This window comes from Perissodus microlepis, chromosome 9 (assembly GCF_051167445.1).
Source record: "Perissodus microlepis isolate ML-2025 ecotype Zambia chromosome 9, ASM5116744v1, whole genome shotgun sequence".
In the NCBI taxonomy this organism is placed as follows: Eukaryota; Metazoa; Chordata; class Actinopteri; order Cichliformes; family Cichlidae; genus Perissodus; species Perissodus microlepis.
Genome location: NC_140469.1, coordinates 8776026 through 8848114, shown reverse-complemented (window position 1 = coordinate 8848114; position 72089 = coordinate 8776026). Strand labels below are relative to the sequence as shown.

Sequence of the window (72089 nt, the reverse complement as noted above, 5' to 3'; positions counted from 1 at the left end):
TGGACTTGTGTTGTTTGTATGTTTAGAATGATGCCTGGATATAAATCATCATCATATCTGAGAATACACCATTTACCAACCAGCTCTGGACTTTCCCACTGGATTTCTTTTTCTGGATCCCCCCACTGCCTGTCTGTGATACAGCTGTTTCTATCTTCTGGCCAAAAGTGAAACACTTGGTGTTGAAGCACTTGCAGTTAAACTGCTTCCGTGTTGTGCACATGCAGCTTACATCACGAACCATCAGTTCTCCTGGAGCTACAGTAACGACCTGGTGAATTGTCATGGTTCCAGGAACAGCTGGTATCTGCTTCGGCATTTTCTTCATAGCTTCCTCATCATCTTCACTTTTCACAAAGAACAGTTTCACACTTGTGTTTGTTTCAGACAAGGCCCTGAATAACTCTTCTGCATCTGGGATGTCATGCCCCTTTGCTACCATCATGTCAGCTGCTCTTTTTAAGGCTCCCCCGACACCATCTGGTGCTCCTTTTCCATGACTGGCCTCGAAAAAATTCCAAGAACCAGCCTTGAATCCTCTTCTGTCCAGTTCTGTAGTGAAAAGGTAGAAGTTTCTTCGTTGTTTGTATCGCGTACAGGCTTAAAAAGTGCAGCACAGACACTTGTGGATGTTGGCCTTGAAGGTAATCTAGCCCAGGATTTAGGTGCTGCCATATTGCTGGAGGGCCTTTATGTCTACTGGGGGAGATGGTGCTAAAGCACACAGGCTCTGAGAGTCCACCAACATACAACACACCAGTATGACGGGTGGCCTTCTGATGTGAAGCCCCAAAGTGGACCGCCTGAACTTGAAAACTGTATTTACAGCTGTAGTTTTCTGAGAAGTCAACATGTATCAAAGTCTCCTCCCCTGACATGTTGTTCTTCAGCTCACGGCAGAAGGCATACTGCTGCTTGATATTAAAGTGATGCATTTTAAATTTCTTTACAAAGCTGCGGAAGAGCTCAATGAGGTCCTCTTGTGTGCCCTCCACAGATTTCTTGACTGTCACCTTGACAGTTGCCTCCATCTCTCACGCTCACTCTGCAGGTATCTCTCCCTTCTTTCAGGATCAGCTTTAAGGCGTTCCCGATACTTCCTTTGCCTTTCTGCTGCTGTTGTTGGTGCCATCTTTAACATGGAACATAAATCACATTCAGCATGCATGCAGTATAAGAATGGTGATTGAATATAATAATAATTGATTTAAATAATTGGATAACTTAACAACCAAAGTATTAAAATCTCAACCCCATCACAATCTCACAACCCCGTTACAATCAAAAACATAACAGGGTTGAGATTTTTGCACAAACTGGCCGCTGCTCAATATAGTGAATACCAGACAGAGAACACATGGCATGCATGAAATTCAAAATCACCATATATTCATGAACTAACAAAAAACTTTTTCATAAGTAATAGTTTTCTATCTTTTTTTCATGTTACGGTGTTGAGTCATTGAGGTTGACGACCACAATATCACAAGATAAATGACTAAAATAAAGAAAAAGATAGGAGCAACTTGCCTGTCTCTGTGGTCCTGTTATCCAAAAGACTTCAGTGATGTCACTTCCTGATGTATATGAAATTCTGGATCACACCATTGTATTTATGGGGGTGGGATCATTCATGTAACGGGGTTGAAGGGTTAGTCAGGTACAGGAATAATTGTGATTTTAATAAATAATTAACAATTAAATTTGAAAAAAAGAAATATTAACAGCAAAAGAGCACAAATAGATGTTTAGGTTGATACCAAAATTTATTGACTTTTTAAATAGTTTTATTTGGCATTTTCAAAGTAAACTTTCAACAAAAATAGGTGGTGTCAAATGAAAAAACTGTATTATTTCCCATAAAAAGGTAAAAATTAGTTCAGTTTTTTTACACTGTATTAAAGGGTACATTTCAATATATATGTTAAGCTGTTTAAATAGAAAGTTTGGTGACCCAATAGATGAAATACACCATAAGAGGTGAGAGGGACTCAAATTGTGCCATTTTCATGGAATGACTCAGGCACAGATGGGTAAAAAACAGGTGATCACAACACTGCCATAATGATGTTACTTCAAACCCTACATTTGTCTCTCCATTATGTGCCTGGACCATTCCTCTGTATGTTATCACCACCATCGGCCATCAGGAGTAATGGTCTGGCATCCTTGTAGATACTCTTGCAGTTGTTTGAAACCTCAAATCCCTGTACTGCAAGTCAACGTTAACATACGTTTGTTTATTCACAACACTGGCCTCTAACTCCTATTTGGGGCCCAAATGGGGAGTAGCAGGGCTAATATTTGGGGCCTATTTGGAAAACCCAACTGGGGTCCAGCTAATTTTTTCCTCAGTTTCCATGGTGGCCCAAAGTGTGTTTCCCCAGATGGGTTTATGCTGGGCACAGGATGGGCCCCAAATCAGGCCCAGTCAAAAAAAAAATATGTCTAGGGCCCAGATGGGTATTAGCAGGTCTGATATTTGATATTTGACACTTTTCATATCCTCCCTGGTGAATTTGATGTGTCGGTCCACCGAGTTAATGTGATCCGTGAAATGTGGTACGTCCTGAGATTTGAAGGGCATGAACACAAAGCGCGGACCCGCCGACAATAAATCTATTTTAAAAAATAAATTTGTATTAAAAAATCGATTCGGGATTTTAATGAATCGATTTCACGTTATCCAAGCTAGAATCGATTTTAATCGATAAATCGATTATAAAAACCCAACCCTAATAAAAAGACCCCTAGCTCATTTTTTTTTCACAGAGCGACGGGTCATGGAGTCTGAAAGGGTTTTACGTGACCCTGCCTTCCAACGCCAGCAAGGAATTGTTTAAAAATGACACCAGCAGTTGTTACACCGTGGATGTGGCCAAACCCATCGAGCTGGAGAATGGACCATAGGTCTCTGCGAATTTATTAACCCCCGCACCTGGTACAATCTATCCCTGGATGCCTCCTACTTTGAGCTGAACTGAACGACGGAGGAAGCTCAGCCGCGGTGATTTTAAAATTCGGTAGGGGAGGTCATTACGGCCGCATTAAAGATCTATTGGAACACCTGGTGCCGGTGATCCAAAAGTACGCCCCCTCCTTTGAGGCCTCTTTCAACAAAATCACCAAGCGTCTGGACGTGAAAGGCGATGGTGGGTATAAAATCCGGGCCGTCCCGCCTCTGGCTTACATGTTGGGATTGAAAGCGAACGAGTGATGGACTCTGTGGAAGCGCTCTACCCCCTACCCCTGCGATATAAGCGCGGGGATATATAACCTGTTTCTCTACACTGACATTGTTCAGTATCAACTGGTCGGCGATAGCTACTCCCCGTTACTGAGTGTAAAAAATACATTAAAACCATCCACGTCGAAATTAAAACGGACCGCGACAGGTTCGTGGACTTTGTTTATGGGAAAACGATAGTCAAGCTACATTTTAAACCCTCTTGACCTCCTCGCCCTCAGGACCCTCACTGTTTTGTAAAATATTACGAAGGGCAAGTGGGCGGATCGTTACCAGGTTTTTATGGAGCCCCGGTGATGTACAGCAGAGGGATAGGATCCATCTTCTCCAGGCTTTCGTATCTCCTCTCTTCAAGACGGGATTTGCCGTAGCCAAACCTCACCTGAAAACGGCCGCCACCAACATCGCGACCGACGTGGTCAAACGAGTGATGGGGAAGTTGACGGAGCAGATGCCCCGTCAGGAGGTCGCAGGAGGTATGATGGTCTTATCCCGCAGGAAGAGGGGGTCTCTCTGGCTAAAAATCCCTTCTCCACTATCCCTCAGCCATCTCAGAGTTTCTGGAAGACCGCTCGGACAAAATACTCTACCATGATCGTCAGCTTCAGCACCCTGTCAGTCGTTTGCGGGCAAGCTTGCACTTTTTACCTATGTCACAAGGCTCAAGGGTTATCCGTCAACAAAATACTTTCTCTGTACTAAAACGATGTGTTTAAAAATGGTCGCATGGTATCTGGCTTTTTGAACGGACGCTGCCCTGCTCGATCTCGAAGAGGTCATCACGGGGCATGCTCATTACAGATGTTCAAAGATGCGTGTAACAAATAAAGAAACGTGAACAACAATCAAATTTTTTGCAGCATTTGTTATTTATTTATTTGTAATGTGTAAAAGTCAAGTTTGTATAGCGGTCCAGGTCGGGGAAAGCGTCTTTTTCATTTTTTTGAGCTGAGCGGGTTTTCTCCCCCTTAGCACAGGTGTTTGGCCTCCGTATGAACCCTCCTCCTCCTCCTCTGATTTAAGACGCACGTACTGCTCGCGAGCTTGACGGTTATGTATGGAGGATGAGGGGATATTTGATTTGACCAAAGTAGTTAAAAATGCCGTCCATCCTTTCGGGCGCATTTGGTTTTTACTTTTAAAAGAGAGGGAGAGGTTTTTAAATAAGTCGATCATGTTGGACCCCCGCACCGCATCCCCCTTATAAACCAATTCCCCCTGCTTTGTCCAACCTCCTCTGCCGTCCTCTAATTTCTGCATAATGTAGCGTGCGTTTTTGCGGTCTCGATGGGGTAGGGATTTTAATACTTCTTCCACCATTTCATCCTCTTCCCGGGGCTCAGGGGTATCCATTTGCTGTGGCTCGGCTCTGTTGTCAGGCTGGGAGGAGGGCTCGGCCGGTAGGTGGAAAGTCACCTGACGATCCTCGTCCCGACCCTGTTTCGAGAGGGTGAGATATCTCCGCAACAAAGACTCATATCTCTTGACTTTTTCGTACGAATTCAGCCGCGGATCTTCGAATATAGCTTTCATCCGTTCCTCCAAATCATCTTTGGCCGTTTCTCTGACCGAGGGCTCGGCGGGTCGGGTCAGTTTTTTCAACTCGTGAGATGGAACGAGAAACATTTTTTTAAACATTTTTCCCGTTTCTCAGCGTTTCTGAAATATTCCTCCCAGCAGGTTTCCCAGAATGGGCACGGCCGCTGACAGCAGAGGAAAAAGAAATTCGCCCGTCTGTTTCTTTAAAACTTGACGTTTATGGTTTAAGCTCGTATTCTTGTCGGCCAGCAGTCTGATGAACTTTTTCTGACGTTTCAGTTTTTGGTATTGAGAAGTAGAAAGAGGTATGTTCCCCTTTAAAAGATTTAAAGCTATCTCACACAGCACCTGGAGGAAATCTGGGGAGCTGTGAGCGACGATGTCTTTACGTTTCTGCGGCGATGCATGGTACAGAGCTTGTAGTAAGACAGCGTTCCTTTTTATACGCTGGGACATGGCAAGCTACTTGGATTTAGGCAAGTTGATGACGGGGTACTGTCCCGGAAGCAGACCGGTGCGCACTCTGTAGCGTTCTGGACAGGAGGGTGTGAGATAGAGGATTAAATACCCGTGGGGTTCATTCGTGGCATCTTTGAATTTGTCCAAGAAAAATGGTTTTTGCGAAGGGAAAATTTGAAGGGCCAAAATCTCAATCTGCAGCTTGTCTCTGGAGTTTTTAAACGGCACCATTTAATTGACATTTAAGCTGATGGTACGGCTATATTTACCCTGGTGAAAAATGTTCTGGTTCAGCATCATGACCGACAAATGAGACAAATTCCTGGATGGTGTCCCCGTCTAATTCATCCGTCAAATTCCCGAGATAATTGCCCAGCTCTAAAGGTTTCTCCCCCTCTTTCACTACATAGATCAGAGAGTCCGTGTCGGTGTACAGAACGTTGCGCTGCAATTTTTCTAAATACTTCTAGAGTTTTAGGCGGGTGTAGGCGGTGGTGAAAGCGGCTATAAAAATATAATTTGACGCTCCAGGCGGTATCACGCAGCTCTTGTTATAACTCCACTGAATTAACGCCACGTCCTTTTTTTTTGCTCTTTAAAAAAGAGACATGTTTGAAGTCGTACTGGCCCGAAAAGACAAAGTTAAAAAACTGACTGGGCTTCTGACCAGAGTGGTCTGCACTAGATTGGTTCTCTGAGCAAACTTTCCCCAGAAGCTGCTGAGACACAGTTTAGACACCTGTCTCTTGGCCGGATTCACCTCGATTTTAGACGGGTCTAACTGTATGCCCTGATGCCTCTCGTACTCTTCGATGTATTAGCATCTCTCCTCCTCGTCGTGAGTGGTTTCTGGAGGATAGCTGGAGGCTTCCTGATTGCCTTTATGAAAGGTGTGAATGTATCCTGCAAAGACGCTGCTGCTACGCTGCTCAAAGTGCCAGACCTCTGTGATTTTACCCACCCTGTAACCCAATTCTAAGGCTTTGTTGAACTCGACTGTGACCCAAACCCCAGTGAGAGCTCTGGCCTTCTCGTCGTGAGGGCACAAGCCACTTTGGTGATTAGTCTCGGCGCAAGTGCGGCAGAGGGTGAAGATTAATTTGCCTCTAAACGTTTTGTACGGTAGAACGGGGGAAAAGAGCCCTCGCGGCGGATACACGGTGGCTCTGATCAACCTGAAATAATGACGAGGGTCGTCAAAATTCTCCTGGATGATTTTGGGTTGATACAGGGGGTAAGCGCGCTTCACGTTGACATAAGGGTACAGAGATGTGATGTCTACATAACGTAGACGCGCTGTACCGCAACCTCAAGGCCGAAGCTCGCCCCCCGTAAAGGCCCGAGCGAGGAGACAGAGGTTCCGGAGCTTCGTAGCTTCGCAGGAACTTTTTGACCTCCTCGTCAGATTTTTTCATCTCCCTCCATTCGTGCTCTCACAGCGCGACTGTGGTAAACGTTTCTCAGCTCCCGGAGCCTCGCCTCGGTAGAGGCGTGCAGGTCCCCGTAGGGAGCACGAGTCAAAGGGCAGATCTCCTTGGGCCTGTAGCACTTTGGACAGCCGTGATTAAAGCACCCCAGAAACTACCAGACCCACTCCTCTCCCTCTGCATAGCCGTCTACAAAGTACGGGCCTATTTTTTTCTCCCCTCCCGCCTTGAGAGCATGTTGAATAGGGATTTTCTGAGAGCAAGCTACCCACTCCAGCCACTGAATGGACGCGTGCGAGTACGCTTTGGACGTGCGTCCGTAGTTGGGAGAGGGGATGGCCAGAGTGTTTTCGGGAAGGAAATTAGTGAGAAACACTTTCATGCACGCGGAAGCTATAGTGACGCAGCTGAAAGGGTCCACATTCACTTCGCCGATAAACTCGTCTCTGAACTTTATGCACGCCTCCCTCAGGATATTAACGTCGTTTTGACAGTAGTACACCAACTCTTTTTCAAAGTTAAATACGCCTCGCGAGGCCTTGCTGTGCCAACGCAGAAACTCCTCCCATTCGGCGAGGGACATGCGCTCTACGCCGTAATCAGAAAGAGGGGGTTAAGGACCGACGTATTGTAAACGATCCCGCGAGCTGAATTTGTGGGGAAAATATCCCTTGGCTTTGTCCTCAAAGCCTAAAGCTCTGGGCATGGCGCTGAGACGCATGGTGAGAAAAGAAAGAGAGTCTATGAATTTGAGAAGGAAATCCGATTCTGTGAAACATAATTTTACTGCCTTGCATGATGAGCGAAGGCGTCATGCCCTCTCCCACCAGGTAGCTGAGAACTATGTAGCTGTCAAAACCTTTAGCGTTGTGCTCTTTGAATGTGGCCTCCCTGTATCTTTTCCTTCTGTATCTCCGAACAAACTTTTCAACGCAGTCTACACCGTAAGTGCACGACTCTTCGCCTTCTAGGGATTTAGTGCAGACCAAGTAAGGTGCATGCACGCCCTCCCGGTCGACGAAGGTTTCAAAATCATAAAAGATTATAGCGGCGGTATGAAGGCTTTCGGGTTTCAGAGGTTGAATGTAACACAGGTGCTGATTTTTATCAGAGTCTGGAGGAAGCTCAGTGTGGCAGATTTTACATCTGGCGCCTCCGCACCTGTGTTTCTCGTGACGGGAGAGGAGTTTGCAGTCTGGGCATTTATACAGTTGTTGACAAATGCTGAGATTGGAAGGAGAATGAAGTCTAGGCTGTTTATGCTTCAAGTACCACTCGCACGTGCGACAAGACCTGTTGGAATCCGGACAGATTACAGCGTCCAGAAAGTGAGCAGCGCAGGCAGGATCGAAACAGAGATTGCAACAATTTTGACAAAAGTGTTCCTGGTGGTTATGGTAACCACGGTGACACTCCTCACAAATGTACGGGACTCCTAAGCAGATATGGGCAGTAACGCGTTACTTGTAACACGTTACTGTAATCCGATTACTTTTTTCAAGTAACGAGTAAAGTAAGGGATTACTATTGCAAAAACGGTAATTAGATTACCGTTACTTTCCCGTAGGAACGCTGCGTTACTGCGTTACTAAAACCGTGATTTTTTGCGAGAATGTCTCATGACAGTGACGTAAGCAAGTGCGACGTTCGTGACAACAGCTGTGTGCAGATCAACAATGGATCGAGTGCGGGAGAGCGTATGAGCGTGCAGCGTTTAAAGCGTGGAAGTACTGACCTTACTTTAAGTTTGATTCCATAAAAAGTGACAAAAACATTAGTGTCCGCTGTGCGTGGGAAGAAAACTTCTTTTTACAGCGAAAAAAAACCCCTAAACTTCCGAGCAAGCACCGAGTGCGCTACGACATAATGGGAAATTCACAGAGAAACTCGCGGATTCTTCCACTGACCGCTGCGGCACACCTGCACCAGGGTAAACCTCCGCCTACCCTACTCCTGCTTTACAGGTGAAAATAGAGCAAAAGGACCGCTAGTCTTTGACTTTATTTATTTTCTGTGTTTTACTTGCATCTATTTGAAAGACTGAGTGTAAACACACAAAAAATATATATATTTTATGTGCTGGAATGTGCAGAAAATAGGTTTAAATAGGGTTTAACCAGTGTTGCCAACTCCTCAGTAAGGAAAATCGCTATTCGTTGTCCTAAAAGTCGCTAGAAGTCGCTAAATGACGTCATCGCCTAATTTGCATAATTGGTCATGCTAATCTAATTGTAACCTATGTTGTTGGAGAGAGAAATAATATCGTGGAAGAGACATAAAGTGAGTAAAAAACGTCCTAAATGCATTTAGAGTTTATTTAGAACTACAAATTAAATTTCTTTTAGCAATTATTGGTTTTTTTTAATGTCACAATTCCAACCCTGCTCCTTTACCCGGGCTTGGACCGGCAAAAGTGACCCGAAATAGGCACTCTGGTGGAGTTACTTTGTGTGTGTGTGTGTTTATAAGTAGTTTTAAACCTTGTGATCCACAAAACAAGACTGACTGCGTTACAGCACCCGCTGCTTGTTGAGAGTAAAAGCCATACGCGCTTTCACGTCTTTTTTTAGCGACTTTTTTTAGAAAAAAAGTCGCTAAGGGGTCTGAAAACTCGCTAAATATAGCGACAAAGTCACTAAGTTGGCAACACTGGGTTTAACCCTTGTGCTCCCCTTCGGGGCAGCTCCGGACCCCGGGGGTCCCAGAGTACCCCTGGGTCGCATTTCACAGGCCGCGCATCAGGGTTGGCTCCCGCGCCCCGTACACCCACGTTTCCCTCCTTGAATGCCACTCCCGTTTCAATTTTTCTCCTACTTTCAGGCAGGCTCTATCACGTTCGTCCATGGGAGGCCGCTGTTAACCCTTGTGCTCCCCTTCGGGGCAGCCCCAGACCCCGGGGGTCCCAGAGTACCCCACCCTCAGTAGAGACAGGTGAATGAAAATGAAAAAAAAAACAGAACGATCATTTGGGGTCGTCGAGTGCCCCAGAGGGATTCTAACCCTTGTGCTCCCCTTCGGGGCAGCCCCAGACCCCGGGGGTCCCAGAGTACCCCACCCTCAGTAGAGACAGGTGAATGAAAATGAAAAAAAAACAGAACGATCATTTGGGGTCGTCGAGTGCCCCAGAGCGATTCTAATGGGTTTCGTCAGGGGATCGGGAAAGAAAACGTAGCACTTGGGGGCCACGCACAGAAGCTGCTGCGGCAGCGTGGGGGTCATTGATACCCCAGTACATGAAAATGAAGCATAATCACAATAATGATAATAATAATAATAATAAGAAGAAGAAGAATACAACACACAGACGCTTCTGAGTTTTATTTTATTTTATTTGAAATTACACTCACGATACAACTGAGGCAATCTGGAAGGCAAAATAAAAGTCAACAACGGGGTTGAATCAGCCTTTCAAGACAAACGAATCTCAGTAGATATGTCAAGAACAGGTTTACATGAAAAAAAAAGGTTTACATGAAAAAATATCAACAAACTGTCCGTGTTTCAGGCGCTCGGTGCTGTACAGCGCCTCCGGTGGCTGTGAATACATGATAAAAATGTCACCGTAGGATGCGTGCATTGAAAGAATCAGCCTTTCGTGACAAACGAATCTCAGCAATCTCCTTTGTAACACTCTGTGACCAGCCGCAGCTGGCCGATTTTCACCACATCCTCTCCCACCAGTTTGTCGTAGGCCTCGGTGATGGCGTCGAAGATTTTCCTCGCCGATTTCAGCTCATGCAACAGCGTCTCCGCCACGGTGCCGACCTTGACGTCGTCCGCTTCCATGTTGCGGGCGATCAGGAGACGTTGAATGGAAGGAATGAAACGAGGCGTGAGCAGTCTTTTCCTGATGCTGTAATAATGTTCAGCGTAAAAGTCATTGTCCAAGACTCGCAGACACTCGTGTTGTCTCTGGCTGGGGTGATTGGTCTTGCACCCGTTGCACGCTTCGGTGCGGTACTCGTTGATCACTAGGTCGAGTAGGTGATACACCGCAGTTTTCACGGTATCGACGAGTAAAGAAGACGCCCAACCGTCAAGCTCGGCGTCTTGCCGCTCGCCCGCCGCCGCCGCATCACACTCCGCGTCGGACAGTATCTCCCCCTCTTCCGAGGAACTGTCAGTTGTGCCGTCCGAGGAACGGTCCTCCTCGTCGCGACTTAGGGGTGCAGAGTCCATCTTTTTCTATTTTTTTTGTTGTTTTATAGCGACTTCATAGAACAGCTACAGCATAGGCAAACATTCAGTGAGTAAGTAAGTAAGTAAGTAAGTACATAGACTGCATTGGAACTAGAAATCCTAGAAAACAAGTGAAATGAAACTCAGCCTTCATAGTTTAACAAGGAGAAACGGGGTGGGACAGTGTACAATTTAACTGAGAATATCCAAGGGCTCCACCGAGCCCCATGAGAACATAAGATGTAAAGTACGCTCCTGCGCCAAATAATCCCAAGGAAGGGAGGCCGAAGAATTTACACCGCTCCTTCAATTCGATCCTCTCCTCTTCTTCCCTTTTTCTTTGTTCTTCCTCCTTTCTCCTCTTCAGCCTTTCTCCTTCGAGTTTCTTCTGGGCCGCCTTATACATCTCGTCGGTGTAGTGGTTTCCTCCACTGAAATCCACCATTTCATCTATTTCATCCAGAAGACAGCCCCGGAGTGTCGATCACAGCGATATTTCTTCCGTCTTCGCCCTCTGCCTCTTTTCTGAGACAGCCGTCGGTGACAGACTCGGGCGAAACGTCTTCTTTGAAAGCGTTTGCATCCCCCAGGATGGTGTTTCCGGACGCACTCTTTCCCGATCCTGTTTTACCGACCAGAAGGAGTCTCAGTTCTTCACGGGTCGCAGAGCCTGCGGGGTTGGGGACATGATGGTAACATTTGAATCATTCTAGAAAAAAAAAACCATAAAACACTACGTTACACTAGGCTATTCTTTTGTTATCTTTCTATTGATGTTGACAGCAAGCAGTTTGTCCACATAATGCCAGTAGCACAAGCAGCACACATCCCTAGCTTACTGAAAATGTTGGCGACCAAAGGCCGGATGGTCGCCAACATTTTCAGTAAGCTAAGAAAAGAAGAAAGAAAAAAGAGGTGAAATTAAGGCACATTCAAGGAAAGTATTTCAGATCAGATTAGCAAGTTAAACCACACTGAAAATACACGTTGAATAAACCATGGCCCCAAACTGGTCGGTTGTCCCATGTGTTTCCCACGTAGCTGCTCCGGGCGCACACACAATGAGCCCTGGTTTCGCGACGCAGGCGTAGCAACAACCTCCTTCTACTCCTCACTGCCTCCTGTGTGTGTGTGTGTGTGTGTGTGTGTGGGAGGTACTGGGTTCCTCACAGACGGTGGTGTTCGCGAAACCCACCCTCCCCAAAGCTAAGGGCTCGCCAGTGAGGCGCGTGAGAGCGAGGGTCCGAGGTCCAAATGGAGGGTTGTGTTCGCGTAACCCGCCCTCCGCAGACCTAAGCGTACGCTACCGAGGCGCTTGAGAACGATGTAGAGTGCGCAAGGATGAGGAGGAGGCAAGGAGTGTCTGAAGTCCAAATGGAGGGCGGTGTTCGCGTAATAGGCAGGCCACAGAGCTGCTCTTTCACTAGCGAGGCGCTTGAGAACGATGTAGAGGGAGTAAGGAGTACGAGGAGCAACGGAGATCCCAAAGTCTTCACCGAAGGGGGTGTTCGCGAAACCCACCCTCTGCAAACCTAAGCGTACTCTAGCGAGGAGCGTGACAAGGAGGAGGAGGAGCAAGGAGGATGAGGAGGCACGGAGAGCCTGAGGTCAAACTGGAGGGCGGTGTTCGCGTAATAGGCAGGCCAAGCAGCTGCTCTTTCACTAGCGAGGCGCAGGAGAACGATGGAGAAGGAGCAAGGAAGACGAGGAGCAACGGAGAGCCCAAGGTCCTCACTTAGGCCGGTTTACGCGTAACCCGGGGCCCATCCGGCTAAGCGCTCCCCTGCGAGGAGCAGGAGAACGGAGCAGAAGGAGGTCGCAGGACGGGGAGGCAGGGAGAGTCCGAAGTCCTCACTTAGGCCGGTTTACGCGAACACTGCCGAGATGATGATGATGATGATGTGAAGTTGAGAGTTGTTTCCTCCGGCGGTTCGGGGTCCCTCCAGACCCCAGTGTTTGCCATCGTAACTTACGAATGTGCATTGGGGTTGCGAAATACCCCATCGTGGGTACACTTTGACCCCATAGTAATCGCGGAGTAGAGAGCATCCCCGGTCCTTGCGAAGGCCGGTTTACGCGTAACCCGAGGCCCATAAGGCTAAGCACTCACCTGCGAGGAGCAGGAGAACGGAGCAGAACGAAGAAGGAGGACGCTGAGGCAGGCAGAGTCCGAGGTCTTCACTGAGGCCCGTTTACGCGAACACTGCCGAAAAGGAGACGATGATGATGATGATAATGATGTGAAGTTGAGAGTTGTTTCCTCCGGCGGTTCGGGGTCCCTCCAGACCCCAGTGTTTGCCATCGTAACTTACGAATGTGCATTGGGGTTGCGAAATACCCCATCGTGATTACTAAGGGGTCACACAGTACCCACGGAACACAGAGCGCCCGAGGTCCCCACTGAGGCCGGTTTACGCGTAACTCGGGGCCCATCCGCCTGAGCGCTCGCCTGCGAGGAACAGGAGAACGGAGCAGAAGGAGGTAGGAGGACTAGGAGGCAGAGATAGTCCGAGGTCCTCACGGAAGCCGGTTTACGCGAACACTGCCCTCTGCAAAGCTAAGCGTCTGACAGCGAGGCGCAGGAGAACGGAGCAGAAGGAGGAAAGAGGACAGGGAGGCAGAGAGATTCCCCGGTCCTCACTTAGGCCGGTTTACACGAATACCGCCCTCTGTAAAGCTGAGCGTTCGGAAGCGCGGGGCAGAAGGACCAAGGAGAAGGAGGACGAGAAGGAGGCGATGATGATGATGATGACAATGATGTGAAGTTGAGAGTTGTTTGCCCCGGCGGTTGGGGGTCCCTCCAGACCCCAGTGTTTGCCATCGTAACTTACGAATGTGCGTTGGGGTGGCGAAATATCCCCCATTGTGGCTACTAAGGGGTCGGCAAATACCCCCGAGGTGACGAGACAGGGGTAACGAAATACCCCCCATTGTGGCTACTAAGGGGTCGGCAAATACCCCCGAGGTGATGAGACAGGGGTAACGAAATACCCCGATGTGAGTAACGCGGGGTAGCGAAATACCCCACCGCAACATCGGTAAAGGTAGCGATATACGAGTTACTAAGCGTGTCGGGGTTGCGGACAAATTGCCAGCCAGAAAGACAGAAAGAGAGCACACCACCGACATGGACATGTCCCGCACCAGGCCGTGGGTGGCGAGGAGGGATCGAGGCGTAGCAGCATCAACGGCATCAACATCTGTGTCAGCGTCGCAAACCTCTTGGGGAAACCGCGGCTCCTTCAGCGGAAGAAACTTAGGCGCATCGTGCACTGCTGCTGCTGCTCCTGCTACTCTATTACGACCCGCTACATTTCATTATCAAGGCCTAGCCAGCAAAGACGCAGAAGACGAAACCTTCTCCAGAAAGACAGAAGAAGAAGAAGAAGAAGTCAGTGTCCATCTAACTGACGACGTTGAACATGACGAGAAAATTGCCTTTGTTTGGTCCGAGGCGCAAGCATCCGGCTTTGAAATCTCATCGCAAAATTACCAGGGTGACGACTCGGAAGATGACTTGGAAAAAGAGTCGCAAGATTACAACGAGCACTCTGAGGCCGAGCTTCGTGACGAGGATGCTATGGGGGGCACTGAGGATGGCGGTGATGATGGTCGCGATGATAATTACGGTGAAGACGACGACGTAGATTACGACGAAGCTGTAGGTGATTGCCACAAAGGTGACGGCGATGACGATTACCACGAAGATGGTAGCGACGAAGATGACACCGACGACTACGATGGAGAAGAATCGTCGCGGTCGATTTATCCCAAACCCCGCGACCTCGAGCAGCGAAGAGGCCCCACCGAAGAGGCTCTAGCCGCGGTCCGAGACAAGGAGTCCTCGTTCATGGCGTACTTTCCGCCTGAGATAGAGGACGCCGTGGTCGCGATGACCAACCTGGAAGCGTCCAGGCGCCGCACCGCCATCGACGGTTGGAAGCCCATGGGCCGTGCCGAGTTCCGAGCCTACGTGGGGCTGCTGATACTCGCCGGCGTGTACAGGTCACGAGGCGAGGCCTGCGAGAGCCTGTGGGACGCAGAGAGCAGCAGGTCTGTGTTCAGAGCGACGATGCCGCTCAAGACCTTCCGGGCTTATTCGAGCGCCCTGCGGTTCGACGACCGAGAGACCAGAGAGGCCAGGCGTCGCAACGACCGCGGTCAATACGACAAGCTGGCCCCGGTCAGAGCGGTGTGGGATAAGTGGTGCGGGCGCTTGCCTCTCATGTACCGACCGGGACCCGAGGTCACCGTGGACGAGAGACTGGTGCCGTTTAGAGGTTTGTGTGAGGATGATGATGATGATGATGATGGGACGTATGGGATGGATACTCGGTTTTCCTCAATGTATTTTTTTTGTACTTTTTGTATTTTTTGGGGGGCGTTTTTCTCCCTGTGTGCTTGTGAAACTGAGATACGTTCTGAACTCTTTCACTCTCGTGGTGCATGTGTGTCCGACTGTCTCTCTGTGGTGATTGTGATGATATTGGCATGTATGGGACGGATATTAGGCTTTCCTCAATTCCTCAATGTATTTTTTTGTGTACTTTTATTTGGCTTTCTGCCTGCGTGTTTGTGAAACTCGGACACCTTCTGAACTCTCTCTTGGTTTCTTGTCGTATCACCCACAGGAAGGTGTCCGTTCAGGCAGTACATGCCCAGCAAACCGGCCAGGTACGGGATCAAGATATGAGTCGCGTGCGACGCCCGGTCCAGCTACGCGTGGAAAATGCAGGTGTATGCCGGCAAGCCCAACAAGCTCGGTCCTCCCGAAAAGAACCTGGCCGCCCGAGTGGTCATGGACCTCACCGAGGGACTGGCGCCTGGACGCAACGTCACCTGCGACAACTTCTTCACGTGGCGCGAGCTCGCGACGAGGCTTTTTCGCGAAAGAGGCCACACAATGCTGGGCACCCTCCGAGCCAACAGGCCCGAGATCCCCAGAGAGCTGCGCTGCGTCAAGGGCAGGGCCGTCGGCTCCGCCGAGGCCGCGGTGCTCCGCGGCGGCCCGGACGGCTGGTCGCCCAATGCGGTCGTCCTGTCCTACGTGGCGAAGAAGAACAAGAACGTGCTGCTCCTCACCACCTCTCCCCGCTACGTCGGGCCCTCCGGGTCGCTGCTGGAGCCGAGCAGCAACCTCGGCGGCGGCGGCGGCCCCGCGAAACCCTCAATGGTGCTGCATTACAATCACACCAAGGGAGGCGTCGACAACCTAGACAAGGTTGTGGGGACCTACAGCTGCAGGAGAAAGACTTCTAGGTGGCCCGTGGCCCTTTTCCACAACATGGTGGACGTGGCGGCCTACAACGCGTTCGTCCTCTGGAGGGAGATCCACCCGGACTGGATGTCAGGCAAACTCAACAAACGAAGGCTGTTCCTCGAGCGTCTGGGCAAAGCGCTCGTTCTCCCGATGCTCGAGGCCAGGCGACGACGAGGAACGCGAGGAGGAAGGCAAAGAAGGAGAAGCCTTCTCCGCTCCCGATTCCCGCTGCGACGAGCCGCGGGAAACCCCGGTCAAGAGGCAGAGGTGCCGCGTCTGTCCCAGGAGCAAGGACGTCAAGACCAAGATCATTTGCTTCGCCTGCCGCGTGCATGTGTGCTCGAGGTGCGCGCTCACGTACTGCCCCAACTGCGCCGCGGCCCGCCCTCCGGTTTTGCGATGAGACCCCTCCGACGGCGAGCACCGGGGCCCACCGGTGTCCGCTTGACCCCTCTTTCTTTCTCTGTCTTTCTCTCGCTCCCTCTCCACCACCGAAGATGGTCAAGAAAAGCTACCTATTGACACAACGACTACTCGTAGGCCGAGCGCGTCTGCGTCGACGACTCGGGACATTTACGAGCTCTTTCTCCAAAGCTCACATCACTGGGAATGGACCCGTTCGGTCGCAACGGCAGCAACAACGGCGAGAACGGCGACGAGGGGATCCCGGTCTCCGAATCGGACCGAATCGGACCGATCAGAGAGCGCGAACCGGGGGAGGAGCGATCGTTGTGGAAACAGAACGAGCGTCCCCGTGTGGTTCAGGGGTCACCCGGCAGTCGCTACTGGGACAGACACAAAAGAAATGCACCGGTTCAAGCCGTGGCTCCGTTTGACGGGACGTGCGCGTGTTCCGTTTGCAAAGCTGAGAAAACCCGCCGCGCTTCAAACGCCACCCCAGAAACAACGAGATACACAGCGAGAGACGTCTTCCGACACTATGCGTGGATTTTCGATTCGCCGCAACCGCGCGGCCGCCGTCGCGATCGATGGAGGGCTACAGACGTTTAGGTGTCTTTGTCCGATGCTGCGACGAGACCCGCTTTAGCCGGGGGTCCGCCTGACCCCCACCTCCCCCACCCTGAGCCACCGCCGCAGCCCTTTTTCCCGTTTCGCGACGAGACCTGGGTCCGTGCTGCCGGGGTCCGCGTGACCCCCTCACACGCACACAGCTCTCTCCCTCCACCCCTCTCACCGAGCCTCTGCGCAAGGTCCAGCTGCACCGCGGGGTGGGGGCCTGCGTGACCCCGCTCCCTGAGCGTTTTCTTTTTTTTTTTCTTTTGGTCCAGGCCCAGGGCTGCACAAGGGTTAACTCAAGTGGTTAGGTCAAGAAAGAAAAGAGTGCACATAAGGGATGAACTGTTCCTGAACCATTTTACAAATGAACAAACGGTTTAATAACAGCAAGCTGGACAGGTATCCTGCACATACAATACACTATACTGAGGAAGAAAAAATTTAGTAAAACTATGAAATAAAATACATGGACTAAATACAGGCAGGTGATACATGGCTTCTGGTTTACCAGATGGACAACAAGATTGGCGCACAGGTCGGATGGTGTGAGTGTTCCAGAGATCTCTGTACTCGTCAAGCTCTTTTTGAAAGACATTGAGGAAGACATATCGTAGAATGTTCATGACTGCCGTTGAAAAGATGCCTCTCCCTCAGGTCACTGAAGAGTTCAATCCAGAACTGAGTTCTAATGGTGGAATGACAAGGCATATAAAATTTAATAACACAAGTAATTAAATGTAATTGTCCTCTTTAAAAAAAGTCGTAATCTTAAGAATATTGAACTGTGTGCAATTTCGTTCAAAGAAAAGCTTATTCACATGTTCTGAAGTGTTTCATCAATGCACTGCAGGAAAAAAAAAGCAACTTCACACAAATCACAAAATTTAACAAAATGATTAATCCTTCTGTTATTCCTGCATTTGGCAGCTGAACTTAAGAAAAGTTGTAATATACAGGTCTGTCCATATAAATGTACTATTTTGTTTCTACATGAACACTGAAGCTGTTATCACTTGTTAGATACCACACAGAAATCAAAAAGCTAGTGAAAACATCAGTATTTTTTTTTTGGCACACAAAGTCGAAGAAATGTCTGAAACGAATGACCTCCTCTAACAAATGGATTTCTGTCATGTTGGATCAATGTTCTTATATTACTCCTATTACAGTTCTCAAATTTGAAGAATCCCTTGTTCTTTTATTTATATGACTCCCTACAGGTAAATTATTTGATCTAGATGTTAGTTTGGTACTTCGTAGGCACACAAAATTTAATAAATTTTACTCAATTTTAAATACATCAATCCTTACTGATGCTATTGCCTCTAGGATTTATAATAATTTATTAAAATGTTGAATGTCAGTTTGTTTGTTGTTTTTTATAGTTCCTTTTTAGGACTTTTGTGGAATGTCTGAGTCAGATTTTCTTTTTGAGTGTGTTGTTTTAATACAAACAAATGTCACTGGTATACCAAACCATTTATTATACTTTTTGAAGCAGTCGTGCTTCACATGAGAAAAATGTGTAGGTGACTATGTTTTTGTTTATTTGTTTGTGACTGTAATTTAATATTTGAGTATAAAACCCCACCCACACAAAAAAGTATATCGCTGACCACGAAACACTTTCAGAACCATTCAATTTTAGTTTCAGAATTTATTTTAAAAGCCATGTACCTTTGCTTTCTGAACGAAGACCACCAACTTTCAATCCGTTGATTTGTAGTTGAGGTGCCATACATATGACTGTGGGCTGCTGCAAGTTCATCTCCATGGTCTGATCTTAAAGCACAGTGAATGGCTACCATTGTGCCATTTTCTGTGCCACAGTCTGTACGAATGCATGCTGGAAGTTGACCAAACCGTGACACGCACTCCATATAATATTTTGCAATGATACCTGGGTCATTATTTGAGCTGCCACAGCTGAGCCACATAACTTTCCTTGAAAATCCATCGACACATGCACTAATAGCAACACCAAAGGGTTTCAGCTTATCATAACCATCCACATGCCACACTTGATTTGGTCCTTCTGAAAAATATCCTCTTCGAACAAACCTGCGTTTACAGCGACGCTTAACACCATATGGATCTAGTCTTGAGAGTATGTGCATTACATCATTTCTTTTAACTGTCAGATTATACTTTTGTCGCAGTGTCTGACACATGGATCTGTAACCCAGAAGCTGACCTGAGCCTCTCAGTTCTTGTGTAACAGTGGAAATGACAATGTCAGTGGGAGTAAAGTCAGTCCTTCTAGTCATTCCAGCATCTTTTAGCCTCCTCTTTAATGTTCTCAGACTCATACAAATATTATGCTTGTTTTCAAGAAAATCCAGGATCACTTCATATGGATGGCCCTCAGAGAAATACTTATTGATGATGTCTGTGACTGAGACTGGGCCTAAGGTTGAAGAGAAAACATGAAAAGATAATTACGACCGCAGGAATCCACAAATGCACTTAATAAGTGTTTTTAAAAAAATACCACATCTGAAACAACTCTCAATAAACATGACTCAAGTACTTAGTCTTATTGATGTGTGCTTAAATAAAGGCCAGAGAAAGCTCAAAGAACATGGACCAGGATTCAGGACTTATCACTCTCATTAAGACCTCTATGCTGACAACTCAAAATGAGCAAAATTAGAGAAGTTAGAAGAATTTCATCACTGTGTACATATGCCCTATTGCTATAGACAAGTCATAAACAATTTTTTAAAAATATGCCGTAGAACCGGTGGCAGGCTTAAACCAGAATACAGTTCTTAGTACCTACCAGTTCATGCCTTTGCGTTTTTGGAATTCTGATTTATCTTTGCATACAGAGTCTTCAACAATACAAAAACCTTAGAATAAGGAAATGAATATAGTACTTTTGGAATAGCACATGAATGATAATTCCCCCCCCCCCAAAAAAAAAAAAAAGTTTAACACGCACTACTGAAGCTACTGTGGTGTATATAAGTCATTATGAAGCAATTAAAAGGTGAGCAATAAATACTAGAACTTAGGAAAGTGAAGTGCCCAGTAACGTTGTGAGGAACCTTGGAGTCATTTTTGACCAGGACATGTCCTTCAACGCACATATTAAACAAATATGTAAAACTGCTTTCTTCCATTTGCGCAACATCTCTAAAATTAGAAATATCCTGTCTCAGAGTGACGCTGAAAAACTAGTTCATGCATTTATTACTTCCAGGCTGGACTACTGTAATTCATTATTATTAGGATGTCCAAAAAACTCACTGAAAAGCCTTCAGCTAATCCAAAATGCTGCAGCAAGAGTACTGACAGGGACTAGAAGGAGAGAGCATATTTCTCCTGTTTTGGCTTCCCTTCATTGGCTTCCTGTTAAATCCAGAATTGAATTCAAAATCCTGCTCCTCACATACAAGGTCTTAAATAATCAGGCCCCATCTTATCTTAATGACCTTGTAGTACCATATCACCCTATTAGAGCACTTCGCTCTCGCTCTGCAGGCCTACTTGTTGTTCCTAGAGTATTTAAAAGTAGAATGGGAGGCAGAGCCTTCAGTTTTCAGGCCCCTCTTCTGTGGAACCAGCTTCCAGTTTGGATTCGGGAGACAGAAACTATCTCTACTTTTAAGATTAGGCTTAAAACTTTCCTTTTTGCTAAAGCATATAGTTAGGGCTGGACCAGGTGACCCTGAATCCTCCCTTAGTTATGCTGCAATAGACGTAGGCTGCCGGGGGATTCCCAAGATGCATTGAGTTTTTCCTTTCCAGTCACCTTTCTCACTCACTATGTATTAATAGACCTCTCTGCATTGAATCATATCTGTTATTAACCTCTGTCTCTCTTCCACAGCATGTCTTTTATCCTGTCTTCCTTCTCTCACCCCAACCGGTCGCAGCAGATGGCCGCCCCTCCCTGAGCCTGGTTCTGCCGGAGGTTTCTTCCTGTTAAAAGGGAGTTTTTCCTTCCCACTGTCGCCAAAGTGCTTGCTCATAGGGGGTCATATGATTGTTGGGTTTTTCTCTGTATCTATGAAGCGCCTTGAGGCGACTTTTGTTGTGATTTGGCGCTATATAAATAAAATTGAATTGAATTGAATTGAAAAGTGCTTACCATTCTCTATAAAAGGTGCTAAAAATTGAATGTTAGTTCCACAGGACCCACAAAAAAACTCCAATTTGCCCCACTAGCTGGATTCCACAATATGGACAATACATTGCCTGATGAAGACACAATGCCAAATTAAAACCTGAACACATTAACTGCAATATTCCTTAATGACTTTGACTTATTAGTATTGGTTCTCGAGTTTAAAAAAGCTTCATTTCTAAGGCTACATTAAACATTATCTTTGTTAGAATTATCTTTGAATGTATATTCCAGATATCTGTAGTATTATTAGAATCATGAGATTACAACACATTTACCTCTCCTCCACTTCTTTGAAGTGTGTCCCAGTCCTAGCGCACTGGTTAGCATGTTTTGGTTCGTGCAACTGGTCCGTCGGGTTATTGTCTCCCCAGGAACATTTCCGTTGTGTTTTTTCCTATTTCCGTTGTGCTTTGTGTGCTTTTGCAGCGTTTTTCTTTTTGCAGCATTTTTCTTTTTGCAGCGTTTTTCTTTTTGCAGGTGTTTTTTGAAGTTGCAGTGCAGCGTTTTTCTTGAAGTTGCAGTGCAGTGTCTTTCTTTTTTGCAGCGTTTTCCTTTTTGCAGCATTTTTCTTTTTGCAAGTGTTTTCTGAAGTTGCAGTCCGTTTGGCCTCTCAGGGCCACTGTATAAATCTTTGTGTGTTCTACTTTGTTAAATGAGTGCTGCACAGCCACCAGCAGAAGCATGAAGCCTATCATGTCACAGTGACGTGTACCCATGAATAACAGGATCAAGTTTCATATTCAGCCATATTTCCTGCATAAATCAACTTTAATTAGCTTAGGTTATATACCCATTCAAATTTGATTCGAACCTGTTTCAATGATAACAAACAATATTACTTACAACTTGTGATGGCAACAGATTAACACAGGTGAAACGGCCCCTGGCTAGATCTGGAATAATAATATACACAAAACAACCACTAGAGGGCTTCAGAACAGGCAATGCCTAATTCCATCACAAGGCTTTTTGCTGTGATTTTCCTTTGAGCACACAAACACATCTGTCTTCACTTTCTCTGTTTTTGATGCAGCACTTTTTAAAATCATATGAATGAAACAGCTTCTAAAAAAAAAATATCCATCCTCAAATTCCAGCAGATTCTTCACCAGGACGCTTTGTGATAGTTTTCATATTTCATACAAACTAAAGTGATACACAACATATGCAGTGCGATACACACATATTTACATATTTCATGTGTTTGATAACCAAGCTGGTACCAACATCCTGCACCATGTTCTTGTTCAACATTGGAAAAACACAAGACTACTTTCAAATCAGGATTGAAGCCTTTGCTGTTTATTAGATAAGCCACATGCATTATGATCCCTCAAAACAATGATATTCTGGTTATAACTGCATTTAAAATTATTGAGCCAATATTTTCAGCTTATACAAAACATTTTCAAATTATGAGATTCCAACAATGAGTGAAACAGTAAGAGCATGTGGAGACTTTGGAAAAACCCCATTAAGAAAGAGAACTCAAACATTTGGATTCATTTTAATGAGCTCAGGCTTGATGAAAATGCAGAGGAGCTGGTTGTGAACTGAGCTTCAGAAAAACACAACTAACCAAAAACCAAGGCAGAAAAAAAACATGGATCCTGGAATAATAGTATCTTCCGTCTTTAAATGACTGAAGAGGAAGAAATTTACAAGAAATCATTTAGAACAGTTTAAAACATCAACTGAATCCATGAATCTGAAAACATGTTTCTGAGTGAAAGAGACAGACATGTACAGACTGAACTATCTGTTCAACAGTCAGTGTTTCTCTAACAGGAGGACACTCTTTACACTCAACTCAGCACAGACACACTGAGGCACCCATAAAGACTTTTAATCCAGGATAAAGAGGTTCAGTGAATGTGGTATTGAAGGTGTGGAGATGGATCAGAGTGTCAGAGGAGACTCTGTAGAAGGACAGAGTGCCAGCAGGAAAGTCCACGTACACTGCAATTCTGTTAGAGACGGAGGAGGAGGAGGAGGTGGTGGTGGATACGAATTTGGTATCGTGACAAACATAAATAGGACCATCATTAGTGCAGTACAACCTCCAGGAATGATCATTCTCTCCAAACAAACAGTCATTGCTGACTCCTTTCCTTCTTATTCTTCTGTAACTCACTGTCATCCAAACCTCTCCTTTCCACTCGACCTCCCAGTAACCGCGATCAGTCAGACCATCTCTACACAGCAGCTGATGAACATCAAATCTGTGTGGGTGATCAGGATACGACTGAACCTCCATCACACATGTCACCTTCCTGTTGTTGTCAGACAGTTTGAGGTTTCTGTGTACTGTGTTTGTGTCAATTGTGGGTTGACAGGAATCTGGTGGAGAGAACAAACAATCCAGCTGCAGTTATTGATCCATCATCTGTTCACTGATTGACACGTTGATGCCTCCTGACATCAGAGATGTGAATGAGTGATGTGACAGTTTGAAGATGGTTGAATGTGTGCTGCTTTGTTTTCATGCATCACATTAAAAACACACTTACACTTCCTCAGACCTGGTCTCAACCACTGGACTCCAGCAGGCTCCACCCTGAAAGGAGGAGGGGAGTCAGACCAGCACAGTCTCTTTCAGCATGCACACATGGACATTACATGGCTTTCATACACATACTGTTAGACACTGATAAAAGAACAGTCCAACATTTTCACAAATACACTTCAGTCCTTAGGTGGATAGAACCGCTGATGATTTGGACTGATCCTGGATCTGTCAGTACATCACTGTATTGAAAGAAATATGACTGATTCAAACAGTGACCTTCATTATTGTTTAGCTGGAAAGGACACCTCCCTGTCTTTGGTGTCTTTATTGAGATTGTACATGTAAAACAAAGTCATGGGCGAGCTCGCTCCAAGTCCTCCAAGTACTATTAATAGTAGACAGCAGGCATAAACACCAAACTGGAGAAATATATACAAAACAAGAAAAGGCACACATTGGGAATCTGTAATTTACTGTGTAATATGTAACTGTACTGAATGCTGTAATTACATCACAGTTACAATTATGTTCTTACTTCTGTTGCAAAGTTTGTTGAGTTGTTTTGACGCAGGGTGATTATTTAAAAAAAATGCATTTGTCTTCAACCAAACTGTGCTACAATCAGTTTTTCTTGTTGCAATGGTTTATAGTCGAGGTATAAATATTACTTTTATTTTTAATCGCACAAAAGGACACAAGTGTGATGATGAAATACACACTACATCCAGGACAAGTTCTGCTAACAGAACTTTAGCTCTGTTAGACTCAAAAAAACTTTTCTACCTGTTCATTTTTTTATATTAGAATCACTATGAAGTAGTGCTGTCAGCGTTAATCTCATTAAAATGACAGTAATGCCATAACCGTATTAACGCAGCAAATCTCTGTTAGCGAGTTAATGAAGATCGCCCGTGCTTGGGGCTGCACGGCGCTAGCGCGTTAATGAGCCAACAGAGAGTTAATGCGGTTATGGCGTTAACATCATTTTAACGAGATTAACGCAAACGGCACTAAGCACTAAGTAGCTGACCGCATTTCAGTAAGTTGCCAGTACTTTAAATTCAAAAAGCAGATCAACCCAGTTTATTTAAGTTGTCTTAACTTAGGAAAAATATAGTAAGCTGGAAATTTTGCTTCTCAGCGCAGAAGGACAAAATGATATGGTTTGAAAATGACATGTCACTTTCTTCCTGTCAGTCCACATGTTCATGGCACTTAGGTTTTTTTTTCCCAGAATATGTTGAGCAAATCTGGGTTCAGCTGGAGAAGCTTCAGCTCAAGGGATTATTGTTGTCATTGTTGCAATTCTTTACACTGATTTGGTGAGTAAATGTTTACACTCATTCAAATTGTTTTTGTGCCTTCTCTAAGTTTAGCACCAGGTTTATCAACTTGCTAGTTAGCAAGTGTTAGCCTAGCGTTGCAGCTGCCCCTCGGCTCATGTTACTTAAAAATTAACACCACAGCTTTAAAAACCTTATACACAAATATCTCTCAGTGAAATTTTATGTTGATTGTTTGAAAAAGAAAAGTCAGCAGCTACTAGATAAAAGCCCAGACTAAGCGTTTTTGGAAGGTGCAGCCATTAGGAGCAGGGCTTGTTTTCAATCCATATGAATTTTTATAACATAAACTGTAACCCCTGTATTTATTTTAATGCTTTGTTCCTCTGCTTGCTTCTTACTGTCTTTGGGGCTTGGACCATCACTCCCCAGATTACATCAAACTCCTGCAAGTCTAGAAGAGGAACTGTTGGACAGAAAGACATCAGCTGAGTAGTATGTATTTTGGATTTCCAATATATTTGTAACTATCAGTGACATTTATATTAATCAGGATGAACTTTAAATATACTTTAGCTCAACCTGTTTTTCTTATTGTTTCATTTGTGTTTTGGTTTGGGGAAGTTGTTTCTTTATTGATCTTTTCCTGTCTGTTGTTATTAGACTTGAGATATGACTGCTCTCTGCTGTTGCTGATGACTCCAGCTAATTCTACAAGACATGCTGTGTAAGCAAATACAAACAACGACAGTTTGATCTTCATTTCTTTAAAGATCGTATCCCACAAACTTAGTTTAGAGGATCCACACTGTCTGCACTATAGATAGTGAAGTTTTTGAGCAGTGAAATTTGTTTTGTTCTCAAATGATTCTGTAGATCATCAGAATGAAAAGTTATTGGGCATGTTGCATAGCCCTTTTAAAAATATCCTTTCATGACATTATTGTGTGTCGGGTCGTGGTTGGGGCCTCTCAAGCGGGACATTGCATGTCCCTCTCTGTGATCACCATGAAGCTGTCGGGCTTGGACAGCCATTAGATAGTGGAGCCTCCAGCTCTCACTGGAGCAAATCACAGCTGAGTGGAGTGGCAGAAATAAGAATCACCACTTCTAAATCTTTAGCCATGGTCCTCAGCCAGAAAATGGTGGAGAGCCCACTCTGAATCAGGGATGAGTTGCTGCCCCATGTTGAGGAGGGTTTTGTTCACAAGTTAGCAAAGAGGGAAACGATAAATAGACAGAAGGCTGCAGCGGCCGCTGTTCCAGTCTGTCATGGTGAAGAGTCATTCAAGAAGGGCTCAGAGTAGGGCTGGGCGATATGGCCTAAAATTCATATCTCGATATTCTTTAGCTGGATGGCGATATACGATATATATCTCGATATTTTTTTTAAAGCCATAAAGTAAGAACAAAAAGAAAGTTCTTAGTCAAAGCTGTGTCCCAAATCTCACACAGGCACTTTTATTAACATACATGTTTATGTACATGAAAAATTACTCAGAAATAAATTATCAGCATTTATGACTTTTTTGCTTGCAGGCCGTTAGGAGAGTTGAGGAATGCCCCAGACATCACAGATCTCTCTCATTTCTGCTGTCAAACCTGCATTTGAAAAGTTTACTAAAGGGCTGGGCCCCCATTTGGGGCCTCATAACACATACATATAGGGCCTTGGGAGTTGGCATGCTATAGGGCGTCCAGAGGATGGTCTTTGTACTCCACCCCACCTTTGGCGCTGGTGCCCACCTCCTAACATATTGAGGGTTTTCGGTAGGGGCCGCGCTGACACCTTCTGCTTTCTGGCAGCCACCTGCTGGTGGCTGATTTCCTTAGCCATCGGTGTGTTTGTGGTACTTGGTGTCCGGAGCTGGGTGCTCAGCTCCTCAGCTCTTTTGGTGGCATGGTTGCCCCTCCAATGGTCCTTCTTGGGCTCTCGTCCTCTGGGGGGCCTCTGGATGTCAGGGAACTGGATCTCCTGCATGCCTGCTTCATACCCTGAAACAGGCATGCAGGGCAGGGCTATGGCTCCCCACACGCTCTAGTAGATTGTTACATTGAGAAACCTTTTGAATACAAGTGCGCTCATGCACACATGGATGTTCACAGACACAAACTATCTACCTTGGCTGCTACCTCAAAGCATATTGTGCACTGTCAGTCTTGTGTGCTGCACACTAACATTCGATATTTATTATTTACAGTTACTTAGACTTATTGAGGTTGTTGCTGTGGTATTCCTACCCCTACTGTGGTATTCTCTTTTTACTTGTTTTCTTTTTTCCCCTTTCAACAGGATATCCACCGGATTTCTTGTCTTTTCTCACTGTCCATCTTTACCTCTGTTTTTCTTTCTCTCCCTTTCTTTCTCCCTCTCCTATCCCTCAGTCATGTATGTCCAGTTTGTAATGAAATTTAATTTAATTTAATTTAATTTAATTTAATTTAATTTAATTTAATTTAATTTATAATAAAGACCAATCAAGTGGACCAATATGGCAAACCATAATGATCCACTTGAAAAAATAGCATCCTTTTGGCCATCAGACAATAATTCTGATTGCTAAATTACCAAACGGTACAGCCAAAAAAAAAAAAAAAACTTGCTTTGCAGATCCAAAAAAAGGGTTGCCACAACCAGTTAGGGTGAGGAGAGGAAGATGGATGAAAAGAAACACATTGGAAGAAAGCAAGAGATTAATAACAGAGATAAAATAACATGATTAGCTGCAAAGAGTGAAAAGAGGTGAAAGAAGAAGAAACACTTGGTGTAATATATATAGGTTTCCTGTGTGTGTGTGTGTGTGTGTGTGTGTGTGTGTGTTAATGTAACATCTGCATGAAACAAACACAGATTACAGAATTTAATTATTTAAAGTTTACAGCTCTTCCTCCTCTATCAGACATTATTCCCCTACCTGAGAGTGTCCAGTCTCCAGCGTGGATCTTTCAGTCCAGCCGACAGCAGCTTCACTCCTGAGTCTCCTGGATGGTTGTAGCTCAGGTCCAGCTCTCTCAGATGGGAGGGGTTTGAGCTCAGAGCTGAGGCCAGCGACGTACAGCCTTCCTCTGTGATCAGACAGCCTGATAGACTGTAGACAGGCAAAAAAAAATCCATCTGTGAATACTGCACACAAGGATTGTTTTATTGTTTTTCTTATTTCCAAATTCAGGGACATCCATTTGACTTAATAGAACTATTGTTTCAAGTTTAATTACCTAAATCTCTTCTTGGGAACACTAAGAACCACAAGTAACCTTGCACTCTAAAAGTGAATATGCTATTATGCTTTCTTTATGGTCTGATCATTCCATTTTGTGAGAAAATTATTTTAATTAAACTCTGAATTTAAAAGGAAACCACTTAATAGAAGATATTATAGGAGAAGTATGATCTCTCTTTCATTGCCTCTGTCTCTGTAATCTCACCACAGTAATTTGGAGCAATTGAAAACTTCTGTGGGAGCATTTAGAAAATAATGACTACAGTCAAAGTCGACTTCAAAGTAACAAATGCTCAAACCATTTTTTCAACATCACTCTGAGAGAAAATGTTTTCAATTTTTGCACTATTGGTCAGATGAAAGAAAGAACCAGCCACAACTCTGCTGTCCTTGGCACCATTGTAATGTATTACTGGTCCCAAGCCTGGATATATAAAGAGGTTTTTCATCAAGAAGGTCATCTGGTGCAAAATTATTGCCAAAGCATTCAGATGATCAAGATTTTTGATTTCAGGTTTTCCCCAGAGACCTCAATTAAGTCAATGTTGCAGTTTCAAATTTGTTGTTGTGTCACCTGCGCCGGCCCCGGAAACACTATAGTCACTGGAGATAGATAACCAGATACAGATAACCAATAACCAGAGGGGTTTTTTTTATTTATTACATTTTTTTCTACTTGGAGGTTGTGTCACAGAACAGGGAAAATTGAATTGGTGGTTTATAAGAAGTTTCTGTTTTAGGCTACACTTCCTACTTTTCCAGGAATATTTTCAGGACAGTAATGTACCTAGTAGTGTTGAAAGAGGCAGATGAATAACAAAACATTTGACACTGAGCAGTACAGCAGCAGTGACACAACTGGAGAAACAGAGACTATAGTGCTAGTGATATACTAAGAATTTAATTTGAAACTGTGCTCTCAAAAGCAGATATAGATCACAGTATAATATGAGTCACTATGTAAAAGTTTTAAATTAATTGAGCTGAAAGGTTTAAGCTACACAAAACAACACTTTACTCTTCTTGATGCATTCTCAATCATCCAGGAAAGTAAATCTCCAAAAGTTGATTCTGTTCATCTGGACGTAGCGTTTTGTGGGAGAAACATTTCGTCACTCATCCAAGTGGCATTTTATTAATTTATTTAGTTTATTTAGGTTTCCAAAGTTATTTTTGTATTATTTATTTATTTATTTAATTTAAGGAAGTCAAAAAGGATAGATGAGGAGATGTGGAAAATTCTCATCATGTATTCATCCAGAAACTATTTCACCAGGGTGTAAGGGTTAACACAAATAAATCAAACTCCTAAATAAAAGGTTTGAAGTACATTTGCTGCAATCCTGTATGAAACAATTTGTAACAATGAAAATAAATTGATATGTTATGAATCCAAAATATCTGAAATCTCTCAACAGACTGGCGCTAAAAAGCATGTTATACACACAGGTTCATACTCAATTTTTTTAATGTTATGAAAAAGAATAAATGAATTAGTAAATCAGAGGCTAACATAAATATGAATAATAGCTAAATTTTGAATTCGACAATGTTGTTGTTTGATCAATACTATAATCCAGATCATAAACCTAAATTAATGAAAAAAGCTTTAATCCTCACCTGAGAGTTTTCAGTGAACAGCTTGGATTCTTTAATCCAGCAGACAGAAGCTTTACTCCTGAGTCCTGCAGGTCATTGTTACTCAGGTCTAGTTCTCCCAAACTAGAAGACAGGGAGCTGAGAACTGAGCACAGAGCTTCACAGCTTCTCTCTGTGAGGTTACAGCCAAACAATCTGAAAACCAATTTAATTTGTGATGAAATTAAATAACTTATTTTTAACTTACCACCAGAAAAAAAATTTCTGACTCTGCTTCATAAATAACAATACAACTCGTAGATCAAGCATAGAAAAAAAATAGAATTAGGTTTGAAACAGCACAGTTACACCTCTGTATCCGTTAAGCAAGTAGAGAGCTAGTACTTTTACTGATTATAGATCAGTAACCACTGACACAGGCATACTTTCCAAATTAGAATACCAGTGATTGCTGTTGCCTGATACAGTTCAAAATAATTATTAATTATCACATAATGAACCCCCGATGAAACCACCATTTATCATCTGTTGGAAACAAGGTGCTTTAGCTCACTCCAGGGATTTTTATAATTTTCTTTTCATTTATATTAGTTTTTGAAGAGTTAAAGAAAAGCTCTGGGTCCACTTTGATAAGGGTTAATTCCACAATTTCAGAAATACTAAGACTTCCAGATGCAATAGACCATAGTTGCATAAACATTTCAACAATAAACGTGTATATAGATGCATACATACAGAGCTTTGTTGGAGGCTTTGACCACTGGCAGCATTCTCAGAAGAGCCTCCTCTGAAGCAGAGTATTTCTTCAGGTCAAACACATCCAGATCTTTTTCTGATGACAGTAAGATGAAGACCAGAGCTGACCACTGAGCAGGAGACAGTTTTTCTGTGGAAAGTCTTCCTAATCTCAATGACTGTTGGATCTCTTCCACTAGAGAATGATCATTCAGTTCATTCAAACAGTGGAACAGATTGATGCTTTTCTCGGCAGACAGATTCTCACTGAGCTTCTTCTTGATGTACTGAACTGTTTCCTGTTTGTTACTTCCTGTCTCTGTCAGAAGGCCTCGTAGGAGAGTCTGATTGGTCTGCAGTGAAAGACCCAGGAGGAAGCGGAGGAACAAGTCCAGGTGTCCATTTGGACTCTGCAAGGTCTTGTCCACAGCACTCTGGTAGAAGTGTCTCCCTGCAGATTCTTCTCTTCTTTCAGACATCTGGGATGTAATTACTTGTTCTACCAGCAGATTGACTCCAGAGTTGATGAAGGTCAGATGGACATGAAGAGCAGCCAGAAACTCCTGAACACTCAGATGGATGAAGCAGAACACCTTGTCCTGGTAAAGTCCTCTCTCCTCTTTAAAGATTTGTGTGAACACTCCTGAGTACACTGAGGCTGCTCTGATATCGATGCCACACTCTATCAGGTCTGATTCATAGAAGATCAGGTTTCCTTTCTGCAAGTGATCAAAAGCCAGTTTTCCCAGAGACTCAATCATCTTCCTGCTCTCTGGACTCCAGTGTGGATCTGTCTCAGCTCCTCCTTCATACTTGACCTTCTTCACTTTGGCCTGAACCACCAGGAAGTGGATGTACATCTCAGTCAGGGTCTTGGGCAGCTGCCCTCCCTCTCTGGTTTTCAGCACATCCTCCAGAACTGTAGCAGTGATCCAGCAGAAGACTGGGATGTGGCACATGATGTGGAGGCTTCGTGAGGTCTTAATGTGGGAGATGATGGTGTTGATCTGCTTCTTATCTGTGAATCTCTTCCTGAAGTACTCCACCTTCTGTGGGTCAGTGAACCCTCTGACCTCTGTTACCCTGCCAAGACATTCAGGAGGGATCTGATTGGCTGCTGCAGGTCGTGTGGTTATCCAGAGACGAGCAGAGGGAAGCAGTTTCCCCCTGATGAGGTTTATCAGCAGCACATCCACTGAGGAGGACTTTCTAGGGTCAGTTAGGATAGCAGTTTTGTGGAAGTCCAGAGGAAGTCGACACTCATCCAGACCATCAAAGATGAACACAACCTGGAAGTCTTCAAAGCTGCAGATTCCTGCTTCTTTGGTTTCAGTAAAGAAGTGATGAACAAGTTCCACCAAGCTGAACTTTTCCTCTTTCAGCACATTCAGCTCTCTGAAAGTGAATGGAAATATGAACTGGATGTGCTGGTTGGCTTTGTCTTCAGCCCAGTCGAGGGTGTATTTCTGTGTTAAGACAGTTTTCCCAATGCCAGCCACTCCCTTTGTCAGCACTGTTCTGATTGGTTTATTTCTTTCACATGAGTCTTTAAAGATGTCTTCTTGTCTGATTATTGCTTCTAGACTGTCTGGTTTACTGGATGTTGTTTCAATCTGTCTGACCTCATGTTCATCGCTGACATCTACAGTCCGTCCCTCTGTGATGTAGAGCTCTGTGTAGATCTGATTCAGGAGGGTTTGGTCTCCTGCTTTAGCGATCCCCTCAAACACACACTGAAACTTCTTCTTCATGTTAGATTTAAATTCATGCTGATGCCACTGGAAGTTCCGAGTGCAGGTTCCTTAAGGACCCAATAAACACACACACACACACACACACACACACACACACACACACACACACAAATCAAGGATTTATCAAGTGTACATATTTTGAATGTATTTTTGTGTTACTTGAAATATTGTTGAACGTTTTAGCACTTTTTTTCAGAATGTTTTTTTATTTAGAGAATAATTCTCACCTCTCAGCAAACGCTCAGCGAACTTATTCTGCTTCATTCTCTTCAGGAAGTCCACTGTAATCATCACAAATGCTTCTCTGCTGCTCGTACTCTGTTCTTCATCCACACTCTGTAATACAGCCTCATCCTCACATTGACTCTTAAAACATTGTAGGTCATCTGGACTCAGACCTGTCTGGATCTTCTTCAGCTCGTTCTTCACAAAAGAGATTATTTTGTCCTCCAGCATCTGGAACAGAATATTTTATGAAATACCCCAAAACCTTTCTCACACAGGAGAAAAACAAAGAACATAGAAGGAGGTGTGTTTCTGGAAATCTGTTTAATTAGGCTCAATATACACAATCCCTCAATGAAATTCAAACCCTGGTTATCTAAAAGAAGCGGGAAAAGGTAAAATCCACATTTTGTCAGAATATTTTCCATATATCTATCCCTTTATATTGTTGTTAAAGCTAAATGTTGTGTAAACATGTCAAGTTAACAAGTTATGTCATATGTTCTTCATAAGAACATGTCTCTCACACACACAACTATAAGGATTCTCTATCTGCAGCTAAATCTGGATATTATGGAACATTTATCAGATGTGGTGAAACGAACAGTAGAGCTCTTTTCTCAACTATAATAGTATCTTTCAGCCACCTGAAATGTTTCACCTCAGTTTTATTGCGCTGTGCAGTGTAATACCTTTATGCCCTTTTCAGTACTATAATTTTTACGATCCCACAGCATGTGGCAGGTAGTCCATATAGTACATTGTATGTCCATACATTGTTATTCAGAGCTGAGGAGCCTAGATGTTTCTCTTGATAGTGCCCTACACTTTGAAATACTTATCAGTATTATTACTTGGTGATCATATTTCCAGCTACATAATATTAGTTATCATTCCTCATAGATAACACTACTGCTGTTCTTGCTCTAGGTAATATTCCATATGGATTATTATAATTTTATCCTTTCTAGATTATGTGAGTACAAGAAAACAATTATTAGAATATGATGTGTTAAATTTGTTTAGATCAGAGGAATAAGGAAGGATTTGTCTGTGTGTTTCAGTTTGGCTTAGCTGTAGGCTTGTGAGTGTGTGTAATTGTTTAGAGGGAAAGGAATTTATTGACACTGGGGGTCTGCTGTCATAAAAGGAGACAGGAAGCTACAGTTGGGGATTGCGGATGCTGATGCTTGTACCTTTAATAAAAACTCATAATTGTTATAAACTTAGAAGTAGGTTTGCAGGAGACTCTCCACCTTAAATGTAAATGTAAATGTAAGACAACAAGAGGCCAATGGTCCAGTGGATGCAGAGTGGGAGTCTCAGTGTTTGTAATATGTTAACTCTGTTTTCTATGTTGTGTAGAGGAATGTTGTGTAGTTTAGGTGAGGAGATTACTTTTATGACCGACAGGAAGTCACGTACACAGAGACACACACAGTGCTTTGACTGTTACGACGCACCCACACCTACATGCACACTCACTCACGTGCACTCACATACACACGGTACGCGCACACACAGGCACTCACGTGCTCGTGCATACACACACAAACACAGAGTTTGCAGCACACCATGGGGGTCTGTGTTTCACAGACAAAGGAGTGAAGATTTGCAGAGGGACACCAGCCTTGCACATCTCCCCTTCTAGAAGATGCTTAAATGAAGATGAATAAAGATGAATAAAGGTTTTGTGAAAATGACTACTGAGTTCCGGTGCTGTCTCTTGATGCTCGAGGAATAAAAAAAGAACCGGGGTAAAACTGATTTCTCAACAGTTTCCACACAAATATCTCCATAGACTTCAGCTGGTGCAAAATTCAGCTGCTTGTGTCATTAATAGAACCCATTACTACTGCTCTTCAACCATTTCACTGCCTTCCTGTGAAATATCACACTGATTTTAGATTCTGCTTCTTATTTCAAAGTATCTCCATAAAGTCACACCTCCATATCACATCTTCTGCACAGCTCCACTCCTTCCCGTACTCTGACATCATCCTCCTCTGCTACTGTTATTTTCCCATCTGCTCAAATTACCCTCCAGTACTTTCAGCTGAGTGTGCACTGGAACTTTCTTCCATGCCACTTTCACAACATTGGTTCTCTCTCTATATTTAAAGTAGCTTTAAGACACCTTAGGCCTTAAGACATCTTTTTAAACCTGCCTTTTCTGATTAATGTTATGCAGTATTCACTGCAATACTACCCAATACTATGTAGCATTATGTAGTATGTTCTCTTCTCAAGTGGTAGCCTTGAAAGAGTAGCCATACTGTCTGTTATTTAACTGCTTGTAAGGTGTACTCGATTCTTGAAAGGCGCTTCTTAAATAAACTGTTTTGTTGTTTTTTTCTAAAATACTAGATGCTAGATATTTGCCGATGTATTTGTAGTAGTTGTTGCACATGTACACACCATAAATATAGAGTCCAGGTGTGTCTGATGCTGCTGGGAAGACTGACCACTGGGAACCTCTGAGCTCTTCTGGTCCACTCTGTGGAGACATCATAAAGAATCAGAATAATACAACAAAACATTACAACCTAAAATGCAACCTGCTGGTCCTCTGCACTAAAAAGAATATGAAATTAAAAAAACAACAACAAAAAACAAAAAAATAAACCTCTCACTTGATAATATGTGAATTATGAGGTTATTTTACGTGACATGATGTCTTTGTCTGGCACAAAAACATCATGTCAGCTCTCTTATCTTATAATTCTCTTGTTATCTGAACATTAACAACATGCAACTCCAATAACTGTGCACATCCAAACCCTGATAACAAAAGCTGAACAGTGATTTCTGGTTTTGTAAAAATCCTGTTAACAAAAAATAACTTTTAATAATTATGAACAGCTCAGTATCCTCATAGAATTTGCAATAAAATTATGAAATCTTTACCAAATATTATAGAGAACCTCAGCAGTCAAAGACAGCAAGAAGAGTACCATTGATTCCAGTGTTTTTTGTATGTCAGAAATGCAGTGTAGACTGTCGCGGCAGTTTAAGAAACTGGAGGCGTAGTATGTTACTGATGGTAGCCTTTGTTACTTTGGTCCTAGCTCTCTGCAGGTCGTTCCAGAACCCGTGTGGTTCTGGGATTTTTGTTCCCTGTTCTTGTGATTTCACCCCCACATGGTGAGATCTTGCGTGGAGCCCCAGATCGAGGGAGATTATCAGTGGGTTTATATGTCTTCCATTTTCTAATAATTGGTCCCACAGTTGATTGCTTCACACCAAGCTGCTTACCTATAGCAGATTCAGTCTTCCAAACCTGGTGCAGGTCTACAACTTTTTTTTCTGGTGTCCTTGGACAGCACTTTGGTCTTGGCCATCGTGGAGTTTGGAGTGTGACTGACTGCTTGTGTCATGATTCACTGCGTGGCTGGCAGGAAATAGAACCTAAAAGCAGGGACTCAAACGCGGGGAGGGATGAACTCAAAATGGCAGTATTATTGCTGGAAAAAACACACTGGTACTAAACTAAACACAAGGAGCTATAAACAAGAAACTCAAATCAAAAACCCAAGACACGTAGGGGGCTACACTGGGAACACAGGGAACTAGGAGCATGGAGGTGACACACAGCGTGAGGGGACGACGCTACAACAAATGGAGGTGAGCACAGACAATAAATACAGAAGGAGAACAGGGCAACAGGGAACAGCTGGGAGACACGGCTGAGGGAACTTAGACACGAGACAAAATGGGGAGGACACAGAGACGGACTGGAAGGTGAGAGAGAACATGGAGGGGCACGAGAGAGCACAGTCACGACAGGATGAGAGAAAAACTGAACATAAGGAGTGGACACAAGGCACAAGAACTCACATAACTGTATAAACTTAGACACAGAGGGAGACACAGGGGTCAGCTATACAGAGGGAAATTACTAAACAATCAGGGAACTAAACTGGGACCACAAGAAACTAGACCTTATAGAAATAAACTATAGACTAATAGTGATGTGTCGGTTGCGAACAAAATGGCTCTTAGAGCCGGATCTTTGACGTGAACGACGCGAGCCGGCTCCTTATCGCGAGCCGTGGGGTTTTTTTTTTCCTTCTCTCACCCTGTTTCTCGCACCTTTTTCCGCTTCACTCCGCATGCAAGCCTTGTGCTTTGCGCTGGGCAGAGGGGGGAGGGGCGGTAGTTACACTCGCAGTAGCACAGGAACAGAGCGGGAGGGAGAGACAGAGAAAGAGAGCCAGGGACAACAACGTCATATTAGAAAGGTATAGTAATCATCCACAACTATTTTCAGTTGCAGATGATAAAGGATGCAGAAAGTTTATTCATGCAGGCCCATATGACAGAGAATGTGCATCTTTTTTTGTTTTCATATTTTAATTTATATTTAATTGTGTTGTGGTTTGCAGTGTTTTGTGTTGTTTCATTTGAAATTTGTTTAAAAGGAAAAAGCTGAAAATTTAAATAGTTAAAAGCTGAACTGTGAATAGTTGGTTTTTGTAATATATGATTTATTTATTACATTTTATGTGGAGTGAATAAATAAAAGTATATTTACGGTGGCCCCTAGAGACAAAGCACGTACGAACTCCAAAACACGTAAAAACTCCAAAACACGTACAAAACACAACAAGTGCTCCAGGATGCTAGGCGCAGTGTTGAGCTTTTGTTACCTAGAGGCTACACAAGCCAGGAAGTACCAACGACCGGTTTTGGTGTGTGGTAGTAACAGGTAAATAAACATTTTTTTTAATTATTTGAATATATATGAGTGCTTGTGTATAAATACACAAACAATACACATATGCTTTCAATTGTGTAACTTAAGTGATCTAGGTAGCTCTGTTAAGGAAGTTCAGTTAACGCTAGAAATGTGCTTTGGAGTTTGTATGTGCTTTGTCTCGAGGGGCCATCGCATATATTTATATATAAAGATATATAAATAAAACCATTTTTTTTACATTAGTAATTACTTTTGTGCATATTTTTATATTATTGTTAATAATAAATTAATTAAAGCAACAAAACAACCTGAAGAGCCGGTTCGGAGCCGAAAGAGCCGGCTCTTTTTAGTGAACGAGCCGAAAGAGCCGGTTCTTTTTAGTGAGCCGAGAAATCCCATCACTATAGACTAACAAATAGAACTTAATACATAATTCATAATACAAAACAACAAAAACACCGGAACTCAAAACGCCAGGTCAGAAAACCCAGGTTTAAGGTTGTGGACAAGTGTCTTTTATACTGATAAAGAGTTCAAACAGGTGCTATTAATACAGGTAACAAGTGGAGAAAGGTCTTACAGGTCTATGAGAGCCAGAAATCTTGCTTATTTGTAGTGGACCAAATACTTATTTTCCACCATAATTTGCAAATAAATTCTTTAAAAATCAGACCATGTGATTTTCAGGATTTTGTCTCTCATAGTTAAGGTGATGAACATTACAGGGCTCTCTCAACATTTTCAGCGGGAGAACTTGCACAACTGGTGGCTGACTAAATACTTTTTTTCCCCACTGTATATAATCCCTCTCTCTATCAAACTATCAAACTCTATATCTCTATCAATTAATAAACTATGGAGCAGCAACTGTCTGTTAATTTCAAAACAGTTATTACCGAGAAATGTATACATCTTCTGCTGGAACTCGTTTAATTTAAAATTACTGATTGTGGGTTTTCAGTTGTTTAGAAACCAAAGGCTTCTAGGGAGGTTTCGTAGGGAGGTTTGGGGTCTTCACTCACCCCGGTTCTGTTAGCCGTCAGGGCTGGGGGGCTGGGAGGAGGTGCTGGCCGTCAGACTGGGGTCTGGGATGCGGGGCCTCCCTGCTACTGCAGATAAGGAGGTGGTCCGCTTGCCTCCACCCCAGAGAGAAGGGTTACATCTCCTGGGTCTAGGTGCGGCATGCCCCTCTGGGGGCGGGGGTACCTGGACCTGGGATATAGAGTATGTTTGGGGAGTGTGACTGTCTGTGCAGTGTCTATTTGTGTCTGTCTACACGTTGGGTGAGTGCCGAGTATTTGGTTGTGCATATGGGGGTGGGAATGCACGTCTGTGTCCACGTGTGCCTGTTTGTCTGTGTCTATATGTCAGGTTGGGTCTTAGACTCAACCTCTCTGGGTACATCTCAGGCCCTCTAAAGTACAGAGGCCTATCTCCCCTCACCACACTCCCTGCCGGTGGCTGATGCCCTCAGACGTTGGTGGTCCTTGTCGTCTGGGGCTGGGTGCTCATGCATGTACCGGCTCACTCCTGGTGGCCGATTGGCGGGGCCCGGCTGGGCTCCTTCCGGGGGGTGGGATGCCCTCAGGCCTCTGGCCTCTGGGCCTGAAGCTCGGTCCTCTCTGGCACAGCTGGCTGCCGGCAGAGCCCGCGGGCACGCCACTGCAACCCCCTCTGGCCTCTGCTCCGTAGCTGCGGGGTGACCTCTCCTTTGGGGCTCTACTCAGCTCTTCCCAGGAGGGTGGCACGGTTCCCCCCCCCCTTTGGTGGTCCTCCTCGGGTCCTTGTACTCTGGGGCCTCTGGATATCTGGGGCCTGGATCTCCTCCATACCTGCTTCATACCCTGGTGGACGGGGCTATGGCTCCCCACACTCCCTAGCAGATCGTTACATGGAGAAACCTTTGGAATACAAGCATGCTGATCCACACAGGTGTGCACACAGGTGTACACACGGGTGTTCACAGACGCGGACTACACCTTTCTTGGCTGCTGCCTCAAAGCACATTGTGCGCTGTCTATCTTGCGTGCTGCACAATATCGTTTATTATTTAGTATCTACTGTTATCTACTGCTAGCTAGTTTATTGTGATGGTGCTGTTTTTTATTATGTTGCTCTTTGTTGTTTGTTTTCTCTTCTGTTTTTTTTCTCCATACAGGTGATCCAGGTGTTTTGTTTGTTTGTTTTTTCCTTTCTTCCCCCCCTTCTCACCGTCTCTTCTCCCCTTTGGTTTTCTTTCTCTCCCTCTCTTTCTTTCATTCTTTTTCCCTGTCCTATCCCCCAGTCATGTCTGTCCCGTTTGTAGCAACCGAAAATAAAATAAATTCATAATTATAATAAAGGTCAATCAAATGGACCAATATGGCAAGGCCATGATGATCCACTTGGTAAAATAAATCCGCTTGGCATCTTTCTTGGCCTTAAGACAACAATTCTGATGGCTAAAGATCCAAACGGGACACAAAAAAGAAAAAAAAAAAGAAAAAAAAGAAACCAAAGGCTTGTTTTTAAGAGACAGTTTAAATGAGATTGAGGGAATGACCTGTTTGCAATGCAGTTCATATCCAACAACATCAATCAGTTAAGTCAGGTCTCAAAGAGTTCATGTTACTAACAGCTCACCTCTCTGCAGCAGACAACTGCTGGGCTTTAAAATGAATGGGGTCGCTCTTTAATGACACACAGGTGGTATCGGGTTCTTTTCCATGTTTATGTTTTCTCCCACGTTTCCGTCTTTTCCTGGGAATAATTGATTGATTGATTGATCATACTTTATTCATCCCGAAGGAAATAATGATGGAGCAGTGATGTGAGTGCTGAGCTGTGAGTTGGAGAAGAGTTATGGACAGTTAGAGATGGTCATCTCACCTCTGAGCTTTGGTCTGGCTCTCATTTTCCCCAAACAGAGTGGGTTTAGAGGGAGGGACTCCCTCCTCTCTGTCCTCACACTGATCCATGCTGCTGAATTCACATCCACATCAGCTCACATACACTTTCTACCTTCACCTGCAGAGGAAACACAAATCATTCATGTGCACATCAACTGAAATCCTCCTTTCCATCATGTGTGCTGTCCAAATATCAGGTGTTTCTTTTCTGCTTCATCTCAGTGTCAGCTGAATGCAGTCAGACAGCAGTGTGAGGCAGAGGCAGCCATCAGCTGCTCTACTTCTACTATCAGTCCACTAGATGGAGACATAAAGCACACACGAAGCATTCACTGACACACACTGATTCACTGTAAATAAGAAAAATAAGTGACTCTGTCTCTGTAAGTGTGTTAATGTGAACAGAAAACGAAAGGAGACAGGTGGAGGCAGATTTTCACAACAAGGGGAGTTTTTTGTTGTTGTTTTTTTCTTACTGTGTAGCTTTAACTTCAATTGGAGGAGAAGAGTAAGAGTTTAAGAGTTAGAGCTCTTTCTCCAGTACTTCCTCCCCTCCCCTGAAAGCCAGAGGTGGCAGAGTTAAAGATGCTAAGATTTTAAAAATACTACATTCATCAGTGTTTTATTTCTAACATGTTTCTTCAGTCTCAACATCTCATTTTGCCTGTTGACATACCTGATAACTAATATCTAATTATCTGTTAATGTTTTCAGGAATTTAATATTTAATAATTTTATTTCATCTAATTAAGTCAGTCTGAATATCAAATCCAAAAACCTTTGTCTTGTTGTCATAATGGGGGCGACCGTGGCTCAGGGCGTTGGGAAGTGCATCTGTAACTGGAAGGTCGCCGGTTCGAACCCCCGACCTCCAACCGCTGTTCACACTATAACTGGTTATGGTCAAAAAGATGTGTCCACCTAACAGCAGTTACTGTGGAACAGCAGCCGAGCTCAAACTGCAGTTAGTGTGTCAGTGAGAGCAGCGGCTCCTCTCCGCCTTCTCCACAGACTGACGGAGGCAGCAATATCACTCTGGATTCAAATGATTAACAGATCAGTCCTGTGTTTACTGCCATGGAGCTGACACATGCCATACATGAATCCTGAAATCACACGAGTGTACTCACTTTTTTTGCCAACAGTTTAAACATTAATGGCTGTATGTTGAGTTATTTTGAGGGGACAAAAAATTTACACCATTATACAAGGTGTACATTGGCTACTTTACATTGTATTAAAGTATCATATTTTCAATGTTGTCCCATGAAAAGATATAACAAAATATTCACAAACATATGAGGGATGTGCTCACTTTTTTTGACAGACTGTAAATGCAGTTTTTTACTGTCTGTGTACAAACTGATCTTTGAGTCTTGCTTCAGACTGGATTTAACTCTGTGTGTCTGTGAGCCACACCTTTATGTGTTCACTCCAAAAAAATGTTGTCTAACTGCTCAGACTGAGTCAGAGTAAAGTTCACACAGTGATGTGCACTGTTGGGGTTGTTATTCAAGAAAATTATTACTCTATTACACAGAATTTCTTGCTTTTCTTAAAAAAGTCATGCAGTACAGTAGTACTTACTCTAGTAAGTAACTACCTGTCATATTCTGTTCCTCAGGCCAAGGGGTCTATGAACCAACTGCTCTTACACATTTTTAGATCTGGGCTCTAAAAATCTGCTTACTGGCTGCCAGCTCTAGTTAAGCAGGATATCTTTGCTCAACTGAGGTTGTTATAGACATGCTAAAGAAACAAATCTTGACTTATTTTTCACTCAGATATACTGTGACATTTAAATGTTAAAAACGTATTTTTATTCGTGGTCTGCAGGAATAACCTTATATGATTCAAAGTTCAAATAAATCCTTTCTATCCTCTGTCTTCTATGGAGAACAAACTTAAATATCAGACTTGTGTTAAATCTGATTTAACCTTTAAGATAGACATGATCTCCTTCTGGATCTCAGAGCTAAGCTTCTGGTCCTGGGATTTAAAACAGCAAAGAAAAACTGTCAATCTTCAGGAGTTATGTGCAGATATTAGATACAGAAGGACTGAGAACACAAAGTGAGCTGCTTATTGAGAGGAACTAGAACACAAGTAGAACACAAAAAGCTCTGTCCTCTGTCCTTCAATATATTCATGAGAAACAAAGCTGCCTCAAGTGATGTGTGGTGTTTTAAGTGAAGGAAACGCTTTTCAGTGGAAGTTTAAACTAGAAAAACTAGTAACTCTATGCAGTAGAGTTTCAATTTGAAGCACACCTGATCTTTGTGAAGCAGTAACAACACATTATTTAACAGAGCTGAAAACACTATCACAAGCCCAGGAGTTTGTTTGATTTACAGTCCAATTCAAATCAAACATCTGATTTATTGTATGCTATGTAAATACAAATGTCTCAATTCACATTCTCCTCCTAAAGTTCCTAAAGACAAATTCTAAAAGGAGGAAACAAAGCAAACTTACAGTTTCTTCAAACACAAATACCAACAACAAGCTCCACTCCACATCCGGACACTAAACACGGACACACAGGTGAGCTGCTTACTAGAAGGAGGCGGGACTCCACTTGAAACAGGACAGGTGGGAGGGGGAGGAGGCACATTTTTTTATATGGCTTTCTGACTGTTTAACTTTGTGTCATTACATTTAATCTTTTAATCATTTGTGTTTTTCACTGAGCAGATTTAGCTTTTTTTAAATAATGAAGTGACTTTGTGTCTTTCTCCAAATTCCTAATTATCAGTAAAGTTCCCTGAAAAATACCTCAGCGTTAAAATCAACATAGCTTAGTACTGATACAAAAACCTCCTTTTAATCGCTGTCATTCAAAGTGATCCAAACTGTTTCTAAACTCTGGAGAGCAGCCATCCGTTGAGACGGTTCACTGTTGCTCCTGAATGCAGCACATGGAGAGACTTTGTAAGTTTCAAATGACTTCACTGCAGGCTGATGGCATGACCAGTAATGCTGCACTAATGAATTAGACTAACTATTCACTTTAGCTAAAGTTATTAAGTTAGCTAAAGAGTTGGGATGCTGTGTAAGACATAAATAAAGCTAAAACACAAAGGTTTGGACACTGTTTTGCATGTTTCTCTACTGTAGGGGTCTCTGCAACCATATGTAACGGAGCGAAGGTGATTTTATTTCCACAGTGTTTTTAAAGGAGGGAAACTTTCCTCCAAACGGACAGAGCAGTGGAGCCGCCAAGGGAAAGCACACGAATTAAAAACTGTATAATTAAAATATAATTTATTATATTTAAATAGTTAAAAATATAAAATGAATTAAAACAACCCTAGCCAGGGGACAACACAATAAAAATCAATAAAACACAACATTAAAAGTCCAGTGGTGTCCGCCACGGTATAAAAGTTACGAAGAATTAAAAATCCAGTGAAGCGGTGCAGAAGGGAAACCCGGCGGCGTCCTCGCCTTCCTCTCCACACTCTGCGCCCCGGTGCGCTAAAGAAAGGGAGTATGTCTGTGAAGGTTCTCAGTCATCCAGGTCATCGTAGTCAAAGGAGCTTGCAAAGTAACTTAAAGAAGTCCAGACGCTTTTCTTTGCAAGCTCCTTTGACTAAAGAAAGGGAGGCAGCGGCAGTCACTACTCTTTTAGGCAGCTATCATTCATTAAAGGGGACAAGTCAAAATACTTACCCCGGGTGGGCAGAGCTCTCAACTCTGCCCGCCGTTTCTTTGTAACCACCAATCGGCACCGGCCCGTCCGCCGCCTCTAACCACTCACTCCTGCCCGTCTCTCAAGCCTCCCCTCAAGCCTCCTTCTCTGTGGTCTGCCAGGCCCTCTTATTGGCCTCTGGGACCTCCCAGGTGTGATCAGGTTTGTAGGGGCGGAGTCTTTCCAGGACAAGTCACCAAATAAATACCATAAAAACATGCAGTAAAACTCATAAAAATAAACCAGTGTACAATATTAAAATATTAAAAAGGTAAAACACAGCAAAACATGCATAGTAAAAAACCCTAGATAACTTGTCCCTTTCCACCCCGTGACACATACAGGGCTCTAAGAGGGTACAAGATGACAACTCTGGAATTCTACTAGAAACAGTCGATCATATTTGTTTGTCAAAGCTGAATCCAAGGCAAACTAGCTAAATTAGCATTTTTAGCTAACAGCTACAATAAGCATAAAAGTTACTGTACGGCTATCATTTGTTAACATGAGGCTTGTTCTTATACATGTAATACATTTATTACCAACCTGAGAGTTTATCCGCAGGTCATTCGACATGACGAATGACTCCTGAAGTCTTAATTCAGCTCAAGACACTGTAGATTCCCGTCAGTAACACTTTCGGTCCGCTAGTAAAACGTATGCTGTGTCCGAATTCAGGGGAAGGATGCTCATAAGGACACTACCTACCTACGTCACAAGGTAGTGTCGTTAGACGGACGGGTAGTCAGAAGTGAGCGGCTGTGGACAGGACCCTTTTTTTCTCCATAGAAAAAGAACAAACAATGAGTATCCAACATAACAGATGGGCTGTGGACAGCCTCCTAGCCTTCAACTCTGCCCTTACTTGCGTGTTTATCCGGTCGCTAGCGCCACAGCGTGAAAACTTTAAAATGGACCCAGAAATGTTGCTCCGTTGTTTGGACAATTTTATTTCTCGAGGAGCTAGAAAAACCTTATCGTCGTCGCCCGCACGTTCTGTACCTTATGCTCATCAGAGACAATCATATCCAGGTAAAATAATTTCCTTTAATCTACACGCATTTAGGAATTACGTAGCTAATTACATGGACAATTGAAGCGTTGTGCCAAAAAAGTGTTCGCCTGACAAAACTGATTTCCAATGTTTCCGTGTGTAATGTGTGTAATATCTTTATGTATGTTGGTAAATAGACTTCGATGAACATGGGTTTTATATATACAATAATTACCTGTTGTTCAAGTATCTTTATAACTCTGGTTATAATGTAGGTAAAATTGATATATTTGTTGCACTTTCTACTGTCCTCTTGACCAGATTACTCTTAAAAAATAAATTTCTAATGTCAACAAGATTGTTTTTGAACTGGATAAATAAAAGATATATAAAAGTCACTGCCAAAAACGGATTGCAGCTTCTACCTTGTTACAGGAATGTTGCTGGTGGCTCAGAGTGACTTGATATCATTAATGAGGGATACAAATGACATGTTTCACGTATTATAGACCAACAAGTTATTCATAGCAGGTTAAATACGTGCAATCAGTTTAGGGCAAAAACCGAAAATCAGTTTTTGGCAGACGATCATTTTTTGGCACATCAGTCATTCTTACACATGTACTGTATCATATAAAATATATAAACTAAATATCTTTGAAACGTATAAAATCTAATCTTTTGCTTGTTTTTTTACATAGCACTTTATCAAACTGTTGTCTGCTACAGAGTTACAAGTATTATACTAATAATATAGCATCCACCATCTCCTGCTTGCATATTTCTGAAAACATCTTAGTGGTTTGGCAGCCACGAGTGAGCCAGCCCTGCAAACCCTGTGGATGGACAATGCAGTGGACAGTGGGAGGAAGCATCCTAAAGCTCTCTTTGCAGACCACCCTGTGTGATTCTCCACTCGCCAACCAGAAAAGACAAACCGCAGGTCTCAGTTGCAGCACCTCATCCATCCATGTCTGATATTGCTCGAGCAGATTCTATCACAATGTTTAAAACGGACTCACGCGCAGGCCAGGTATCCTTGGTAAAGAGAAAGTGCGTTTATTTACAGTGAGACACCAGGTGAGAATATATATACCGTGTGGCGGGGGAAAAGGGTCCGGGGCTCCAGGGTCCAGGGGGAAGCAGGGATTAATCCAATACACGCTCTCAGTGGGTTCCAAACACACACACGCTCGCTCGGGTCCAGGGCAGATCTATATACACACAGAGAAAGAAGTCCAGGTTAGGGATAGTCTCAAACTCACAGATACAGGTTTAGGTTTAGAGGGACTGACGCTGATGGCTCAACGATCCAGCGAAGGATGACACAGGTCCACCATCATAAATAGTGCTCCAAATCAGCTGGGATCACCTGCATGTGTGACGGTGAGCACAGGTGTGGGGGCCAGGGGCGGGAGCCCGTAATGAGCACCACCCCGGCAGAGGAGAGAGAGTACGAAGGAAAAAAACAAAAAACAAAACATGTTGCCAAACAGAGTCAGCCAACGAAGCACGGGGACCATGACAGATTCAGCAACACTGCCAGAGACTTCCTGTAATCTATTACAGTTGTTAACGAAACGGTCCAGGAACAGGTCACTCGGGTTAATCCTGTGTGAACAACTGTAAATATTGTTTTTTCATCTTTACATACTGTGTATTTGAAATATTCTTGTTTAATTGTTATTGTTATTTACTTTGCTATCAAATAAATAACAATATTGTTCAAAGTTAGCGTCATGTTCATACATGTTAAAAATACCTGTAAATCAAATTGAGTTCAGTGACAATTACTGTTTGTTTGAATCAATTTATTAATAACATAAAACCTTTAAACTAATGCAACACATATAACAATGTAACAAATATATTCAAATAAATAAATTTCTCAATACATAACTTATTTTGGAACTAATCTTTCTAGAAGTGAAAACAGTCTGTCCATCCTCTCCTCTCCTCAGCTTCTCTTTGCTGCCTCAGGTCCTCTCTGATGAGGCCTAGCAGCTCATCATCCCTGTCTCTTTTCTTCTTTATCTCTGTCGTAGGTGGCTGAGCTGCTTCGTCATCGCTGTCGTGTTGGTCACCCACTGCTGTGCTTGGCCCTGGAGTGTCCTCAGGGAGAGAGGACATTAGGACAGGAGGCTTAGTGGAAGGCATCTGTCCTATCACCTCATCCATGAGGGCAAACCATGGCCAAGTAGCAGCAGTGGGCTTCCCACTGACCCCCTCTCCTGAGCCTGGATACTTGCAATCCTAAAGGCAGAGGAAATCAAAAATGATAGCAGGCAAATAAAAACACCACAACAACTCTCAGTAATTGCACATTTATTAACTTGTGTTCTTAAGAATTATCTTCTAGATAACACACATACGTACTTTGTATTCTTTAAAGTTATCCCATGTCTTCTGGCCTGCAAGGGGGTGACTTTCACCTGCAGGCCCATCTTCTCCAGAATTGTCCTGAATCACACACAACAAATAAGAGAAGAAAGGAAACCATGGACACTATGTTAATCCCTAAACCCAAAGGTTTTCACAGCAGAACACCAGAGGAATGCCGTCTGGACATCACAGGTTCTGTACAGCAGCGGTCCGTGAGTCGTTTGGTACCGGGCCACGAGAGTTGAGGCTCCGGTGTGAAATTTATGGTTTTCAGGGGTTTTATCGTTAACTCGGTTTCCTTGGGTCTTTTCCCTTGTTGTAGTTGTGTGTCTTATTTTGAAACAAATATTTACACGTTACCATAGCGACCAGCGAGCATTAAGCGGCAGAGAGGAGGATGTTACTCTCAATGTTGGCGCATTTTCAGGAGGACGCTGCTAATAAAGTTACACAATTACACAGTACATTCACGTTTATTATTATATTTACAAAATACCACAGTATTTGTCTTGGTCGGATCCTTTTATGTGGTTGTATTCATCGGTGATACCTGAAAGGCCGGTCCATATCTGACATAGGTGGAAAAAAAAGTTGGGGACCGCTGCTGTACAGCATGGGTTAATAGAACCGTACTCCGTAGCGGCCCAATTCTTCACCCCAGTGAAGAGGTGATCATTTTCTCCTCGTTTTAATAAATTAAGCTGTTTGGTCTTTGTTCCCCACAACATATCACCAATTCGAAAAAATCCAAATTAGCTGTATGTAAGCAGCAATACATGAAAAATCGCGGGACTCACCATACAAGCTGGTTTACGGTTATCTGAATAAAATAAAAAAAAACATGTCTATGCAGATGCCCAAAGCTTAACAACACAACCGCTATAACAATTTAACTTTTGTACAACCAGATTTTCATATACTTACATTTGAAAGTGTTTTCCTCTCCTGCTTCAACCACCATCGTTATCAGAAACAAATCTCCTCTATGACCCGCAATGAATCCTGGGATATAGTAGGACACGAAGGATACATTGGACCCATCCTTAAAATTCGGGGCAAAGTAGGACACATTTGTCGCCATATTTTGAGCACTCTTTGACTTCGTTGCGTCGCCGTGACGTCATTGCCTCCAAATATGGCATTGGCGCATCCTTCCCCTGAATTCGGACACAGCTGTAGTTCTATTAATCTGTGCTCATTACTCTTGAAACGGAACAGGATGTAAGTCCCAAAAAACTGAAGGGATCGAAACTAGAAACGATAGAATAACTCACACAAGTACAATAATACAAAAATCACAAAGAACTAAACATGATGGGTCAGGAGACCCAGGACTCTGACAATTATTAAACTTTTCAGACATCTGGGTAATTCATTCATTAATTTCATTTGAAATGTATTGAGTATAATTTGAAACAAGAACTTTGTATTGTACTTTTACTGACTGTGCTGTCTGTGATTCAGTTTCAGGGAGAGGGAGAGCCCCCACTCAAGCAGCAGTACACCCAGCACCTGGAGATCAATTTAATCAGAAGTGGTGCAAATTATCAGGCTGTGGGCAATTTTGCGGCTGGACCTCAATGGATCTTTCCCACCTCACCCCAGTTGTTTGGCCACCAGGCAACGGCAATTATGATTCAACCCTGTTGAACAACAAAAACTTTGGTTTTCACAACACAAGTTTTGAAGGAGCAAGTAGAGAGGCTTGCCAGCAGATCCTTTAATTACAAATATTGTAATGGATTTTTTGTATTAAGTTTGAATCTACTTGTCTTCATGTAGCTCAACATAACAGAGTCTCAGATTTGATCTCTTCCAGTAAATAAAAGGAATGGGCTGAATTTTCGGACCTTTATTTTTAACCGTTGGATTTAAGAACTATTTGAATTCAGTTGACTCTGGCTATTGTAAATACATTTTAGTCGATCCAAAATACATACTGGGAAATCAGAGAGAGGTTTTGTATAAAACATTAAGAGATGAATTCATGAAAAAAAAAATTTTTTCGGTTTGTTGTACTTCCAGTATTTGTAAAAAAAATAATGTACATGAAGAATATTATCTGCCTTGTGTATGAGAAACTGTAAATAAAATGTTCGTTTCACCAATTCAAAACTAACTTTCTACATGTGGAAAGTTGGAAAGTGGGGAACCTTGGAAACTCCAAGGTTCCTCACAGTGTTACTGGAGGCCAAGGTAATGCCATCCAGAGTAAGAATCTGGTTAGAGACCATATTTCTAAGATTTTCGGGGCCGAGTAAAATAACCTCAGTTTTATCTGAATTTAGAGGCAGAAAATTAGAGGTCATCAGGTCTTTATGTCTTTAAGACATTCCTGTAGTTTCACTAATTGGTGTGTGCTTGATGATTGTTCTGTATTTGCTGCTATGACAACTAATTTTTCCTCTGGGAATAATAAAGTCTCTGTGATGCTCTCTTATATATATATTTATATGGCTATTTATTCCATGTAAAAAAAATGGACTTCAACATACCTGCCTGGAAATGTATTTTCATTCAACTGTGCACTGTTGGATTATAAACAGAATGACGGTAAATACCTCAATAAATATCTCGATGTGGGACTATCATCAGTAAATCAAGTCTAATCTGCAGATGTTCGGTGTAACAGAGACAGACACAGAGCAGGTTTGAAGCTGAAGACTTTATTCAGAAAAAACAGGGCAGAACATTTTTTGTATTTTGTTTTAAGTAGAATTTAAATGCTGTTTGGGGAAAAAAATCATTTAAAAGTGTGAAGGAAGTTTGTCTTCAGGGATGATGGTTTGTTTTAACTCCTCTAACCTTTACTGCTACTGCTCCTCCTGGAGCCTCCACCCCTGTTTTTACTGCTGCTCCTCCCCCTGCTTCCCCATGTACTTCCTCTGCTTCTTCTCTTGCTACTATGTTTGCTTCTCTTCCTGCTGCTCCTGCCTCCACCTTTGTGTTTTCCAGCTTTTTTACTGTTTCTGCTGCTGCTGCTGCTCTCACTCTGACTCCTGTACATGTTCTGCTTGCTGCTGCTGCCTCCACCCATGTTTTTCCTATTGGGCCTGCTCCCACTGCTGCTCCTCTTTCCCCATCTTCTTTCTACTCTGCTGCTCTCACTCTGTCTCCTTTCCCATCTATGGTTTCCTGCCTGTTGAGGGCTAACATTGTTATTAAAGATTGTGAAATTATTATGTAGTTTTAGTTTGCATTATTCTCCTGACTTAGAAGAGGTGATAACTATTAGATTTATTAAACTGATTTGTATTACATTAGACTGCTGATTTATTGTTAATGAATGATATTATTTTATGATGCATTATACTGCTGAGGTATAAGAAATACTGTGTGCAGAGAGTCATCACCTTATTTGTCTGATTAGAAAAGAACAGAACATACTGCACAGGAAGCCAAGGTCATAACTTAGGCTCACTGAGAGAGAGAAAGAATGTGGATGTTTAGGTTGTATGACTAGGTGGAGGGGGGCTGAAGCTATAAGAATGTGAGGAACGCTCAGACACGTCAAGATCAGGCGGACACCCTCCCGCGCTCATCTCCCCTCCGGATGGTTTATGCTCATAAAGTGTTGAATTGTATGGAATAAAATGATTGTTGATTGAGCATTTATACACCAAGTATTGTCCTTCCTTCAGCCCAAAGATCAAAAGAATTGGGAGGATTTAACATCAGTCAGATTATCTAGGACAATTAAAGGATGTTGAATTTTGAAGTCACTCATGGCAGAAACACACATGAATCCCAGGACACGAACCAAATATGATCAAATGAATGAGGGCTCGTTTAGCTCTGATGGAAGCGTAAAATGTTGCTCACAAAGGTGTATGAAATGATCTGAAAGGTAGATTCCCTCTTGCCACATTTCCAAAGTGTTGATGTATGTTAAGCACTGAAAAATCATCAATTCATCAGTTTTTGAAAGTTAAAAGTTTTTACATGTTATTTGTTCTAAAAATAGAGCCGACTTTACATAGCATGTCTTCATGTTTGTTAACACGTACATGTGCTGTAACCAAAGACTGATTTGAAGTAATGGATATAATATAATGAAGTATATACTTTTATGTTAATTGCATTTTACTTTCATTGATATATTTTTTATGAATTTTGGTGTCTATGTTCTGTGTATCATATGACAATAAAAAGATTTTTTTAAACAATCTGCTTTAAATCTAGTTTTTTATAATAAGTAGAAATCTTATGTTATGGTTGACATGGAGGACTCACACGAAGCGCCTTGAGGCGACTTTTGTTGTGATTTGGCGCTATATAAATAAAATTGAATTGAATTGAACACGCAGGAATCCGAAGTTAGAAGCTCACAAGGAATTTATTTACATGGTTCACAGGGTGTATATAGAAAAGGTGCAGAGATAGTGCTATGTACAAAAGTGGGGGGACAGGGCTCCAGGGAAATCCAGGGGAAAAGGCACTCGCTCCTTTCAAACAATCCACGCACACAGTCAGGCTCTCTCTCTCTGACACTCACCACACAGGATACAGGTAAACAGTCCAGGGATGCGAGTCAGCAAAGAACAGCAGTCACTCCCTGGCTTAAATGCTGGCCACACTAATGAGGCTCAGGTGTTTCTTCCTCCGAGGGGCGTGGGCTGAGGGCGTGAGCCCGCAATGAGTTCCGCCTCAGCGAGAAAAAAAACGAGAGAGAGAAAGGCAGAAACAGCTGATCAGCGCCCTGCTGATCCTGGCTGTGACATTTTAACCCAAACGTTAATTGTAATATAACCCTTGTGATGGGTTCGAGTTTCGACCCAATTTTTGGTAAGCTCAGCTTGGTCAATTTAACACAATTTTTGGACAGTTATCGTAACCCAGTGTGCTGGGTCAAACCAGTAACCAAACCCTGTTAAATTGAAAAAAGCCAACGTTGGCTCGGTCCATATTTGACCCAGCGTTTGGTTACAAATTAGATCATTTTTAACCAAGCATTTTTTCGTGTGGTATATTTGAACTGGGACGCTCTCAACCAGTTGTGTGTGCAGTAATTTAAAGACTTTTTAAAATTACTTTTCATGTTTTTTGGCTGAAATTGTGCCTAAAAAGGATCGGATTATAATAGTTGGTGATTTTAATATTCATGTCTGTTGCCCTGATGGTCTGCTTGCTCAGGAGTTTTTAAATTTATTCAGTCATTTTACCTTTACAGTCCGTTGAAGGCCCTACACATCAGCAGGAGCACACTCATGACCTGGTGTTATCATATGGTTGTAATTGACATTTCTCGCGTGCATGAGTTTAAAGTTCACACTCCACCCCACCGCTGCTCTCTTCTCCTCCACTTTTATAAAGAAAATCTTTACCGACCCTGAGATTACTTATTGGGCCCACCCCAGATGAGCTGCTTTTGCAGTTCCAGGAAACCTGTACTCAGACCCTGAACACTGTGAACCCATTAAAAACCAGGCGCCCAAAACGTGTTTCACAGCCCTGGTTAAATGAATCCACCCAAGCAGTCAGGCGTCAGTGTAGGAGAGCAGAGTGAAAGTGGAAGAAAGACAAATTGCAGGTTTCTTTTGAAATGTTAAAAGAATGTTGGAAATTTGATCAGAATACAGTGAAAATGAGAGAAACAGATATTTTTCTCAGATCATTGTGTTAAATTGTCATAATCCCCGTGTTCTCTTTAACACTATCAGCTCTACTCTAAACAACCCTGAAAGCCTCTGCTGACACATGTAATCAGTTCCTTTCTTTCTTTGTAAACAAGGTCGAGTCTGTCAGGTCAGCAATAGTACTTCCTACAGATGACCCATCATGACATGACATCATGGCTCAAAATATTTGTCGTTCAAACAATTCTTTATTTAACATGTTTTTAAATTTATTTAAGAACTTTAATAAAATACATTCAATACAAACTTGAGAACAGGAAACTGATTTTTCATCCAACCACTGGAAAAAAAAAGGTAACCACTGAACACAAACACTGTAGAAGAACCATTTATAAAGATTAAAATTGAACTACAGGAACATTTTGATTCATAGCCTCATTTGAACTTTAAGGAGAGCCGATCTGAACTCTGTGGAGCCTGATCTCCAGGGTTTTAAGTTGGACTCTGAAACCAGAAGAGGATGTTTCTCTCTCTTCAGATTCGCTGTCGTCCTGTGATGGGAACGATTTCAGCCCTGCGTGATCACGCTGATGTTTGCACAGAGCAGATAATGAAGTAAATGTTTTGGCACATTGGTAACAGTGAAACAGTTTATTAGTAACGTGGGATTGTTTGTGTGCAGAGTATGAACTGAGATTACTGAAGCTCTTGTCACACTGCTCACAGCTGTAGTTTCCTTCCATGTGTGTACGTTCATGCTCGTTACGATTACCTGACTGTGAGAAGCTTTTGTCATAGTGTCTGCACTTGTATGGTTTCTCTCCTGTGTGGACTCGTTTGTGTGTTTTAAGGTGACTTGCAGTGGTGAAGGATGACCCACACTGATCACAGAGGTGCTTTTTGACCCCACTGTGAAAGAGTTCATGTTGTTTTAACTCAGTTGATGTGGGGAAGCTTCTCCCACATTCTTTGCAGTATTTCAGTTTGTCTCCAGTGTGTTTACGTTGATGTATTTTTAGGCCGGCTTGCTGACTGAAAGCTTTTCCACAGATGTCACAACGAAAGTCTTTCCCACCACCACAGCGATGACAGGGTTGAGAAGTGGACCCATCTGTGTCGCTCTGCTTCTAAACAAAGACACAAAGACAGTGTAAGTCAGTCCTTCAACACTTTTATCCTGAAAGTCGCCTGAAATAAAAAGCATCTCTGCAGACGTCCAATTACATTTTACTGTTTCGATTAACACACTCAGTTTACTGGGCTACAATAACTACAATACTACCACCATAATACTACAGGAATACTTATTTAATATTACAGTAACATCTGACTCACACTTAAGTACTACCATACTAGGGCTGCGCGATATGAACCCAAAATTCATATCTCGATATTTTTTTAAAGCTATAAAGTAAGAACAAAAAGAGAGGTCTTAGTCAAAGCTGTGTCCCAGATGTCACACAGGCACTTTTATTAACATACAGCATAGATGTACATGAAAAAAACTACTCAAAAATAAATTATGAGCATTTATTAAATAATAATGCTCCATGAATAAAAGAAAACTATGTTGTTTTTGTGCATAACAAAGAGCTCACAATTGTGCAGTCAAAATGTAAACTAAAAGACGCTGAGCATAATAACATAGACAGATGTCACAGCTGCTCTGTTCCCAACTTCTACTACGTGACTGACAGCCTGGAGTTTGAAATCCATTTCGTAACCATTTCTCTTAACAGGTGCCATTTATGGTCCTTATCCACACACTATACGGTACTATTATGTTGAAGCATAGTACGTATCACTCCGCGAGGCTCCTCGGTAGCCGTAATGGATCCGACAATCCATCAAGCGGTGCAACTCCGTAGCTTACCAAAGTCGTACTAAAACATTTTTTGACAGATTGCTGAGCGCTGTGTACCACATAAAATCGGTTCTTGGTCATCAAGCACAACCAGAATTCATACAAAAGGCGCACTGACAACTTTTGAGAGAATGAAAGGATTTTAGGCTGTGCAGCCCCTCTGGGCTGCATGGCGTTAGCGTGGTTAGCTCGTTAGCGTGGTTAGCTCGTTAACATGTTGACGCCGTCCAGCCCCACGCACAGGGCGATGCGCAGTAACTCGTTAACGGAGATTTGCTGTGTTCATCTTGTCGCTGCCTGCAGGTGAAGCAATGGGGGAGGAGGGGGAGTTGTGTTCAGTGAAGGAGAGAGGCGAGGTCGAGTAAAGTTGCGTAAAGACAAAAGTGGACGAAAGAGAGGCAAACTTGTGGCTCCACAACTATAATTATAGCGTAATATAGACTATATTGATATAAAGGATATTGTCATATCTTATATCTCATATAAAAATATATCGATATTTTTTAAAAACTCGATATATCGCCCAACCCTATACCACACTACTGTTTTTAAGGTACCCATGCTAAACTACTATAACACTGAAATAATACTGATTTAATACTGCATTAATAACACTGTAATTGTGCAGTTATAACACTCAGCTGACCGGGATACAAGAAAAACACTATTACCCCCAATGACACTGTAATTATAACATTAAATGGGTATTTTAACACTTATGTTTAAAAGTACTAAAACTATAAGGAAGCAATGATACTACGGCTACAATACTGCAATACCATTACGTAACGATACAACTTTGTTAACCATAAGAGAAGATTACTGAATGGTTTGGTTTTGTACTTAATTTATGTTTTATTTTATTCTATTTACACCTGACAGAGGAATGAGCCGCTGTAAACCAAAGGCCATTTATGCAGAAATAATAACACCATGATATACCACGAAGCTGCCTGAAGATTAAATAACTGCAACATTTCATGTAAACAAAAATCATAACTGAAATGAAAACCTGAATAATGGCTCAGAGCTACTCTTCGGTGCAGTAGAAGTGCTAACATGCTAACACAATTTAATGAGCAGACTTGTTCCAAACAGTCAGACTGAACTTACAAGATAAAAATAAAAATACATACCTCACAGTAACTGCACTTGTAGAGTCTCTTTCTGGTGTGAATCTGTTGGTGTTGTCTCAGGTACTGTGGAGCTTTAAAAGTCTTCTCACACAGGTCACATTGATAAGGTCTCTCCTCAGTGTGGGTAAACATGTGGCGTTGTAACTGTGCGTCTGTTGTAAAGTATTTGCCACACTGATCACACCAGTACACATCTTCTCCAGAGTGAATGCGTAGGTGTATATTTCGGCTCCATAGCCGGCTGAAGGTTTTTCCACAGATGTCACAGCTGTATGCCTTAATTCCAGAGTGGGTAACTAGATGACTCTGTAAGCTGCTACTGTGAGCAAAAGCTCTGCCACACTGATCACAGCTGTAAGCTTTAACTCCACTGTGGACGACTTGGTGTCTTTTCAGGGCTTTCTTCCAGGAAAACGACTTTCCACACAAGTCACAGCTGAACGGTCTCTCTCCAGTGTGGATGAGCTGATGTTGTTTTAGTTTAAACTTCCAGGTAAAATCCTTCCCACACTCGTCACAGGTGTTTTTTTTCTTTCTCTTTCTTCTGTGAGGTTTGTCAGCCTCCTGAGAGCGCTGACTTCTCGGTCCATGTTGGTCCTGCAGTGACAGAGATACAAACAGAGGCAGTGAGTGAAATGCATTCATTAAACAAACTGAAGCTTCAAACTCCCTCCATTAACACTAGTTTTAAACCTGAAGGTGGAGTGTGGCACCAACACAAAGGTCTCTTTTCCCCACCTACTGGTAGTAGTAACACATTACATCCAACCTGGTGTTAAAGATAATTAATCATTGTTCAAACACTCTAAAATCATGCCCATCTCTCCTGCTTGTGCACAAATATTAATGCTAACACAATCAGAATAGTAATAAATGTTTACCAGGTCTGTACTTTTTTATATTTCCTGTTGCTGTTTTCTATTTTCTATTTCTATAATTGTCTAATATATTCAATAATAATAAATCAAATGTAACAGTTACTAGCTTGGTTCAGTGAAGGATGATGTCAGAGTCTGACTGTAACCTGAGGGTTTTTTTTTACTTTTACTCGCTACATTAAAAAATATATATCTGTATTTTCTACTCCTTACATTTTCAAAACAGGCTTGTTACTTTTGCTTTAAGTCATTTGAGGGGAGTTATTTCATCACTGCGGGCTTCAAAGATCAAATCGATTTGAGCCTAAACAGTAACACATGAAATCCAATCCTGATCATGTACTAATCATAAGAGATTAAAGAGGCAAAACTGTGTCCCATAATCAGGGAAAATGGGCCAGTGATTATCTTTTCTGGCACAGAACCTGAACGACTGCAGGTGCTGATAAGTTGCGGTCGCGGTATTTCAACATCTAGTTAGCAATACAGAAGACGAGCGAGAATAAATGGAGTAATATTTTTTATGTGGCAGGTAATTTCGAATGCAGCGATTCTATCAGCCCAACAAACATCAGCAAACACACAAACTGTTTGTGTGCAGTTTGTCTCACAATGTGATTTAAAGACTGCAGTAAAATCCTCTGCAGGTTAGTGCAGGATAAGCAGGCAAGTTTACTGTAATGTGATGGATTTAAGTAAAGAACAGTGTGTGACGAGTGCACAGAGACTGTGGTGCTCATGGCAGAGTAAGGTTACATCAAGTGTAGCAGAGATTAACTTAAACTTAAGCTCATGATGCTGAAATTCATTCGCTGAGCTCCACCCACATACCAACAGTATAGTGTCTAATATAAAAACAGTGTACTGTCAGTGCAGAGAATGGAAATCAGCCAGGACAACTCATGAAACATCAGCTGACATCTGGATGAATTCACAGCTACATTAAAAAAATATATATCTGTATTTTCTACTCCTTACATTTTCAGCTTGTTACTTCTGGTTTAAGGCATTTGAGGGGAGTTATTGCATCACTGTGGGCATCAAAGATCAAATTGATTTGAGCCTAAACAGTAACACATGAAATCCAATCCTGTATCATACACCAGGCTGTGTGGTAAAGTCCTAAAAATGGAGCATGTAACGATCACTGTAACGCAAGCCGTAAATTTTATCTGAGCTGAAAGGTTTAAATCACCGTCAATTTCATCCTTCTATGATTCAGAGTTTGGCGACATTCCTTATCATACAGAGTTCCTTTGGCTGAGTTGGGGAAAAGTTCTCAATAGGGTTTTTGAGCTCAGCAAGGAAATCTGTCAGTTCATGGTGTGAGATTATTATATTATCTTATGCCACGTTATACCCCTAATTAAAGATAGTGAAATTATTATGTAGTATTATGTAGGGGGGCTGAAGCTATAAGAATGTGAGAAACGCTCAGACACTTCGAGATCAGGATTGCTCTCTCCGGATGGTTTATGCTCAAAAGTGTTGAATTGTATGGAATAAAAGATTGTTGATTGAGCATTTATACACCGAGTATTGTCCGTCCTTCAGCCCAAAGATCAAAAGAATTGGGAGATTTAACAATGGACATGACATGTATGATGCAGTGAAGGCATTTCAAGTGAAGCTGTCACAAATGCACCAGTGCAACCTGTCTCACTTTCCCTGTTAAGTAATGTTGAACCAAGTCGGCGCACTTTGCTGATAAACTGAGCGCACTGAGTTCGCACGGCGCTTTGGTGACTGTGAAGCACAAAAAGAGAATTTCGAGCTGCTTCACAACCCATTTACGTGGAAACTGCACCTGAGCAGATTCAGATGGAGCTGCAGTGTAATGATACACTCAAGGCAAAGTACGACACTGAATGGCCCGCACAGTTTATTAGTTCCATTCCTGCAGCAATGCCCCAGCTCCGTCTACATGCAGCTCAAACCTTGTGTATGTTTTCATTTATTTTTTCTGGGTTTTTTGCAGCATGTTCATATTTCTAACTTGCATAATTTTAACAGGATATATTTTTATGAAGCTCAAAATATTTAAAGTTAAAGTTGATTTTTTTTTTAGTTTATTTATTCTGGAATAATATTCCTGTCTGTTTTTATTTATATTTATGTTTAAAAAACATGGTTTTAGTGTGTTCAATAAATGTTTATCTTGTTTGGCCCGCGACCTAAAGTGTGTCTTGAGTTTTGGCCCCCTGCGCAATTGAGTTTGACACCCCTGGTGTAGAGGATGGAAATCAGCCAGGACAACTCATGAAACATCTGCAGACATCTGGTTGAATTCAGTTGTGTACATCCACAGAGAGCAGCAGGTCAGCTGATCACAGCCTGTACATTAAGAACATCGACTGGAGCTCTCAACAGAAATGATTGTGAGCTGTGACTCTTTTCCCCACACTGAGCCACTACAGCTGATTTTAGGGTTGAATCCTGCTGAATCCCACTTTAACCTCTTCCCTGCCCATTTTCCTCTTTAGAGGCAAAGTCACCCTCTACAATGTAAGCATTGTATTATTACATGATTATTACATTACAATAATATAGCACAAGGTTCAGTTAGTTTTGCATAAAATATATATCAGTACTTCAACTTTTATCCCTTTAAGACCTACCATAGAACCAAGTTTGTCAGAGCTTATCTTTATATTTTTACATGCCCTTAATGCCATTTTTGGGAGCATTTCAAGTTGCTATACATCAATATGACCATTATATCCCAAATTTTAATATTATGTATGCATTGAGTCCATAGTAACTACATAAAGTGCGAAAAACCAAAAAGAAAATAGTTTTTTTTTTGTTCTGTTTCTACACATATTTCTAGTTAGAGAAATTTCAGAGGTTTATCCCTCAAAACTGTAAATGCAAAAGAGTTGCACATTGTTTCCAACCACAGGAAATTTGTTTTGAGTATTTTTGAGATTTTTATATACTGCAGGAAAAACAAAAATAAATATTATAATGCAAATTTGCAAAACAAACAGCATGTGCATCAAAATAAACTATTGCCAACAGTGCAATTTGAGTTCTAAGCATCCCAGAAACAATACAGAAAACAAAGTCAAACATGACTTTTAAAAACACCAGTATAGGTATCACTGAAGGCAGGTTTTGGCAGGTAAAGTCGGACATGTGATAGTTCGCGCTGGCATCTATTCCAACGTAGGAAGTGCTATGAACAGCTGATCGGATCGGCAAAGCGTGTTTCTGGTATGTTATGTTTTTTTGCTGCAAGTGCTTTATATGCAATTTTTGCAAATACATATGTGGAAGGAAACCGTGACCTAGGGCAAGCTGATGGCATAAGATGTAAGTACAACTATTCCTAAATAAAATAATTGTGCTAGCTTAAGTGCGGTTCTAACGAGATTTTAAAATTGTTACGGAAAATGGAGCATTCCTGCTCCAATAGGCCTTAAAGGGTTAATGGAGTATTTCTTAACACTAGTATCTGTCACCTTCTGTGTCGAACTCATTGTTTTCTCTGCAGTGGCTGAGCTGAGTCCAAGTAGCGTAAATGTTCCCCTGCTGCTCCGTCAGACTCTTCTCCTCCTGCTGATCAGCTGGGACACAAAACAGAACTTTGTTAGGCTCCACACTGCACTGAAGAGTCAAAGTGTCTCATATGTTCATCGGAGAGCACAAAAAACAAATTTTAGCTTCCCTGGGTGGGCAACTTGTTTCAAACAAAGACAAAAGGTTTGAGCACTGATACCAAATTCAGCAGTATGGTACACCAGTACCAGGAGAGCAATTCCTCTTTAAAAAAGCCCTGGCCAAGAACAAAAACAAAACAATCAATGGAGCTGCATAAACGAGTACAGTGTTTCCCAACCACTGTGCCGCAGCATATATACATGTGCCGTGAGAAATGATCAGTTGTGCTGTGGAAGATTATCCCATCTGAGTGGGTTTAGAAATCTGAGCCATGATCTGAGTAACCCTCATCACTCAGTCACACTGATTCTCTACTTATATCGAGTCCATTGCACTACTTTCAAGCATTCTGTCCTCTAATGTGTGCCTTCCTCCTCTTTGTATATACTCCTCTTATATGTTATTTATTCTTACTGTCTTACTATTTATATTGTTTTCCATGCACAGTTGGTGTGGAGCACCCACAATTTAGTTGAATATGTACAAAGACAATAAAAGACTATTTTATTCTATATATCTTTGTTCCTCAATTTCAGTTTTGTTTGGAGCTTTAAAAGATCTGCAGTACATTTAAATGTGATAAGAACACAGATCCCCTCTTAGGGTTAGAGGATGTATTTGTTTTTAATATGCATCTCTGGCCTATCATTATTATTTTGCTAACAGTTAATCGGACTCATTTACTGAATACTGATCAGAATATATCAAATTATCTTTGAAATGATTCTAACAACAGGCCTCTCAGAGTGAGGCCAGTTTTTACAATCAAATGCCCTGTGGGCCGACACAACTTTGCGCTGATAAGACAAAGGCAGCTGTGTTTTAGCCTGGAATACATTTATTTTTACCTTTCTTTTAACTGGATTTCATTATAGCACTTTTACCGCCAACATGTTGGGTCTTTTGGAGCCGGAAGTGACCTTATATGGATGAACGGTGGCGCTACCTAGCTTGGTTAGCAGGCTGCATTCATAAACTGTGCAGGTGCCACAGAGATGCTAATTAGCGCTTAATAACAGACTAATAAAATAACAGAAACTCTGATTACAATGAGCTCATTTAAAAGCTTTCGTCTAATAAAATTATTTTCTTCTCTGTTTCACAACCTTTTGCTGATATCTTTCTGTGAATTAGTTTAGAGCAGCTTGAGTCAATTTAGTCAGATTTTTTTTCCAACTGGTTCACAAAAACTTGAGAAGAGACACCGAGGAGAGCAACACAAAGACTCATTCAGGAGCTAAACTCAAGATTAACTAAACTCGGATTAACGTTAGCTCGGTGCTTACCTTTAAATCAGTCTTGATAATAAACTGAGAGAAAAACGCCATTAAGCGGGAACTCGGCTTCCTCTTCTTCTTCTTCAGCTTTTGGATTTTTTGGCGGTTAAAGCTTTAAGGCGCATTACCGCCACCTGCTGGACTGGACTTTTCATATCCTAAACATCATCAATTGGCCACAAATTTGTTGGAGTTTCTGTTAATAGAAAAGATGGAATTCAAGGATCTTGTGATTTGGTTTCTTTGTTTTCACCATTTACTCTACAATTTTCTGCCAGTGTATAGCAAACCCCACAGCTCAAATCAATGAAGAATTTAGTATTTTTAAAATATTGCTTAAGCTGGAACCAGCAGCTATATAGGCCTAATTTTTAATCCAAACATGTGATAGAGGTTTACCACCAGGAGAAGCAGACTGTAAATAAAAGACTGTGCTACTGAATACCTTTACTTTGGATTGTAAATATGTTTCCATTTGTCGCTTCTGTATTTGTATATGGCTCAAACTATTTGTTATGAAAGCGAAATAAACAAACTGATGTTGTATAAATTGATTCAGGATTATTTACTTTGAGTCCAGAAATCATAGCTGTCTCATCAGATTCAGTTGTGACATTAGCTATAGTTTCCGCGGAGGGTACTTGGTTCTGTATGACAGCACAGCTTTTAGATTGAATTCAAGCGCTTGAGTACAGCCTGATAATTAGAGGCCTGCAAACTGTTTGCTGATGAACTTTGCAGGTAAAAGTACAGACAGCTTTAGAAGACACAGGACACGAGATGGGTTCAACATTTCTTTTGAGTTCCATGTAACAATCTGTAACTCTGTAATTAAAGAATGTGCCATTTAATCTTGGATGGCTGCCGTTCAGCATTTAGCACAAGTCAGCTTTTGATCAGAAAGTTTTCTGGTTTGATCCCTGGCTGCTCAAGTCTGCAAGCCAAATATCCTTGGACAAGATCGTAATCCCAAATTGCTTTCTGATGCATCCATTGGAGTGTGAATGCTTTATAGAGTTTGTGAAACAGTTGTACGTCTGGTCAATTGTTTTGTATTTGTGTGTGGATTGAAGCACATGCCTGAGAGCACATCAATCACTGCACATATTTGTTAAATCTTAGTTTATATTTGTGGATCATACTGTATTCATTTGTAACACTTTTGAGACATATTTCTCTCCACATAAATGACCGATGTTCCCTGAATGCCTCACATACAGCTCCAGCACATTTCAACACAATCTTTCATACGTTCTTCTCTCGTGCTTCATCTATTTGCTCTGACATTCAACATTGTTACAGCTGGTTCTCACCTGTGTTACGTTGGTCTAGGGCAGGGGTCTCAAACTTCAATGAGCTGTGGGCAACTGCTGGCACTGTCATCTCATGTGAGGACCACTTTACTGTTCAAGTAGTACAAAAAACAAATAAACAAACAAGAGAAAACCCACAAAAATATTTTTGAACATGTGGTTTTGTTTTTGTTTTTTTAAATTTCAAATCTTGTACAAGAAGACAAAACTGCCAACATGAACCAAAGTTTTTTTTTTCTCACTCTTAACTAACTGAAGCCCTTCATTGAACTACCAAATAAACAAATTGGTACTCTCTTTCTGGCCAGACAGATGGCAGCACTTCTGCTATGATTATGTTCATATTTAAGAAAAAAAATGCAGACATAAGTGTACACATTTTTTTTTGACTGCTAGTAAAAATTGTTTTCTTTACAAATAACTCTCTCACTGAACTAACAGCCAATCCCTCAACAAGATTGTGTTCAGAATCAGAATCAGAATCAGAAAGGGTTTTATTGCCAAATGTTGAGCAGGTTTACAACATCAGGAAATTGCTGCGGTACTTACTGCAAACATACTGTCAGATAACGCTTAAATAAACATAAAAATTAAAATTAAAAGTGCTAAGTAGATAGATATATACATGAGTGCAGGTGGTGATCAGTGCAAACATGGAATGATGCAGTGAATACAGTGTAGGGTCATGTGTTAGTGGTGGGAACAGTCATATGGTTATTGTTCATGAGTCCAACAGCAGAGGGGAAGAAACTGTTTTTATGGCGAGAGGTTCTGGTGCGAATGGACCGGAGTCTCCTGCCTGAGGGGAGCAGGTCAAACAAACTGTGTCCAGGGTGAGAAGGGTCAGCTGTGATCCGAGCTGCACGCCCCAGTGTCCTGGAGGTGTACAGCAGTGGCGTGTCCAGCGGGGTGGCCTGGGGGACAGGCCACCCCCCCAACCAGACTGGCCACCCGAGGTGCCACCCCGAAGCTAAAACAATAAAATTTAATGAAATATCAAATGTACGATTATGGTTTCACAGTGAAGCTCAGATGTCCGAGGGTAAGTGAATGCAGCACCGGCTTCTGCACTATGAGCATCATGTTAGCAAAGGTAGGAGAGCCAAGCACGAAAGACGGCACCACAGAAAACATTTTTTCAGCGAAAGATTAACAAGTTAACATAGCTGGACTAGCCATCGGACATTTGATGACTTATTTTTTATTTATTTATTTTTTGTAACGGCATGAACAATGAGAGGTGGTGGATTGGCCAGATGCTGGCCGATTTGTAAAAATAACTCAGTTGTTTGGTGGTGGCTATGGGGGAGCTTCCACAGAGGCAACAGGTGGATGAGGGAAGGGGACGCAGGAGGAGCAGAGACCCGAAGCGGCCGCCGGTGTTGTGCCAAAAAGTGATTGTCTGCCAAAAACTGATTTCCGGTATTTGCCAAAAACTGATTGCTCGTATTTAAACTGCTATAAGTAACTTGCTGGGCTATAATATGTGAAACATATGTCAAATGCATCCCTCATGGATGACATAAAGTCATATTGAGCCACAAACAACATTCCTGTAACAAGGTAGAAGCCGCAATCAGTTTTTGGTAGTGACTTTTATATAACCTTTATTTATGCAGTTAAAAAGTCACTACCAAACATTAAAAATGTCTTTTGTAAGAGTAAGTTGGCCAAGAGGACAGCAGAAATGGCAGCAAATATGACAATAGTTCTGTAAAAATATTTTAAGTGAGGATAAAGGACCGGATTGGTTATAATGTAAGTACAATAACACAGAGCTGTAAAGATACTTGAAAAAACAGATAATTTTTTAATTCTATATATAATCCCTTTGTAAACGCTGTTCACCGAAGTCTATTTACCAACATACATAAAGATATTACACATAAAAAAATACACGGAAACATTGGAAATCAGTTTTTGGCAGGCAATCACTTTTTGGCACAACACCGGTTCGAGTATCAGGTGAACTGAACTTCAGGTAAGAAGTTATGACCTGCAGTCTATCTGGGTCAGATATAAACCAAGTTTAGGTGGAATTTATTTTCGTTGTGCTGACTTTTTACAGTCAGTTACAATAACTCCTACTGCCTGAGCTAGCATGACAGAGTTTCTATACAGCTGTTCGGTTGCTATGATGTTACTGATAGTGAACTTTATTTTATTCACAAGGTTAGTTAGTAGAGTTGCCAATGGCTCCTTAAAAAATGGAATGGTCCCTCATTCAGAGAAAATATTATGCCTTTCGTATTGAGCTAAGAAGAGACACAGTTTGTCCCATACTTTAGCTAGAATGGAAAAAGACACAAAGCTGGAGTTATTCTGTCTTTACGCTGCACAGGTGCCTCTTCTCTTATCCCCCCCTCCCTCTTCTGTTGCTACTTTAATCATGAAACTGATCAATGATCAGCTGATCGGCTTTTCTCTCTTGTTTGTTTATCACCCACTTTGCGCCAGAAACAGGAAACCAGCGGATGTCGCGCTAAACAACAGCAGCACGTTTAAGCTTGATCAGCTGTTGTTAGAATTTATTTAATATTAATTTCTAGTATCAGCTGATGTTTGCTGGAGCCACAGCTGTAAAAGCTGCTGGTCATGATATCGGTTTGGATATGTGGTGAGAGGGAAACATGCAGATGAAACCAGGAGATGTCCTTACTGAATCATCAGAGCTGAACAGGTGATGGAGAAACAGGTTTACCTTTTAGGTGACATGAATGAGTTGAAGGGAAGTTATGAACTGTTTCTGAGAGACAAATAACACCAGGATCCTTTTCTAAGTAGCTGACAGCTGGTAACTGTGCAGGGGCGGATCTAGCAAAGTGTTGCCAGGGGGCCAGGTAGGGCATTAACAGGGAAAGGGGGGCACAAAGAAATACTTTTCTTTCTTATTCTCATTTCAAATATTTAGCTTTTATTAAATAATTATCTGAATCTTGCGAACAAAGTTTTTATCTGACGTAAAATGTATAGAAATCATACATATACCAAAAAGACAGTGTACATCACTGTCACAACAGCGTTTGTTTTCATTCAAAGGCTTTATGGCTTTAATACCTGGTGGGCCGGTCTGTAGTGAAAATGCCCAATTTTTTGTCCGGGTCCAGCCCTGCAGGTTAATACTGGCAGTGTCACCATGCCAGCTGACTGTATTTCATCATCAGCCAGTGTTGTTCTTTATACATCAATATTACCAAAGTTTACCATAAGGCAGCATATAAAGTATTTACTTGCTTTCAGGTGTTATTCAAATGTTAGTCTTTTCATTTGTTTCCCCACTTTTTTCCTGTTTCAAAATCAAACACCAGTTTGTGAGAAGATTATCTTCTTTTTTTAATAGGCATTGGTTTTGCATTGGCATTGGCTAATTTGCCAATTGTATGTTAAAAATGTTCGTATTTTAATATTCAAAAATGTTTTTGCCCAAAACACATGTGCACTACATGTCAGTAAAAATACTATGCAAATATCGATGTCCTTGACTGCTGAATAAACACTGACTGTACTTTATCAACGCAGTATCTAAAAACTTTGCACCGTAGTGGTTAAAATCTCATTCTAATAAGAGTTAAAAGCGCATTCGGTTATTAGGTTTATAGGGTTATTGAATTATGGTTAACGGTTGGTAGAATTGTTTTTAACATTATCTGCCAATTACATCTGCCACCCTTCTCCAAATCTGTGCCCCTACCTGGCCCCCCCAACAAAAAGTTTCTAGACACGCCACTGGTGTACAGGTCCTGCAGAGATGGGAGTCTGCAGCCAATCACCTTCTCAGCAGAGCGCACAACACGCTGCAGTCTCTGTTTGTCCCTGATAGTGGCTGCAGCGTACCACACAGTGATGGAGGAGGTGAGGATGGACTCGATGATTGCAGTGTAGAATATGTATGGGTCGGAGTTGTGCTAATAAGGTCCATTGTATGGACTGATAAGATTTGAGCGGACATATATAGGGTGCGTTAAAGGCCGCCTTAAAACTAAATGCTTCCCTGAGCTTTTAATTGCAGTTAGAGGAAAAAAAGAAGAAGCAAAAAACCCAAAGAGAGAGGTAGTCCAGAGCTTTTTTTTTTCTTGGCGCTCAGCTTACCCCCATAGCAGACGACCCGCCAGAGACTCGATCCTGCGTCGTTTAACTCTGAGATTCACCTGCTGACTTCTTAACGCCATGCACCACAACATCATCTTATCTTTCTACAACACCTAAAATCACTCTGTTCATTTGTTTGCTAGATTAGCCGCTAGCATACACACTGTGTTAGAGGCTTCTTGCTACCTAGTTAGCGATGCTACACACCTGTTACTGTGTATTTTTCAATGATTCAGCACTCCTTCGGTTTTCTTATCCATTTTTAGACAGTAATGAGATCAGCTGCACACTCCACAGAGGTCCAGAGTTACTGTTCATAGCAAAAGTGTAATGCTGTCCTTGGAGATTTTCACATAAGACTGTGAGTGTGTAATGGATTTAAAAGTGTTGAAATGTTCAAAGCACTCTACAGCCTGGTAACATGGAAAGTTTGAAAAGAGCAGCAGAAGGTATCAGTACTGTAGTGTAACTTGTTCTTTTCGTTTCATAATAGTGAACAGAGTGCAGATTATTATCAACAGCTACATCCAGCGGGGGTGAAAGTAGTGTGGGAGACCATCAGGACCCAGCTGGGTTTCTTTGGTCCAGAGGTTTGGAGAAACTTCTTCCTTGTCTTTCATCACAGCTGTCCTGTGCCAGATGTTCTGTTGACCCACTGAGAGAGGCATCTTTGAGAAACATCAGGAAGACTGAAGCCCATGGCAGGAATGAAGGAGGACCTTGTGATCTTCACCAGCAGCTCCCTCACAAGAAACTCTTCAGAAGTCCACTGCAGGCACGCCCCAGAAGATGGATAAGCCCAGCGTTTCATGAAGACACTGGAACCAATCTATCTTCATAACAGTGAGTTTTATCAACAGATCATATGCTCTTGAGACATAGTCTGGTCATAACGATTATACACAAATCATTGGTGTGTTTAAATTGTAGCATAGCGTATAGCAACATGTACTGTGTGCTCTGGATTTTGTAGGTGAAAGCAGCATAGTTGACTACAAAAAGCTTTCATGGTCAACATTTCTGCCACTATAAAGCAAAAATGTATCGGGAATTCATAGATCAAACTTTATGAGTCCCTCTTGTGGGTTCAACCTATCATGCATTTTCATCTCCTTTACAATAAACACACACTGACATGATTTGAAACTTGAAATTGTTACCAATGAACCAACTTGTTTCATTTGAGATGAAACAAGTTGGTTCATCAACTGTTCATCAACAGCAAGTTTCATTTCAAACAATGAAACTTGCTGATCAGAGCTGGCTTGGCCCTGGCTTATCGAAGATTAAAGAAAGCGGAATCAACTGTTCAAAACCCCCACAAGGCTGCCCGCTGGGATTGAAACGATGGGACGAGTCATGAGTTCTCAAAATGGGCTCATGGATAAGATCTTGGAGAAGCTTGCGGCTGCCGTGAACACTCAGAATAAGACCTCTGAGTGCAATGTGGATTACATCTTGGAGAAGCTCACTGCGGTCGTGAGTTCTCAGAATCTGCTCTTTGAGCACAAGAATGACAACATCACGGAGCGCAAGTTTGATAACATCATGGAGAAGCTCACGGCTCTCCAACGGGAGATTGAGAGACCAGTGTCGGACTGTTAGAACAGCTTTGAAATTCACATGAGTTGTTCGCACTAAAGTAAAAACCACCATCACTTCATGCGGCTACCACTTCGGTGCCAGCTGTGGTCTCAAGGCTGGAGCTGAACAAAAACACCCTGATGACAGAGCCATGTCACTGCAACCAGGGCTGGAAAAGAAAGGTGGGCTTTGGTCCACTGTCTTCCATACAAAGGATGTTTGAAACACTGTCATTGAATGCAGCCATGCAGATAAGTAAGTGGTTGCAGTCAATAACAGTGTAGTGTACATCTGTATTGTTTTAAAATAAGTTTGACACACCACAGCTAAAGTGTAGCTTTTAATTACTGTCACCTGCTACAGTGTAACTAAGAATACAAAGTGATACATTAAAATTTCTGGGGTCAACATGAAGAGCTTAATTCCTTTCTTGCTCAGTGTGGTACTTAATGGATTGAAAAGAAAAAAGATGGCACCCTTGTAGTTCACACAAGGGTTGTAGTGATGATTCAGGGTTTTAATTTGTAAGGTTTTAATTTTGAGCCATCATAAATGTTAAAACAGGAAAGTATACTATTTAACCTATGTTAAGCCAAAGCTAATATAGCTGTTTATATATAGCTACTTATAATTTTAAGAGGTACAAACACCAATGAGTAGACCTCCCAGAATGGGAACAGCGCTCTTTGTGTGGTTTGAGTAAACAGTCAAGTTGTTCACAACTATGACTGAGAAGAATCCGCCTGTGTACAGCAGCAGGCTGCCTTCCTAGAATTTGGATATCCCCCGTGCGCTTGTCTCTGCATTGTGTGCATTACCTCTCTTGGAAAATTAAAACTACAGCAGCTTTTTATGCTTTTTTTCATTCACTGTCAACTTACACCAAAGGTCTACTCTGAAGAAGATTCTTCAAAACATTCAACAGAGGCACCAGAACTTGTTTAAAGACAGTAAATCTTAAAACTAGAAAAAATAGACTATTTTCACTTGTTCCATTGGCAGATTTGTTCACTTATTTCAAGCTAAAATATCTTGTATTAAGTGAAGAAAGCCTGAATTAAGTGCCTGACAAACACCAGGTGTGCAAGTGATGAAATTCAGCATGCAGCAGATTGTGCATTTGATTCCTCATACCAAGCAGAAACTGCTCAAAGTGGGATTCAAACCTACACCTCTAGAGGAGACTGCAATCTGAACACAGCACCTTAGACCACTCAGCCATCCTGAAACAGCTCTAACAGAACTGATTTTCTGATAAATCCAGAATCCAGTTTAAAATCCTTCACATAAAAAGTCTTGAATGAACCTTTGGTCTAACTGTTCTTCACACCTGACTGGTAACAAGATGGCGCTGGTGTGCGTGGTTGCTCGTCTGTCACTCCCAAGTTTGTTTCTGTTTCTATTATTTCTGACCTGTGTCATTCACCAAACAAAGTCTCTGCTGAGGTATAATCGCCAGACATGATGATCACCTTTTATTGAAAAGGTCGGCACCACCAGGCCTCTTATCACAGCTCCTGACTCTGACCCCTCTGTCTCTGTCCCTTGCACTGCTGATTTTACTCAGTTTGAGCTTGTGATTCTCTCCATTTCAGAGGATGCGGGGTGTCATATTAACCCTGCAGGTTCCCCCAAGGATCCTTTCCCTCCACGATTTTTAAAAGAAATCTTTCCTAGTATAGGGCAGTCTGTCCTTGACATTATTAACAGCAGTCTGTCCTCTGGTGTGGTTCCTGCAATTTTCAAACATGCAGTAGTGCAGCCACTGCTTAAGAAACCTGGCCTTGATCACACAGTTTTAGCTAATTATAGACCGATTTCCAAGCTGCATTTTCTTTCCAAGTGTTAGAGAAAATTGTTTTGTGTCAACTGAAATATTTTATAGATGTAATGGCATCCTTGAGGTTTTTCAATCAGGATTTTAAACCCTTTATAGCACAGAATCTGCATTCTTAAAGGTCTTTATTCTGGTGACCACGTTGTTCTGGTCTTGCTTGACCTGACTGCTGCCTTTGACACAGTAGACTCCAAAATTCTAATATCTCGATTAAATGTTCTAGTGGTTATTGGTGGCACTGCACTTAATTGGTTTAGTCTTATTTGGCAAACAGAACTTTCTCTGTCAGCTTCTCGGTTCCAAATCATCGTCTGCTTCTCTGTCATGTGGCGTCCCACAGGGGTCAAGTTTAGGGCTCTTTTTACTGTATATATTGCCTTTGGGTTTCATCCTTAAAAGGCATGGGATCTCTTTTCATTGTTCCACTGATGACTGTCAAATTTATTTGCCACTAAAGCAGAAGGATGGCATCTCCATAAAACCTCTCTTGACATGTCTAAATGACATTAAAGGTTGGTTGGCTTTAAACTAATTAAATTCTAATGATAAGAAAACAGGTGGTGATTAATATAAGAAACAAGATTACCTTTCATGTGTTTCTGTTTAAGCTCAAATTGGTTTGATGTTTGGAGGTTTTCTCAGTGTTCATCAGTCACTCATCTGTGTGCCATGTATGTGGCACTGTGGCTTAGTTGGTTAAAGTGCCTGTCTAGTAAGTGTTAAACTAGAAAACAGGAGATCCTGGGTTCAACTCCCAGCAGTGCCTAAAACATGTAAGTTTTGTCTGTTCTCAGTCATCCAGGGCCTGTTAGTCTACGGAGCTTGGAAAGATGAGTGCCTGGATTCCTTTAAGTGCAATGTTAAAATAAGATCTTTAAAAAGCACAAAACGATTTAATATGAAGGCAATATGAGCAGAGAGCACAAACTTGTTGAGGGATTGGCTGTTAGTTCAGTGAGAGAGTAATTTGTAAATAAAACTATTTTCACTAGCAGTCAAAACTAACGTGCACACTTATGTCTGCATTTTTATTTTGCTAAATATGAACAAAAGAACTGAAACGTGATGTGGATCAGCGCGAGCACATCACGATAATGACTGGGTAACAGACGTCTCCGAAAACGTCAGGGCACTTTTGCAAATATGCGATGTCTTGATAAACCAAATAGATATTTAAAGTTTATACGGCTACTTTCTCGCCTGAAAATATGTTAAAAGTTTATTTTGTGACGCAGAAAGATAAATTAGAGTAATATTGAAACTTAGTAGCGGCCTCCATTGTTGGAAACTGTTGCACTGAAATGTGAGATTTTAAAAAGGAGAATGTGGCTGTTTCCTGTGACTTGTTGGTTTTTGGGGATGATCCTCAGTTTGAGTTTCTTATGTTCAAATCCCAGATGAGCCCATTTGTTGTTTAAGACTTTGCCGCCTCCCTGTTGATTACTGTAATTTGTTACTATCAGGATGTCCTAAAAACTCCACGGAAAGCATTTAGCTTCAGAGAAAAACTGGCAGGAAACAGAAAGACAGCATTTTTCTCTTATATTGACTTTTCTCCACTGGATTCCTGTTAAATCTAGAATTGAATATAAAATACTATTTTTTATATTACTATTTTTACTTTTAGCT

At 42.2% G+C, this 72089-nt stretch overlaps 2 protein-coding genes, 1 non-coding gene and 1 pseudogene across 4 annotated transcripts; 1 reads left to right on the top strand and 3 right to left on the bottom strand.

The window, feature by feature from the left end:
• The window catches only part of LOC146379978 (uncharacterized), a 1200-nt pseudogene extending 169 nt beyond the window's left edge, over positions 1-1031 (bottom strand).
• A 20385-nt stretch (positions 1032-21416) lies between these two features.
• Positions 21417-42702, bottom strand: LOC146379977 (protein NLRC3-like). Its single transcript, XM_084938904.1, has 10 exons — positions 42652-42702; positions 40157-40294; positions 39911-40027; positions 35008-35086; positions 32592-32820; positions 30611-32411; positions 29897-30070; positions 27971-28144; positions 23774-23820; positions 21417-23603 (listed from the first exon to the last, which is right to left on the bottom strand). The coding sequence occupies exons 2-10, from the start codon at positions 40243-40245 to the stop codon at positions 23074-23076; spliced, it is 3240 nt and encodes a 1079-aa protein (XP_084795030.1). The 5' UTR covers positions 40246-40294; positions 42652-42702; the 3' UTR covers positions 21417-23073.
• Positions 42703-53235: 10533 nt separating this feature from the next.
• On the bottom strand, positions 53236-63036 carry LOC146379976 (uncharacterized). 2 transcript variants are annotated; one of them, XM_084938908.1, is made up of 4 exons: positions 62951-63036; positions 60162-60266; positions 55820-56416; positions 53236-53946 (listed from the first exon to the last, which is right to left on the bottom strand). In XM_084938908.1, the coding sequence occupies exons 2-4, from the start codon at positions 60177-60179 to the stop codon at positions 53266-53268; spliced, it is 1296 nt and encodes a 431-aa protein (XP_084795034.1). In that variant the 5' UTR covers positions 60180-60266; positions 62951-63036; the 3' UTR covers positions 53236-53265. The 2 variants fall into 2 exon arrangements, with proteins under 2 accessions (XP_084795034.1, XP_084795033.1); XM_084938907.1 differs by lacking the exon at positions 62951-63036 and adding an exon at positions 61647-61732.
• An 8101-nt stretch (positions 63037-71137) lies between these two features.
• Positions 71138-71226, top strand: trnat-agu (transfer RNA threonine (anticodon AGU)). The gene is given in 2 exon segments: positions 71138-71175; positions 71191-71226. It is a non-coding gene; the product is annotated as a tRNA-Thr (tRNA).
• Positions 71227-72089: the final 863 nt, after the last annotated feature.

Coding starts and splice junctions, on each gene's coding strand:
- LOC146379977 (XM_084938904.1), bottom strand. CDS start 40,245: ATGGATCAGTGTGAGGACAGAGAGGAGGGAGTCCCTCCCTCTAAACCC. Junction 32,412..32,591: donor CGCTGAGCGTTTGCTGAGAG/GTGAGAATTATT, acceptor TGGGTCCTTAAG/GAACCTGCACTCGGAACTTC. Junction 30,071..30,610: donor AAAGCCTCCAACAAAGCTCT/GTATGTATGCAT, acceptor ATTGGTTTTCAG/ATTGTTTGGCTGTAACCTCA.
- LOC146379976 (XM_084938908.1), bottom strand. Junction 53,947..55,819: donor ACAAGTGCAGTTACTGTGAG/GTATGTATTTTT, acceptor GTCTTTGTTTAG/AAGCAGAGCGACACAGATGG.